Source organism: Bombus vosnesenskii, unplaced genomic scaffold (assembly GCF_011952255.1).
Source record: "Bombus vosnesenskii isolate JDL3184/JDL3185 unplaced genomic scaffold, Bvos_JDL3184-5_v1.1 scf7180000014961, whole genome shotgun sequence".
NCBI classification, from domain to species: Eukaryota; Metazoa; Arthropoda; class Insecta; order Hymenoptera; family Apidae; genus Bombus; species Bombus vosnesenskii.
This window is the reverse complement of record NW_022883741.1, coordinates 1-55363: the sequence shown is the minus strand read 5'-3', so window position 1 is coordinate 55363 and position 55363 is coordinate 1. Positions and strand designations below refer to the sequence as shown.

At 38.3% G+C, this 55363-nt stretch overlaps 1 protein-coding gene and 1 pseudogene across 4 annotated transcripts; one reads left to right on the top strand and one right to left on the bottom strand.

The window, feature by feature from the left end:
• Positions 1-19029: 19029 nt before the first annotated feature.
• Positions 19030-41818, top strand: LOC117240819 (annotated as a pseudogene).
• A 3613-nt stretch (positions 41819-45431) lies between these two features.
• LOC117240820 (carcinine transporter-like) lies at positions 45432-55344 on the bottom strand. Of its 4 annotated transcripts, none has more exons than XM_033506852.1 (10): positions 55142-55197; positions 50269-50529; positions 49772-49967; positions 49184-49442; positions 48075-48267; positions 47863-47968; positions 47027-47130; positions 46747-46961; positions 46176-46351; positions 45432-45717 (listed from the first exon to the last, which is right to left on the bottom strand). In XM_033506852.1, exons 1-10 carry the CDS (start codon positions 55195-55197, stop codon positions 45499-45501), a joined length of 1785 nt encoding a protein of 594 aa, XP_033362743.1. In that variant the 3' UTR covers positions 45432-45498. The 4 variants fall into 4 exon arrangements, with proteins under 4 accessions (XP_033362743.1, XP_033362745.1, XP_033362744.1 ...); XM_033506854.1 differs by lacking the exon at positions 55142-55197 and adding an exon at positions 53282-54338; XM_033506853.1 differs by lacking the exon at positions 55142-55197 and adding an exon at positions 50728-51218.
• Positions 55345-55363: the final 19 nt, after the last annotated feature.

Genomic DNA, 55363 nt, shown 5'->3' with positions numbered 1-55363 from the left:
AAATTCCAGATTCTACGGATAAGAAGGACACGCGTAAGAACGTCGTTTCCGCCATCCTGGTAACTAATTACTGATTCTACCTTGTTCGTTAATTGCACGATTTCTCGAGATTCTCGAGAAAAGAAGAAGAAGAAAAAACGGAACAAGAAGTAAAGGAAAACGATTCATGCGCATACTACATAAAACTGATCGAATCATTTGAAAAATCCAAGCTGGCTCGAGGGGATTTTTTATCGAGAACGCCGGTGTAGTATCAACGTAGCGTCGCAGTAACGCAACGTTCAGCCATGCGACAGAAAAATGTATCACCATGAACACGAGCTTCTTTGCGTTTATGGACGAGATTCGTCTGACTGGCATTGAAGATGATCGATGCAACTCAATTACGGACCGAAGATACCTTCGCTTATTATTACTACTCTTGCTTGTTATTACTTCTTACTTCGTAGCAAACGTTTCCTGAATTTGTTTCGCAATTATCAAGTTACCATCGCAGTACGGTGTGCGATGGACAAAAAGAGAAATAGTCGCTGTTCGATTTTGATCTCATTACGCCGATATGATATCGTCAGCGCGTAAGTAAGTAATATTATAATTGTAAACAATAATCGTCCGCGGAAGCAATAGAGGATTGGTAAAAAGGGAGGATTAGTAAAATCGTTAGCACATCAAAGTCTAATCACTTGAAAATTAGCTCGTTCACTGTACGTTCTTGTTTGTTAGCTCTTGTTAAATAGCGTTTGTTACGACTTAAATATGAAGAATTTGAGCAAAGATACGTGCAATTTTAATTTCTAATTAGAAAATTTCTTCCCCCCTTCAAAGAGCAATTTGAAAAATATCGTTCAAACCACCTTACATTAATTTTGATCGTTCTGTGTCCAGAAGGTATCGTATCACAAAGTTACATGCTATGTAACTTTCGTTACAAACTGCTACATTCGATGTTCATTATTTTTTTAGTTGGATCTTTAGTTAAAATTAAAGTTACACGAAAAGTCTGTTCTTCGCCGAATGTCAGCGCAATATCTGAAGACACGGAAGGGAAGATAAATGATTTCTGCATGACGCTCACGATAAAGTGGTAGGATTTAATTACTTAAGCAACACTTCTCACACTGATGTGTGGTGATAAACAAAAAAGCAAATATTCAAAATGTTTCGAGTCAGGGAGATACCAACAAAAATTTTATAAACAGGCTTTTACTCGTCAGATCTCCTGATATCAAGCTGCAGAGAGACTGCACGTTATATGCGTCTTTTATCTTCGTCGCGAGTGCTCGCCCAAATGCCGTACTGCGATGACATGGCGAATTTTTTTCTCGTTTAACATGTTCAAGTCGGGAGGATTTCTACGATTCCTGCCTTCCGCTCAGGAGAAAAAAAGAAAAAGGTGGAAACAATTTTCTCGCTTGATTTTTATTTCACAAATATTAATTCGTTATTGTTGAGAAGTATTGAAAAAAAAGTAAATAAATGATGTTGATACGTGCATCGATTTCGCACTGAAACGTGTTAATTTGTCAGTACATATATATTTACTGCTGAAGTTTATTTGTTTTTATATCTTCATAAATATAATTGAAAAACAATATCACAAATTATTTACAAATGTCAATGATCGCGTGGGAAAAACAGAACGTTCGTGATAAAATTGTCACCTGGTAGACCAAATGTATATTCTAGAATTATGGACATTTTTATGAATATGGAATATTTAGCAAAGCGCGAAGATAAATGTTTATCAATGGCAGATAACGCGAGAATAATCCGGGAATAATATGTTAAGAGAGAACACAATACAATTATTGTTCGAGTGGAGTATTTCATTTTATAGTTTCCAGAAGATTGATTTTCTCGGACAGTTGTTCGCGTTCGAATAAAAAATCCAGCAAATGGAGGTCGAAAATAGTATTTCTTACGCCATGGTGAAGGAATCGGTCAAATCAACTGATGGTATTATAATATATATCGTATCTACATTTCTAACGTGTTGCTAACGATGTTCTGGTGTTCTATCGTTCATATCTTTAATTCATGTTTATAACGCTATGAACACTGATCGTTTATATGATAATATCCTAGAAACTGAAACGGAATTATCTTTCTAAGAGACGTAGTTCCTTCCGTCGATTTTATTTATAAATTAGTAATACTGACTGATCAAGATTATGGGAAATATTGCGATTGATTTAAGAACAATATAAAAGAATTGTAGTTTGTATAACATAGGCCATGAAAAGCAACAGGAGATTATGAAACTTGTCTTTAAGGGAGGAAAGTTTCACTTTGTTAAAATGCCATTCTTCAAAGTATGATTTTACTCGACGAATGAAAGAATAATGGTAAATTAGATAATATAGATTTAGAATAATTGAATAAAAGCTGTGTGGCATTTTATATTCTCCAAATAAACGAGAACAGAATTATAAAATAGAAAGGAATAAAAAGAATAGAGAGTCGGATCCAGGAAAAGTACTACAAATAAAATTAGGGTAGAGAAGTATCAAAATTAATGCAAGAGTGTATTAAAATTTTATCAAAGTAGGATATATTTTCCCCAAAGGGAAGCAACATACCTCCGAGCGATTTGATGAAGAAGCCACTAACCAAAGTTCCCTCAACGAAAAGGTGGTGAACATCAAAGGAAAAGTTGGCAAAAACATGATGGCAGTTTCCGGTAAAGCACAATCTCGCAAGATCATTTTTTCGTCACGCACTAGCCCTTTCGTCGAACCCATTAGACTCCCTGTGGCCATGGAGCTAAATGGAAGGTCGAATTATAGAAAAAGAGGTCTCGGTTCCTTGTCGGAAATCGAAGAAAAATATACTGTAACTCGATCGAAAAAAAGGAATGTACTTGCTAGAAAATACAAGAGACATGTTTAAAAGAAAATTGCAATTTTCAAATATTTTCCTTTATAAACTGTTGGTACTTTTTTACAGGATTGAAACGATCGATAGGGAAACTGTGTCTATTTGGTGCATAATTTATAAACGATAAAACGGAAGTATCAAGGATATATCGATTCAAGAACTCTGTCTCTCCCTATCATTTCTCTGACGTAGAGAGATGTCCTTAATTAAAATATTCCAAGTCGAACGATTCTGCGCATTACTTCGTAAATGGGCAATATTTATCATTTTTAACGTGCACGCTGCAATGACTTGAAAGGGGAGTTCTGAGCTCTGTTTGCTCTTAACGGTGTATTAATATTCGATTGAAATGAGAATCTAGAAACAAAGGGAGAGAATATTTTTATCGCAATAAATGTAACGATAAACGAAAGGACACGCGTGCATATGAGAGGAAAGAAAATGGATGAAAGCGTGCTTCAAAGAAACGATAAATCCCCTTGAAAACAAAGCCGATACGGATAAACTAAAAATTTTTTTGAAAAATTCTATTAATGAAAAGGTCATAATGAATATATAAATATACATAAGTGGCAAGTGTATCCTCCAGTCAAATAATTATTAAAATTGTTAAAATTGTTAGAAAGTGAAACAAAGTTCTTTAAAGCCATTATAATTACCAACTTACACGTAATTTATATTCAAAAAATTAAAACTTCCAATATAATTAACTTGTTTCGACCTTTTGCCTTACATGATTTTTTTCTTTTTTCTAAAAACATTCCACGGTCGGCGCATCAAACATAAAAAGAAGATTAAAAAGATTAAACACCAAACAGATTTCACAAAGGACGTAACCTAACATACAAACACTCACCACACTAAAGAAATAAATCAATCAAATTCGAAGATGGTATCCCACTGGTGGTAACTATCCACATGCTATATTGCTATATCACTAAACTATAATATTTTACCAAATGTCCTACTGGACAAATTGTAAGATATAAATAAATAAATAATAGAAAAAAAACATTCCGATTGTTCCCTATTTAGATGATTGAACTACTTAACCATAAGCTATACGCGCAATACTGTATAGTTACTAAACAGTATAACTAAAGTGTAATTAAAGGAAGCATAGCTAGCAAAATGGCGTTAAATGAAAGTGGCCGTTAAAAAGCAAAAGATACAGAGCGCGAGATAAGTAAAACAACCTAAGGTTTATTACACATCTCGAAATGGAAAAAGTCTGTTGAAAAAATTGTTTAATCAGCTAGTTAAGTAAGAGTTAAGTAAGGAAGTTACTTAAGAAAATGATATACCTGCCAAGTAGGACCGAAGCGAAATTGAAGGACGATTAGATAACATTTAACCGTGTCTTTTCGTCGAACTCGTTCAAGATCGTTTACGCCGGTGAACTTGAACTTAAATGTGTATTCGTAAAAAGCGAATGGAACCAGGCAGCCAGGATGGCCTTGCTTGCGGTCGTTTCATCCATTCATGGGAGTCACTTCTCTCGTCTTTATATAAAGAAACGATCGTACAAATTGCTTTTCGGCTCTTACCTTGATACACAGTTAACCGTCTCGCATCTAAACCTTCGAAATTGCACGTTTCTTCGCTCCATCCTGGAGAACACGACGTTGAAATAATTCTATGAAAATTTGTCAATATTTTTCGAGTCAAGGAAATCGCTAATATCTTGAAATTTAACAATTCAGAAAGACGAACAAAGAGAAGAAAATTATAAAGTTACTTCGAAAGAGGGAAAGTTACCATTTTTCTATTAATTTACAATTTTTCTCAAGTCACAGTTTTTAGCGTGAGCTCGCGAACCAAAGAGAAATTGTAAATTATCGATTTACGAAAGTCAAGATATTTTATATTTCCCAAATAAGCAAACGCGATATCGTAAAATACTACGAACAAGGAAGATTGAAAAGAATGGAAAGATGTCGTAGAACCGATCGAATAATACTACGTGTAAATGAAGAACGAATGACCAAAAAACAGGAGAAAATATAGAAGCGGCAGGAGAAATCAAATGGATACGAAACTCGAAGGAAGAAGGACACGCTGAGAAGCAAATATTACACACAGCTGTAAGAGCTGACACATATTAAGCAAGCCAATCAGAATATCTGTTTCGTAGTGACGGTCATGTCTGTTTCAAAAGCGGACAATTCGATAACGACCAGCATAAACATTATCTCTAACATTAACGACAGATTACGAAACCGCAACATAGGAACTGAACGGTGTCCCTCGTATATTTCCTTCTTTTCTGGCCATTCTAAAGGCTGCTACAGCTTCCAGTTTACTAATATGATATTCTTCTGCTTACGTCTATGCGTTTCTTTAAATATAGAAATCGAGCCTATCATCGTGTAGAGAAGGACATCAGGAAGTAGAACGAATGATCTATCGCGCTGATAATCACCGTCATCGTTACATTTTTGCTTGCTGTCTTTCTTTCTGATTTTTATTTTATTAGCAATCATGCGTAATACCACGATTTGCGTCACAAGAGAAGGGCGAATGACGCGATACAGAAATTTCTCAACCGATAAGCGAAGTAATTGCATTGTGCTTGATTTCCTGCAGATAATCCGAGATCTTGTTTGAAATTGGAACTCCAGCCAATTTTAATACCGTTCTTTTATTCGTGCTTCGGGATAATATTAACGCTGTATCGTTTGATCTTCTCCGATGCATTCTACTTCTCATTGATCTTTTAATTCTTCTGATTTTACACGTCGTTCGTTTTTAATTTCTCCCACATTGTTCTCTCGTTAATCTTCAAGCATGAAATTACCCTTTTTTTAATAGATGTCTGTGTAGTCTCATCCTCTTCGTTGATGCTGCATCTATTAATTCTTCGTTAGTTGGTCATATTATACGTATAACTATATAGTTAGTTATTCGCGTTTAACTTTCTCAACATTGTTCTTTCAGCCATGTTCATAGCCACTAATTTTTCTATTTTTAGGCGTTAACCGGTTGTTACGACCGTTCGCGGAGAGACGCGGTCACGAGGAAAACGCATCAGCGAGAGGCGTAAATTCTCGCTACGATTCGGTGAATCGACGCCGCGAAGTAGTCGTTCCCCTGTTTCGGTTAGGATAACAGAGGTGGTTGAATGAATATGACACAGTAGTAAGTTATATTTCACCGTTTATTCCACAACTCATAACGAGGCTAGTTACACTGGTGCATATGTACGAGATGAGTGAGTGACTGATCTACGGGTGTGTATACCCGGTGGAAGGATGTTGACCGTTCGAAGGATGTGAAATCAGTACTGTCTTGGGAGACGATGATGTGTCGGAGGAAAGCTAAGGATGGGTGTGTCTAGCGCACGGGACCATCCGATTTGTTCGTGACGATTTGAGTTAGGAGAGTGAGGGAGTAGGCTTCGTCGTTAATTGGTTAGACGAAGGGTCTTAACCGCCCTCGAGAGAAAGTGGTTAGTGGGAGGAAAGTTGCAGCGTACGTGAGAAAAACTAACTTTCCCTTTTTCGCCGTGGTAGACAATAGTCTCTAGAAATTCCTCGGAAACAGATGTTTGTTTCGTTTGAAGGACCTTTTCTAGGAAATCTATGAAATTTATGGAAGGTCCTTGAATCTATGGAGAATACGCTGGGAGTATCCGAAGACATCTGGTTGCCATATTGCCTGCGGTGTGTGGCCTCGGCTAGGTAGAGTGTTACGCGACGTAACACCGGTTGAAATTTTGTTTTTTTCAAATTACGGTCAATTCTATTTACGCGCTGTTTCAAATTACTCCAGAAATAACATTTCAGTTCTTATAGCTGACTTATCTAAAATTCCTTAATTGCCGAGAAATGTAACGGAAACGGTCTTACGTATTTTCGTTGGGTTATTCCAAGGCGTAACAAAAAATTGGAATTTTAAGTAGAAAACATTATCCATACCATTTATCCGTTTATAGAAGAGTGTAAATGGCAGGTAATAACATTCTTTTCCTCTAAAGTCAACTGGGAAAGAATGGTCGCTACTTAGGCTATAATTTATTAATAACATACTTTACGCTTACATACGTAAAGCAAATATCTTATTTTTCCTAGAAAGTTCAATTTTCCTTGTCATTAGCCAGAACTCTCTTGTAGTTTACACATGTTTATGTATGTAGTTTACACATGTGTGTTTATTTCTTTGCATTATGTCTGCATTAAGATTCTGATCTATGGAAACATCTATCCACGGAAGATTACCGAATGATGTCCATGTTTCGAAAATTTGTCGCAGATTTTTACACGTGAGTAATGTTTTATGAAATTAAATAATTTTAAATAATTTTTTTTAGTAAGCTTTATCTAGAATGTATTATTATCTACAAAAAAAAAAACAAATCAAGGAATTTGTCAGGATATCGTTTATATTAGGACTTTCTTGAATATTAAAAAAATTGTAAAATTTCTAATTGCATCGCGCTTTCTCGTAACAGAAAATAGCAGATACTTTACGATATGCTACTATTAATCTGTAACAAAAATTGGTCGGCGATATTACCGTGCGATATTATAGCGTGTCGCGTAACACGACGACGAAAAGAAGGATTTATGTTCAGAAATAACGGAAATGCGATAAAAAAGAGATGAAGTATTTCGAAAATGTGAAGAGACTGCACTTTTTGTAGACATAAAAGATAAATAAATAACAGTGTTGCCTGAAGACATAAAGAAAATGGATAGATAATGGTGTTGCCAGAAAACTCGCTGAAAACTGAACATACCTAAAACTGACAATGAGTAAGTTCTGTGTGTTCAAGTTGAAACATCGAATTATTGAGAACACCTTTAATTTATACACGAACGAATGTTAATTTAATGTTGCTTTTTAAACCTAAAGTCAAGTCGATTCTGCTTTTCCAATAAAATTATGTCTCATATCACGCAATGAGAAAGCATAGCTTCATAGCTATCGGTAATTCGTGGTAATTGTAAAAAATTAATCTGAGAGTTCTAAATATTTAAATAATTTTATAATTGATATGTAAAATGATAGCTATTTCCTTTTAAAATTCTGATTCAACTAATAGTCAAAATTTCATTTTTCGTATTTACCGTGTTGATTATCGAACCCTCGACGCTATATGGTTGCTCTCATAAAACGTTAACACCTAAATTCGCTAACTCAGATGTCAAATAAAACGATTCGCTTTTATTAAACGCAAGTGTCTTAAAAATCTCAAGGTCCTCCGAATTGAACTCCACAATAGATCCAACCTTTCTACTCATTTCGACATTAATGGGCCTTGGTAAATAAAAATTCTGCCACAACTTGGGACGAAAGTTGGACTTTGAAACATTGGTTTGATAGTGGTGCAAGGTTTAGGAAGTTCCGCTTTTTATTTATTTGTTGCTTGAAGTACAATCAATTCGCGTTGAGAATTCAGTAATTACACTGGCGTGGCGCGACATAATATTTATTTACAATAAGTTAATACTATTATAGCTAGGTATAATTTATAAGTATTATAAGTAAGCGCATATGCTTAATTTGGATAATTAAGTGAATCTGTCGTTTAGATCTAGCGGGTAGTGCCTCTTCAGCCTGCGAGTCTGGTCCGTCGTATGGAGTAGTCCAGTGATTAGTGGGTTTTGGTGTTTGTTGATTCTTTTGCTGTATCTGTTGCTATATTTTGCTATTTCCTCTTTGACGGTGGGTATCTTGAGGTCGCGGTGTATAGTTTCATTGGTTACATACCAAGGTGCGTCAATTAGGGATCTTAGCGTTTTCGATTGAAAGCGTTGGAGTATTTCAATGTTGGAGTAACTTGTTGTTCCCCATAGTTGGATTCCGTAGGTCCAGACAGGTTTTATTACGGTCTTGTAGAGGGTAATTTTATTCTGTATCTTTAGTTTGGAGCGTCGGCCCGTGAGCCAATAGAGTTTTTTAGTTTGTCCTTTAGTTGCTTCCTTTTATCTGAGATGTGTGTCTTCCACGTTAGTCTCCTGTCCAGGGTCATGCCCAGGTATCGGACTGTGTCCCTGCTAGGAACTGTTGCATTGTTGATGGTGACCTGGGGGCAGGTTTGTTTTCGGAGCGTGAAGGTTACATGTGTGGATTTCTTTTCGTTGACTTTGAAGCCCCATTTGTGAAACCAACTTTCCATGGAGTCGAGACTTCGCTGGAGAGTGGATGAGGCTATTACCGGGTCAGCGTGGGAAGCTAATAGCGCTGTGTCGTCTGCAAATGTCGCTATTGTTATATCATTTGATATAGGTAGGTCGGCAGTGTAGATGGAGTACAGTAGGGGTCCGAGGACACTACCTTAGGGTATGCCGGCTTCTATTGGGAATGTTGCGGAAATGGCGTCTAGGTATTTAACCATGAATTGCCTATTGGTTAGGTAAGATTTTAGGATGGAGTAGTAGGGGTGGGGTAGGATCTTTTTAAGTTTGTATAGTAGCCCTTCATGCCATACTTTATCGAATACCTGTTGGATGTCTAGGAAGACCGCTGAGCAATATTTTTTCTCTTCGAGTGTTTGGCTGATCGTATGAGTTAGGCGGTGGATTTGCTCTACTGTAGAATGATGTTTTCGGAAGCCGAATTGGTGATCTGGGAGTGTTTTCAAGTTCTCCAGGATTGGAAGGAGTCGGTTCGTGAGCATCTTCTCGAATAGTTTGGACAGGGTAGGTAAAAGACTGATTGGGCGATAGGAGCAGGTTTCGTATATCGGTTTACCGGGTTTAGGGATGAGGGTAATCAATGAGATTTTCCAGGCCTTAGGATAATGTTCCAGGCGAAGGATAGCATTAAAAATCGATGTGATGAGTGCTATCCCTTTTGTGGGAAGTTCCTTGATTGCTCTATTGCCTATTAGGTCGTGTCCTGCTGCTTTCTTGGGGTTTAGGCGACTGATTGTTTCTATAGTCTCAGCAGAGGAGAAGGGTTCGATAGGAGGGGACATTTGGAAGGGGTGTGCAGGTATTCAGTAACGTCCGCGGCGGTTTGGGGGGAATGGGGTTTGAATACTTTTGACAAGTGTTTTGCAAACAGGTCGGCTTTTTCTATGGGGCTTCGCGCCCATCCACCTTGCGGACGGCGGATAGGTGGGATTATTTGTGGGGGGCGTGTGAGTTTCCTGGAAGCCTTCCATAGTGAGTAGTTGGCGTCGGCTGTGGGGGATAAGCTGGCGAGGTATTTATGGAAACAGTCGTTTTTATAGTTTCTTAGGGTTCTGGATAGCTTTCTAGTTGCGTTGTTAAGTTTGCGTTTGTCCTCCGGTGTTCTATGGGTCTGCCATACTCTTCTTAGTCTTCGTTTTTCTGCTATTTTTTTTGGTATGTAATGGGGATATTCTTGTTTGCTGTTAGATGGCTTTGTCGGTGTGGAGAGGCGGATTGCGTTTATTATGCTCGTGTTTAAGTATTCCGTGGCTGCTTCGATATCTTCCTTTGTTTTTAGTGGGGTGAAGGCTGAGGTTGAGTGTGTAAAGACTTCTCTGAAGAGCTGCCAGGTGGTGTGTTGGTTGTGAATGGTGCCATTAGGTGTATTCTCGATGATTGTTGAACTGACTGTTGCTATCACGGGAGAATGATCAGAGGAGAGATCAGCCGAGGAGTTGATCTGGACGTGTCTTGATGGGATATTTTTTGTTATGAAGAAGTCGAGAAGGTCGGGTATTTTGTTGGTGTCAGTGGGCCAGTATGTGGGTTCGTATGTGGTGAGGTAGTTGAGGTTGTTGTTTGTTATGCTGTTTAAGAGGTTTTTGCCTCTTGCTGTAACCAGTCTGCTGCCCCATTGGATGTGCTTGGCATTATTGTCTCCTCCAACTATGAATCTGTTGCCCAGGGTGTCCAGGAAGTTATCAAAGTCTTCTTTGGCGATGGAGTGTCTGGGAGGGCAGTATACTGCTGAGGTGGTGATTGAGCCATGACAGTCTTCTATTGCCACGTTTGTTGCTTGGAGGTAGTCTTTCTGGAATGATGGGAGTTCGTAGTGCTTAATACTTGCTTTGATTATTATTCCGGTGCCACCGTGGGCCTTTCCGCTGGGGTGTTGGGTATGGTAGAATTTGTAACCATTTATTTTCAGGTAGCTCTTGTCGGCGAAGTGGGTTTCCGACACGAGCATTACGTCGATTTGCTGGTGTTTTAAGAAGAGTTCTAGTTCAAATTTGTGTTGCGCTAGACCGTTGGCGTTCCAGAGTGCTATGCGCCTTGATTTTATTTTGAGTCGGGGCGTGCTAATTTTTCCACGATGAGTGTTAATAGCGATAGCAAGTGATTTATTTGCTCCGATTGTTTCTCTATTAGCTTTTCAAGCCTTGAGGAGTTGTCTGTGTTTGGTGGGTTGGGGTCACTGTTTTGGGGAAGGTTCCTTTGGCTGTTCGGGTTGTTTTGGATGCCTTGTACTGCTTGGGCAAAGGAGGTTGAGGTGGAGATGAATTTGGTAGGACTGTGCGTTTGGTTGCTTGAGGGGGTTGGGGTAGTCGTGAATTTCGGCGGGCTGGGTGTTTGGTTGGATACCTCTTTTGCTCTGGGCTTAGGGTACCTGTTCGTATATAGTGTTTTATATGCTGGGCAGCCTTTGTAGTTGGCAGGGTGGTCCCCTTGGCAGTGGATGCATTTCGCTGGGGTTTCCGGTGATTTGGCGCACTGGTCAGTGGAGTGAGAGCCTGCGCATTTAACGCAGCGGAAAGTATGGTTGCAGTATTTCTGCGTATGACCGTACCTTTGGCACCTTTTGCACTGCACTATTTCTTTTTTCACGAGCGGTGGTTCGATCTTTACTATCGCGTTCATTAGGCGACTGATGTTATATATTTCCTTATTGTTCGGTTTTTGTTTAATGTCTAGGAAGAATAAGGATAACGGGTCTTTCGAAACTCTGTGCCTTATATTACTTACGTTGACGACTTCGTGGCCGAGTTTTGAGAGTTCGTATTTTAGTTCGTCTATATCTGCTGAGTGGTGTATGTTTCGTAGGACCACCCGGAAAGGCCTTTCCTGTTTAAGTTGGTAGGTGTGGAAGTTGGCGTTCGGGGTCCTGAGTGTCTTGGTGAGTTTTCTGTAAGCTTCTGGGTTCGTCGGTAGTATTTTCACCTTGTTGTTGCTTATCTTGAGGTTATATTCCTCCTTGCTGGTATCTCTCTCTAGGGACTTGGTCATTGTCTGTATGTCAATGACGTCGTCCACAAAAATTGGGGGGGGAGGGGGGATTCTCTGTGAGTGCTGGTTTGATGGCGGTTCTACGATTTCCATGGCGTCGTTTGAGGATTCCAATACGGCGAACCTGTTGTGTGTGTTTATTTGCGTTGCTGGTTCTATTTTCCTCTTCTTTGTAGTGTTAGCGTCGTTAGTGCGGAAAGTTCTGCTACACTTCTGCCACGGGGGGGGGGGTAGCTCGGGATAGCTGCGAGTCTGCTCCGGAGAGCCTGGTCGCGGTTGCTGGGCCATCATCGAGCTAGTTAATTCGGAATGAACAACTAGTCGTGAGGCTGTGAGGCTAGTACTCGTGTTGGGGTTAGGTGCGTGGGATTTTCTTCTCCCTAGGGGGTAAGGGGCACTTAGCTGTGTTCTCTTTCGACGTTTGGGCGACACGTGTTGTTTTCGAACTACGCTGGGCACTAGAGACACGTCTGCACGCTTCGGCGCTCCACAGCGAACTGAAGTTCCGCGTAACATCGATCATTGTAATTGACACTTATTGGACAAGAGAAAAATAGATATTTTCGTAAATAAACTAAACTCATAAAACGAGACACGCAAAGTAAAATCGAGTTCTCAAACACAAGGAATTCGTAAAAATATAAAACATTTTACAAAGTTATTATCTTTCTAATTGCTCGTGAAAATGGACAATTAACAACTTCTAATCTATAGTTAAAATATAACGATGCTAATAGAGCAATAATTTTCAAAATGCAACGATATCAATAAAATACAAATTTCCAAAATACGACTATGCAAGGATAAACGATGTTTACAAGAGCCTAGAAATAGTAAAGAATATAAATTTGAAGAATTTGATTTAAGAATTACAAATAAAATCGCCTTTTCCATTATACGATTGTTTGATTTTCTACTCTTTAAAAACGAACGCCGAATGGTATTTAAACATACGGAATATAAACACGTGTTACAAGCATGTTGCATTCATCCGTGGGAATGTAGTAACGCTTTACGCACTTCCAGATATCTTGCTTCCTTTATTCATAAATTAATTCACGCGGCCGAAGGCCGCCGCGTTTCAGAAGAAATCGATTCAAAATTGCAAAACTTATGTGCACGTGCTATCTTTCGCTCTTTTTCCACAGACGCATGCTGCTGTAGCTTCATCGTTGTCCTTTATTGTGTAGCGCTTAAGCTGTTACCACACATTATTCTCTCATTAATCTCAATGATATTGCTATCCCAAATTTGTGTCTTGCAATTCAATCTCGTCTTCGTATTCGTCTTTGCTTTGATCGATATTGATATTTGAGAAATGATCTCCAACACGTTAGAGACGAAACTACAATAAAATATATCACACATAGAGAATTAGAATTAATTTGAAATTTTAATCTAAATTATAAACGAATAGGCCTACACACAAAAACAGACTTACAAAACAGTATTCGAATTTTTTTACGAATATATTATCTGTACTATTGAAGATATTTTGAAATTTCATTAAATTATATCGCTAATGTTTGTGACGTATCTGGAAATGTATCTAAGAGCTGACAGAGAGAGAGAACAATATTAAATATTGAATATTGAATTATGAAAATTATTAATATTAGATTATACTGTTGATAACGTTGATATAAGCTGTTTTTTTTCTTTCTTAAAAATCATCGAGTTTCGCTCTTGCATTTATAAAGATCTTCGAAGAAAGAGATCCCGAAATAGAAATTAATACACATGATGAAATAATTTGCAGGAATGGCAAATTGTGCAATCGTCTACACGAAATAGTAATTTCGTGTTTTGCAGGCATAATTGCTTTCCAAACAGCTATTAGACAATAAAACTTTATCTTCCGCAATCAACATCAAACATACATTTTAACGTCGGAAAATTCGCCTGAACTATATTTTATTTACTCGAAGATCATTAAACATTAATTGAATCTAATCTAATTTTAAATATTATCGCTTTTCCTCGAGGTGCTCCTCCTAGCTGGCAAGCAACATGTTCTCTTAATAACTTCTCTATCTAAAATCAATCTTTCGTATCATGGATCGTTAATTTATGCATCATCGCGATGTCTAACCAGTTTCTGATTTCCACGAATATTACCTATGAAAATTATAGGGAAAAAGCAGGATAAATTACGTTTTATATTTTTTACGGAGCAGTTTTAAAATTGAATACTGTACAGTAAGACTGTAATAAGTCACAATTTTTGTTTTTTTTTCTTTTTTTTTCATTATACACGATAGAAATTATTTGATTTTGGAATTGAATATGTGTTCTTGCCATACTTTTGGATATTTTGAAAATATTAATACGCTTATATTATATAAAATCCATAAAACTAATCTTATCTTTCTACCCGCGGTGTTCGATTTAATAACATCACACCAAAGTTGTTGTTTTATTTGATTTTAGGAATCTTTTCGTATATTATTGTAACTTCAAAAATATCAAAGTATTATTCATTTTAACAGACATGCACATTTTACTTCGACAAAATTTCCTCAGTTACACGTATCTTCGTATTTAACAGAATTCTTTCCACTTTTAACTGAAGCGTTTATTTTAAAAGTGATGTAAGTATATTTTTCGACAAAAATTGATAAAACGAGAGACTTACGTGTACTTTAACGTAAAACTTTTATTTATAAACGAATTATAATTTCACTCTTATATTTCGTTCGTTTGAATCAATCGAAACATCGTTAATAAATGGAATAGCATAATCGCGTAATCATAATAATTTTGAAAGCGGTATAAGTCTATTTCTTAATGATCTGTAGCTTGTCCAAATAGTCGAGGCAGCAATAATTAAAAAGAAATGATATCGAAATTAAACAGCAGTATTTTACGTGTTTCAATTCTTCAACGACAAGCTTCCGACTTAAACTTTATATTTATCGTGAATCATCAAATCTTCTTTTCGATTTTATTCAGAGGAGCTGATAAGGAAGTTTGCGATATGTGTGAAGCACCGTTTATAGCTGCGATTACGAATGCAAATGTTGTCGTCCTATGTGTGGACATACGACATGTAGACGAATCCCCGGGCATGTTGCGTTGTCATGTCGCAACGTTATCGGTGCTATCATGCACGCAAATTTTATAAGAACGATCAACGACGATGTATCTTTCCGCGATGCACCTTTTGGATTTTGTTAAATAACAAAACGCACTAGAGTTGCTGAAATAATTTATTCATCGTGCAGCATCAGAACAGAATATTTTTCTTCCGAGTTGGATTAAAATATTTACAAAATAATAAATGTAATATCGTGATATAATGTGTTTACAAAGAGTGGACAATAGAGATGTTAATCAGACAGAAAAAGACGATTGTTGTTCAACCTGAACTATTCACGCCAAACGCACAGAAAACAGCGCAATCCACACTCTCTCGGCAGCGCCACTCGCAACCTCTGTCTCCGCTCGACTCGCACTCTGCTTTTCGACTAACGCTCTGGCCGTTGCCGCATTCCGTTGTCTTTTTCCTAGGCCCACCGCACACGTGTTCTGCAAGCGCTCGTGGCCAGGGTCACGTAGGTCTTTTCCACGAAACTATGCACTTGAAAAGACCGATGACACATTGATGGGCCCGACGGCGCCTCGGCTCTCGCGACATTGTTCATAGTTCGCCCGATATTTCTTAGGCCTTTCGTCCACGATACTACATAAATATTTACAAAATTAAATAAAGAATGACTGTACTTCGATAAAAATTTGAAATCAATATCAAGCAATTACAGAAGATAATCTGTAGATATGCATAGTAATTATAAACAAACTGTACATAACGAGGAAATAATGAAACGAAAATTGGATACAAATCATAACGAGTATAACGAGTAATTGATATCAGAAATACCTATATATTCGCAACGTAGAATTGACGACCCTGAATAACAACATGCTAATAATCACCTTGTCGATCGAGTAATTAAAGGAACGTTATTGTCTTCTGTGAAAATCACAGTGCGTACTTTCATAACGTCTTTATAAAGTCAGGCAAAAGCTATTGTATGCATAAAAATGGATTTATTAAAAGTATTAATTATGCACTATCCTGCAACAGAAAAGAGAAACCTCCTTCCTAAAAAAAAAAAGAAAAAGAAAAAAAAAGGCGAAAGAAAAAGATACTATATGCCTTCTAACGTTAATTTATGATACAGACGAACAAAAATGACGAGATCAATCAGCGTGATATACCGATTGTTCCAATCTTCTATGCTCTACAAGATGACGTAATTTTGAAAAAATATCAGCAAAAATCGTTATCTATTTATGGTAATAATAACATCTCGCGACACACGTTGAACAGACCTATCAAACGGAATGATACAGGTATATTACTTATAAGTAATTCCGATGATTTAGCGCTTTTATCGACAAATCTTAGAAACAACATATACTGCAGCAACCGAGACAATCTTCGAATTTGCAGAAGATCGTTGTAACCAACGAAAAAGAACGTTTTATGAACGTTGTTCAAACCGCTCGCAGGAAGATACCTCTGTTTTAGATTTCCTCTTAGATCAACGCAAGACGATGACTTATAATTCTTATAAATGTCGATAAAACGTCTTTCTTCACGCGTCTATTACGAAATCTATCCTCCACTGCGATAAAATATAATTAATATTTATCAACGAATTTCGAGAATTAAAACAACGAATAATTCGAATAGCTTTTCGCGTTCACGAAATCTTTCACGTTCGATTTCTATTGGCGAATTTTCAAGGAGGAACCCTTTACTGGAATACGCGCGAAATTCAAACTTCGTTTTCAAACTGTTCCGTTGCGTAAGAAAGATCGTAAGAGCGATCTTGCATCTCGCGTATATAACATGTAATTCTCTTCTTTTTTTTCTTTTTCAAGGGTATCGGGTTTCTGAAGCAAATATCTTTGACGGTTAAGTCCCTGCGTCTCCGTGTTTCGCGAGTAGATTTCATTACTCAGCGAATTTGCCTGAAGCTATCAATGGGGCTATTTTGTTTCGGGAATCAGAAAAACTACCGTGTTCTTTCGTGACAATTGGTTTAATTAACTGCGGCTCGAGGAAGATAAAAACGGAAAATATCGCGCTCATTTATTTTCGGTGTCGAAGGTCGCATGAATAGAAAATTTGTAATCCTCGATTGACATAATCGACACTATCCGATCATAATTTTTTTATCTCTCGGGTAAACATAGAAGGTCAAAAAATTAGAACTCCGGCGATATCGAAGTTTGGAAATTTGGAACTTGGACGATTTGAAAATATTTCAAAATTAGGATATTTAGAACTTCGAGCGCATCGAAACTGGAATATTTGGAAATTCGGAAATTTAGAAGTTCGACAATTTGAAAATTTGAAAGTTATTATTAGAAAGTTAAAATTGAGTGTTAAAAAATTTGAAAATGTCGATGCGATTAACCTCGATATTTTTCTATATATCTGTTGATTTTTTCGTTCACAATGTAATAAACCGAAGAACCGTAGAATTTTAATTTGAAAAAGATATCAAAAAACATTTACCATGTGAAGAAACATAGTGAAACAAAGTATGGTTCACTGAACGGTTGATTCGCTTTTACTCGAGTGCTATGCGAGAAAATGATGGATAAAGAAGAGAATTGCGTAAAACACAGGGAATTGTACAAGTCGAAGATAAGTAAATGATGTGATGTTGGAACAATAAAATTGCCGATTGAATGATCATTGCGAGTACCGTGTGAATTACGATGAAACCAACTTTATCATGATTCACACACGGTATACGATATACTTTTCAATTAATCCTATTAAATTTAATCACGCAAGACAAGCTGTTAATCAATTCAATCAATTCAAGTTTGTCTCTGTTTCTTTGTTTCTAAAGTCCTTTAAATTTAAATTCGTTAAGTCGTTAGTATATTTCCATATAGCTTTTACCCCATCAAATTCATTTTTTCTTAAATAGTAACATTTATTTTGTTAAATCTGTAAAACTAAAGCTACATATTACTCATTTTCCAACGTTTCTTTTCTACCATCGATTAATTAATGATAAATCAATTTATATCAAATTTGTTAAATCAATTTCTATAACAATTAGTAATTAATATTAAAAGTCGAATAAATTAACGAGCCCCATTAGATAAATTCGTTCATTTCGTCGATAATGGAACGATTATTTCAAATTGTTTCATCGTTCGACTTTGAAACCACTCAAGGAACTATCAGTTACACGATATCTGACTAACGCTTCGACGGATGGATAATCAACGTTTGATTCACATGATCATTGTTTTTCCAGTTCACATATCATTAGCCGAATTCAATACCACGGTAAACCTGCGATACTAAAAATTACGTAATAATTTCTATTTTATAATCATTCTTTCCTACCTGAAAGGAATCGATCTTTCGTATATCATAAATCCCAATGTACGCAGCAAAGCAACTTAGAATTATACCTTTTTCTCTTTCTTGCTAAACAATTCATACTCAATTAATATTCCTGATCAATTAACCAGCCTAGTTGTCTGCTTATTATTGTATCTCTTCCAATCTGTACTATACTATACAAACAACACTGTAAATTACCATACGTAACATGGTGAAACACAGGAAATTCACAAATTCTCACTCCAAATACTCCGCAACTTCACCTCGTAATATCACTCAAATCTCCATGAGTCACCAACAGGCGAATTAAGTTAGTTAACCAAACACAGTTTGAGGAAACATATCAAACCATGCAACAACGTCGCAACGTTCTCGGAAGGTACACTCACCTGCGCGTCATCAGTTTATGTTTCTCGCTTTCCGGTCGCGTATACGTGTCGCGACAAAGCGACGAGAGAGAAAGAAGATTGCGATGGTAGTGAGAAGAGCGAGAAGGGAAAAAAGCGTGCAAACGAGTCACGAGAAAACCCAACGGTCGCGGTGCAACAGGAGAAGCGGCTCTTTGGAATCGTAAAATCCCCGCAGTTCTCCAGTGACGTCTTCGACTTCGGCGTTGCTGTCGACAGGACGATCCACGGGGACCAAAGTCATCGTCCAATAGCCGCACACACGACGCTGGTGGGGCTCCGCTTTCGTTTGCACACGCTATAAAGCCCCGCTAATTGTCCACGCGGCGAACAGTCGGTGCGTGCCCCCTTTTAAACGACGATGTAGCGCGGCGTCCGAAAAATCGAGGATCCGTGCACCCAAGATCATTGTGACGATCGAGATCGAGCACGTGTCCTGGACTTGGATCACAGGATCACGAGAGTCGTTGCGATCCGCGATTTCTTTTGTTATTTTTCCCATTTCCGTTTTATCCTGTTGAAACAGTGAAAGGACATCCGAAAGAAGAAGAAGAAGAAGAAGAAAAGAGTAAAGTTTGTTCGAAATCGACTTATCGAGTCGGACAAAAGTGAAGAAGCTAGATTTCATTTTATTTCTGTGACTTCTGCAGAGAGTTTCTCGTTTTAGAAACAAAACCACGACGAGATTTGTGATACGCCTAGTGAAGTTTCGCGTTGCTCTCGGACGATCGTGGAAAAGGTAAACGTTTGTTTGCACCGATCATTCGTATCGATGTGTCGCGTGAGACTTGAATTTTGGTACAGTGGTTCGTCGTGAAAGTATTTGAACGCTGGTCGTAAAAGGCTTTGGTGTATAATGTATGTTATCTGTTACACGGAACATTATGAAGTATATCGGGAAAAACTTGTTCGATATAACCGTACCTGTGTTATCTTAGCCGTGTCTCATTACGGTGATAATTAAACTTCAAAATGTTTCGCCTTATATATTATATATAATATAACACATATTATAATATCTACTATATCCATAAAGGACTTCTATAAGTATTTCAGCATTTAGCATAGATAACTTACGTATCTTTACATAATGCGTTACATAAAATATTTAAAAATTTCTTTAGTATCGGAATGAGACATGACTATTGTAGGTCAGTCAAATTTTTAGTCAATCTGAAAACTCATATAGGAGCTACTGCGATATTCATTGATCGCGAACATAATACACATGATATATTTACAAAATGTTTGCACAAATATTCAGATATTTTCATGTGAGCTACTGTATATTTGCTATTTTGCGAAGAAGGAAGAAAATGAAGTTCTTTCATTGCTCCAATCGTGTTTTATCTCTCATTAACACTTGCGTCGATAACCTACTTAGATGACCAAATTTCCATCGTTGAAGATAACAACTAAAAGTTTGGTATTTGCTTCGATCAAGTTACATACATACCTTTTCTTCGTGATTACTCGGTCTCTTTACTTCTTCTCACTTTCACGACCAATTTAATTAAAATCCGAGCCAATGACTGCTATAACACTGCTATAATATAATAATATATGGCTCTTAAGATTGGAAGTTTCGTTAAATATCACGATATAATGGTGGTCCGTTAATTGATCGAGATTTTGACTTGTTAAATAAACAATTTTGTCCTTATTAGTTCTTTAAAATGTCTTCGTGATGTGACAGTCAGTGTATTTGTGTTGACCTTTAATATACTGATGTGCAGTGACTTTCACGTCTACATTTATTTAGTTCAGATATTTTACTAATTATTAGAAACATACTGCAGACAATGTAGTAGAGCCTCTCTTTTCTGAAATAATAGGAAGACGAAATTTCATTTATCCAAATACAGTTTAAGAGTAATCGACAGATTCTTTAAATATTTATGAATCCATAATCAGATAATTTTTTCAACGTAAATAACTACACAGAGTTACGTTCTTTATCGTACTTCGAATTATCGGAGTTCTTCTACGAGTGCCACGAGTGCTTCGGCATGAGAAGATATCTTTTTATTAGAGTTTTCGTCTGCTGTTTTCATTTATATAAAATCGCCATTATTATCGTCTACGTGAAACATTTCATTACATCAGAATACTTGCGGCTTTCTACCGTTGCCAACATTCGAGGAATCTACTTGCTTTGAAGAATTTTCAATTATGTTTTTCTTCCTTTAATGTCTGTGACTCTGGCTTCTCCAATATCGTGTATTTTTGCTAATTTTGTTGCGCTTACATCACTTTCCAGTTTTCTCGTTTACATCGTATTTTCCTGCGATAGTTAGACCGCTTCCTAGTTTCATACCAAATTCGTATAAACACAATTCAATGAATCAAATCAAGGAAAGAGTACATTGTGTATGAACACTGACGACATACGTATGTACATATTTGAAACGGAAAAGGGCATTCGTTACGAAGAAATATTGTGTTTGGATAATAGAACGTTCGGATATTAGGCTATTTGCATAATACCGTGATATACATTTGCTACATCCATTTCGGTGTACCAATTAGGAATAAAAACATTAAAAAAACAAGTTGAAATGATTTACACAAGAAATAGAAAAATTACCACGGTATCTTAGAATGTTTTAGTATATTACGTACATCATTTTGCTTTTTTTGTTTATTTTTTCAGTAAGTGAAACACAGCGTCTGTGCCAGAATAACTAAGAGTAAGTTAGACGTTTGTGAGAAACTGTGACTAACTCCGAGTACAACATACGATAGAATGGTAATAATAGTGAAACTTATATACTAGGTAAACATTTCTAGTAGGCACTATTATGACAAAAATATAACAGTACAAAGTAACTTAGGAGTAACAGAATCATAAAGTTCTTTAAGGACCCTTTGTGAAGAAACGTCGATGATGGCATAAACATTGGTATGCTGAGAGTTGAAGGATAGACGTCTATAGAATTTTGATAGTATCTGTCAGATATCTGTATCTCGTTGAAGATCAACAGCATCAGAGATTTCCTAGAACTCTGGCTCATTTAACAGCTAATTGTTTTAAAGAAGGTTAGACAGAAGAAATATGATAAATCCATTTATGTTAATTTTCTAATTATAGCGTTACTTTATGATTAAGTATAAGGTTGAAGAGGAATAAACTTACCAGATCAAAGTCCTTTAAAACTTGCTTATTCTTTCGAAGATAACTAACAAATCCGCAAAACTTTGTAGAAAGCTGTTTAATCACAAAGTTAAATAGATCTTTGAAATAGAAAATTTGCCAGCTGTGTATTCAATCTTAACGCTAGAAACTAGCAAATCAGACAAAATCACTGACATCGGATTTGTTGTTTTTGGAATTTCTAAAAATATACAAGTGTTTTCGATAGCATCAGTGTTCACTTTTATTGGAACAGAAACGCGACTATATATACTTATCCATTATCGTGATATTTATCGAGACTATGTATAACATATTTAGATGGGTATCAAAAGGTCGGACGTTTTAATGATAAAATTATGTTTTTCTAAAGAACATAAACTTAGAAAACTGCCTTCTTCTCCATGAACTTGGTATGTTTAAATGCCACGATCGACTAACAAAGCACTGTACTACAAAATACCAATCGATGCCGATCAGTGAGAGGTAAACTCACTATTCTAGAACAGGTGGTCAAACACTGCAATTAAGCAACAAGAATAGGACAACCGTGACTCATATAGTCTTTCAGAAGCCAAAATGATTAACTCTTTGTACACTAGTTCTTGCACATTATCTTGGCACACGGCGTTAGCGTTCAATTTTTCTAGAAGAGAAATTACTTCCATAAGCTCAATTTGTCGCAAAAAAGAACGCCGTAAACAATCATAAATTCCAAGATGAATAAGAAAAAAATAATTCCAATGTTGTCGCTGAACCATGGACTTTTATCATATAAAGCGATAATTAATCTAACTTACTCATCGTGTATTACAACAAATTTTTATTTCATTCGTTGCTTATTATGCAAAAGCTTATTCGCGTTAAATATGGTAGAACTCGATTAATTAATCGAACTTTTATCGATTTGAAGCACTCACTTGAACGTGAGCTCGTATCACGCGAACGAAAAATGATGAGTAGCGAAGAAAATTGGTGAACTCTTGTTATATGAATTCCAATCGATCCATATAAATTGTCCGTCAGGAAAATCAGATAATTGGGATTGCAATCTTAAATAAAATTTCTGTTTCTATCGACTACAATAAGTGTTTTAATGTATCATATTAAGAAACAATTAACTCGATAACGCCATTATAAATAAATAAATAGAACGATAATTCCTCGAAAACGATGGTATTCCAATATTAATAACAGATTTCTTTCCTTTCTTTTCTTCGTTTTCCCTTACGACCAAGAAGAACACCAATCAATAGGAAGACTTACGGTTGGAAGTGAAACCAAACGATCGTTCCACTTTGTATTGTTACGAGTCTGTAAGTTTGACTTTGTAGTTTGTGCGAGTTCCGCGAGATCAAAACGCTATGCTGTATCTCGTGTGTATCGAATGAATTTCAATGGCTCGATCGCGATCACGATCGCCTTCCCTGATCGATTCGAAGGCGAGAAAACTGGCCCCGCAGGGAAAAATCACGTATGCAAACTATATGTATCCATGCTAGCCATGATCGCTCTTATTAATTAGTTCTGGGATGTAATAGTTGTTCAAGGTGCGCACTTTTGTGTAACCGGTTACCGAGAACGTTTGACACACGCTTGTCCTCGTTGTTAAACGTCCAGGCCGGAACGGAAGCGATCGGTCGATAACGATCGTCCTGAGATCGTTAAGTCACTCGAGTTATGACGATCGTTACGAGCCTCCATTTTCATTGGTGCGTCGGTGGACGAGTTATTGCTACTCTGCTATGCGTTTTCAATCGGAAAAGGTCGGTTTTGAAGCTGTGTTCAATATTCGCGCGTAGCTTTTGCTGGAGCATACGTTTCTCATTAATTTCACGGATCGATTACTTTGGGGAGGTTTCTTACATTTTTTAATCGTAAAATTATTGGTTGTAAGATTTTTTGATATACCATATTCTAAGGGATCTCGCTTTTTTAATGTTGTAACAATTTTCTAGAAATTGCAATGTAATTCTTAATCGAATTTTTGAGCCAGAATTATTTAAAATCATTATATCTAGCAATGTACGAGAAATATCGCAATACTTGTTTCATATAAGTTATTATATATACACACAGACAAATTATTTACATGCACAAATATCGCTTGCATTTTTTTGTCAGAATAAGGACGGTACCTGATGGGAAAATTCGTATTAATTTAGGTGGTCCTGGCTTAACGTTAGGGATAAACACGTGTTCGTTTTATTGCACGCTTTACGCACAATCCGGAAATCAATGCTAACTTAGTCGATCGTTGTTCAAAGCGAACAATTTATCACAGCTGACTAGTTGCTATGTAGGAATGTGTTTATTCAGTATTTTTGTTAAGGAAAATGTATTTTTAGTGTTGTATACTTCATGTATATACAGATGCAGCTACGACTCGGATAATTACTGATTAATGATAGCAATCTGCTATAATTGACTAATACTTACTATAATACGTTTACCTATTTTGCATACAATTTCTTTTATCTTTTTTTTTTTACTATGAGCAAATGGTGTTGGATCGAACGCATTATGTATCTTTTTCAAATTTTCTTATTTTATATTTTATATTTTTATTTTATAGCTTCCTTGAAAATTCTATGAAAATTAGGATTTTTAATGATTCGAAGATTAGAAAATTCGAAGATCGTGAGATTAGAAGATTCGAAAATTCAGACTGAACAATTTGGAGATTTGCAACCTTGTGAATTAAAAGATCCAGAATTTGTTAGACTTATTAAAAAATGGTGTATTCAAAAATAGCATATTCTCTTTCGAAGACATTTTTCTCAATGTATCCTATTGGAAAGTACAAACTTCATATATCACTTGAATCTCGATTAGAATCTCAATTAAAGTAATCATCATTCCACACAATCATTATCGCCAAAAATGTCATTCAATTTGTGGCAGAAAAATTCTTTTCTCGTGTCCATCGGCATACCGTTGTAACGTAAAGTGCGTTACAGTATACGCGAAATAATTTATGCAAATGTTACCAAGCCCCTAGAAAATAACAGTTATGTCACGGACTGGTCACTTCCGGTTCTCTCGTCATTAATACTCTTTTTTTTATCTAAGTTCGTGGTAATCGCAACGAACATTAATTACACAGAACCGTAATAAATAATCATCTACACTTATGAAACATCTATGTATGGACTGTTTTAAATGTTTTACATATGCGCTACATCGGTGATTAATCGAACGCGATCATCTCGTAGATTTCGTGAAAGATCAAATCTAACCGCAATTATCTTACAAAAAATGTCATTAAATTAATAATATTTTAAACGAACTTAATTCTACGAGAAATTTCATTGAACGCCAGTAAATTAACGATATTTAAATAATAAATAATATTTCATCAAATAAAGAAATAATTAATCAATTAAAACTTGCAGGGACGATTTTATAATCGATTTAATCATCGATCTATTTTCGAAATGATTTGCAAGATTGAGATCTGAATCGTGTAAATTGCACGGTGTAAATATCATATCGTGTTGTACGATGGTTGAAAAAAAGCGAGTTTGTGCAAAAGGGGATTTCTCTTTGGGGTATAAAAGGTTTCTTAGAAGACGAAGGTGGTTGGGAAAGAGTTTAATTGGCGGCAAATTAAGGATTCAATTATCAAAGGGAGCAAAAGCTTTCGCGCGTATATTTTATATTGAAAATGATTGCTCTTGATTCAACGTTTATAACGTTGGCCTTCGTGAAGTAAAAGTAAAATGGCGTTCGCTAACGGTGTCGAATCTTTTCTTAACGATTCTAGTTGAATAATATCACGAATTTGTCGGGATTATTGTAACAATAATTTTACTTACTTGTTTTAATTATCCAGTAATTAACTGTAGTAATCGTTCACTGATAGAATCAAATTTTTATCGAAAATTTTATTTAAACAAGATTCAAAGATTCATACAAATTACTATGGCGCTACAATAATTTCGTTTACTTCTTTCATAAGCACACAATCTTTACGATAAATATCTTCCTTGATAATTTTATTTATGTAATACCTACTTGGATTTTTTAATAATTAACTATAATTGCTTTTTTATTGGTGCTTGTTTCTTAACTGAATAATCTTTAAAAAAAAAGGCAACAATCGTGTGACATTCTGCACAGTGTCAAAATAAGCAGGAACCGGAGGTATGGTGCTCTATTATTTAAAATTTTTATTAATTGTCTTTAGAATTAATTATTATTTACACATTACGCACGATACATTTTGTGTATTTCATGATCATTTCTTCTAAACAAACTCTTCTATTCCAATGACAATTTACATCTGATTACATTACATTTTTATTTAACAATCCTCACGTCCCAAAAATATTATCTTCCTATTTGCAAAAAGGATCTAATAAGAAGCAAATTATTTAAAGGACACTCCAGTTAGAACGTACAAGTGACAGCAATAAGCCTTCGATAGTATCCTCCATTTTGCAATAACCTTGCAAAAATGTTCAAGGATCTTTCCTTTTCTCTTCCTCTCTAGCAAATTCAAATCACTTTTTCCAGTACACTCTGTATCACCTTGAATTAGCCTTTACCTAAGATTATATCGTGTCAAAAAGTAGCATGGCAATATATCTAGACAATACAAACATCTACTTCCTTTCATCTCGACTTTAGATTTCATCTTCTTCATCTTGATTTCAACAATGTGGTTCACCTCACCTTGAACCCGTTTAAGAAAATTTAGCGAAGAAGAGATTTCTCCGCTTAATAAGAGAAAGATCATAACACGTTGATAAACATGAGAAATTATCCGGCTAAATGTAACGAAGAGATAGACATAAGAGAACTTGCTACTAAAACAACAGTCGCTCACGTGAAAGTACTCGGGCACTTAAACAAACCTTTGGTGATTTTTATACGAGACACTTTGAGATTTCATTGACACTGAAGTAAGACACGATCGTCGTAATTACATTGAGAAAATTTGAAACAAACCTAAACGTGTATATAGAAATTTCATATATTTATTGGAAACATATATTATTGTTATTTTATATATAAAAATTACCAGAGTATTTGAGCAGTCAATTATTCGCTAAATTAATAAGAATAATAAGCCACGATGTACGTAGTAAAATCATCATCATGTGTTATATACATATTAATTTTTCATTTAACATATATATTTGCGAAATATATATACATTGTCTCATGTATATATATCTTCAATATACAATCTCAGATTGATTCCAAATTTTACTATTATAATCTCGATAATCGTATCTCGTTAGAGTGCTAACGAAATTATAGAACGTTTCGTGATATGAAAGTATTCGAGTACTTCCGTGAGCCACTGTATATCATAAGATCGATCACCTTGATCGTTTATCGATCTGTATTCGTAAAACACATAAAAAGGTATGAACGCATTGCAACACGAATTTATTCGACGACCTAATAATACCCCATTCACCTTGAACTTAGTTTCCTCGTAACGTGTAATTCGAGTTAAGTAGGTGATCGAGGATCATTGATTCGCAGATATCGAGATAATGACAGTCATGGCGGAGTCCGTAAAAGCCGAGGAGGGCGAACGTCCGAAGATCGAAACCTTCGACGACATACTACCGTACGTTGGCGAGGCCAGCCGCTACCAATGGTTCCTTTTCATCATGCTCCTTCACCTTCGTCTACGCGTTCCTCTACTTCACGCAGTTCTTCATCACGCTATTGCCAGCTGAACACTGGGGTACCGTTCCGGAACTCGAACGATGGAACCTCACAGACAAACAAAAGTAAGTGACACTTTATGTGCAATTTGTCTTATTTGAATTATTGAGTTATACGTAACGAACGATCCTACATAGTTTCTTTATGTTCGAATTTACCCTGTTACGCGATAGACATTTTCAGCTCCGGCAGATCGAAATGGTCAATAATCATGTTGATCGTATAACAAATCAATACATGTTTTCATTAAAGACGTTCCTTTCGATGTCTAGAATTAACCACCTTCTATAGGAGACAATTTATATGCATATGTACTGTTAGAATTTAATCTTGGAATTAGGATTAATATTCTGTGGAAGACACAATGTTTATGTTGAAATAATACAATGTGATATTTATTAAACAATTATTTCGAGAGTTATAAATGTGCGTTCTGGAATGTAGACAGTTGGCTAGTTATTCACAGACTGGCTTAGTGACCCATGGCCCTTGAAAAGGTTTAGAGCCCCACTCTCTATGCAGTAATGAGTGTGACCTGTGTGGGTGTCTGTGTGGCGTCACATGTGGCACAGAACCTTCTAGTAGCTTCTCGACGTGCTCGTCTAGAATGTTCCATTCATATCCTCACGCTTCTTCCGGCGTCCTTTTGAAAAAGCATGCACGTGCTAACTGCCGTGGTGCATCTCACGAACGCACGCTGGTGGGGATGGCGCTGGCAACGAATGGAAGAATCTGTACGATCAAACACTCTATCCGCATGCGACTGATATCGTTGTATTCCAACATGTACATATCTGTTCAAGTCACGTGCACGTAGTTTAAACCAGGCTTCTCGAAAGCCTGTTTGTTTTCCATGCAGGTCGCAATAAATATTCTCGACGACAGAATCTTCCACTTGCACGGAGATTTCCATTTTCTCAGCTGTGATAACGTATCGCATTGGGACAATTTGTTTCTTTAAAACCACAATATAATATCTGATAACATGCACGAAACAACTGTGTTTATTGAATCAGGAAAACCCAGGTATTGCGTTGTATATGTAAATGCATATGTAAATATCGTGTCGTACGGGAGTGGGGGAGATAACTGTTACGACCGTTCGCGGAGAGACGCGGTCGCGAGGAAAACGCGTCAGCGAGAGGCGTAAATTCTCGCTACGATTCGGTGAATCGACGCCGCGAAGTAGTCGTTCCCCTGTTTCGGTTAGGATAACAGAGGTGTTTGAATGAATATGACACAGTAGTAAGTTATATTTCACCGTTTATTCCAACAACTTATAACGAAGGCAGTTACGCTGGTGCGTGTGTACGAGATGAGTGAGTGACTGATCTGCGGGTGTGGGTACCCGGTTAAAGGATGTTGACCGTTCGAAGGATGTAAAATCAGTACTGTCTTGGGAGACGATGATGTGTCGGAGGAACGCTAAGGATGGGTGTGTCTAGCGCACGGGACCATCGGATTTGTTCGTGACGATTTGAGTTAGGAGAGTGAGGGAGTAGGCTTCGTCGTTAATTGGTTAGACGAAGGGTCTTAACCGCCCTCGAGAGAAAGTGGTTAGTGGGAGGAAAGTTGCAGCGTACGTGAGAAAAACTAACTTTCCCTTGTTAAGCCGTGGTAGACAATAGTCTCTAGAAATTCCTCGGAAACAGATGTTTGTTTCGTTTGAAGGACCTTTTCTAGGAAATCTATGAAATTTATGGAAGGTCCTTGAAACTATGGAGGATACGCTGCGAGTATCCGAAGACATCTGGTTGCCATATTGCCTGCGGTGTGTGGCCTCGGCTAGGTAGAATGTTACGCGACGTAACAATACCTGTAACCAGTTCGCGACGAGATAAAAATAGTTGGAAATCGCGATTCCATAGTTATACTATTATCAACGTCTTTTTCACGTGTTCTATTTCAAGAACGTAAGGAATTACCGGCGAAAGGATAGTATGTCTGGATGGCACGATTCCAACGAATCGTGTTACCATTCTTGACGACGCATGCGAGATCTGGTTTTCTACGATCCGTCAACGAAGAAAATCGTTCGTTACGCTTGTTTTCCATTGAATCACCCTGGCCAAGGCGAAACTATCGCTTTGTAGATCGACGATTTCTTAGCGTTCCGCAGGCCCGCCGGAAACCAGTTTGGTCGACGACCTCCGGCAGATTCTAGACGTTCACGTGTTTCGCGAACTTCTTTTTTTTTTTGTACGTGGAGAAATCCTCATGGACACTCCGCTGCTGCAATAATCGCGTAACAGCAGAGTAGTGTCGGACTCCTACCGACTAAAACTCCACGATGACCATCTTATGCGCGTGACAGGGGTGCTCCAGGAACCTCTTATGAATTAACTTCAGTTGCATCCCCTTCTCGCGTTCTCTTGTTCGAGCCGGCTATTGAGTAGGCGTTAGGGGGAGGCCGTTGTCCCTAGCGCTGTCACTTCTTCTGGTCGTAGTCCGTTGGGGTGGTGGCGGGGCGGCTCTGGGTCGTCTGACTGCCATCCTTCTCCATCGTCTTATCCTGCAGGGGTGAGAGTCTTTTTTCTCTCCCTTTCCGCTTGCTCCTTCGCGAGCATAACTCGCTCGCAGAAGAGGCGGACGGCCTCGTATTCCTGTGACCCTCTCAACATCGCTTCCACAATCGCTGAGGGGGTCAACATTTCTCCTATGGCGTGCCGCAGGGTGTAGCGGGGCAGCTCCCACGCCGGACAGAGCTCCAGGGTGTGCTGCGCTGTGTCCCTGCCCTCTCCGCAGTGGTGGCAGATGTCTGTCGTCTCTCGCCTTATTCTCTTCAGGAACTCGCCGAACACGCCGTGTCCGGTGAGTACTTGTGTCATCCTGAATGTGAGTGGGAGGCCGTGGCGGCTCCTCCATGCCTCCCAGTTTGGTAGGACCGCATCCGCGCCTCGGTGTTCGCTTCTCCCGTTGATCAGTTGGAATCGCCACAGGTTCCATGTGTCCTCCTCGGCGGTTCCTGTGTCGTTTGGAGCCGCCTGCTCGGTGGGGTCTTCTCCCGGGTGCCATTCTCTCCGGCGGGTGTATCTCTTTTTGAGCGCCAGCGCCCGCAGCTCCCACGGGGGGGACGCGGCTAGGGTGGACGCCGACGCGTGAGACACCGTCCGGTATCACCTAATGATTCTGATGGCGGTCACTCTGTGCAGCCTTCTCAGGAGCAGAATGCTGCGACGGCTTGCCATCAGGTCGTCCGCCCATACTGGAGCCCCGTACATCACTCGTGACCGAACGACGCCCTCGTAAAGTCGGCGCACCGCGTCTCCGGCCCCGCCGATGTTCGATAGTAGGCCGCACAGGGCATTGGCAGCCGCTGACACCTTCGGGATCAGTGAGTCGAAGTGCGGCTCGAACGTCCACTGGCTGTCGATGGTGAGTCCCAGATACTTCATCTGTGATCCCACCCGGACGGTTTTACCTGCCATGTTTATGCATAGGCCGGGCGGTGGTGTCCCTCGCCTCTTCCTGTCAAAGAACCAGGTGGCCTCCGACTTCGCAGGGGAGACTCTCAGGCCCAGTTCGTTCACGGCACGGATCGCACAGGCCGTTGCGATTCCGCTAATGCGCAGCGTCTCGTGCCAGCCACGACCCTCGACCAGGATTAGGGTGTCGTCCGCATAGCATACTATGGCCGCGCCTGGGGGTAGCGGGCATCGTAGTACCTCGTCGTACGCAACGTTCCATAGTATGGGGCCCAGCACCGAGCCCTGCGGGACGCCACGCTCGACGGATCGCTTTTACTCTCCTTCCTTACTGGTGTAACACATCCACCTGTCATCGAGGTAGGCTCGGATCAATCGGACGAGGTAGCTGGGAACCTCGAAGTGCTCCAGGGCCGTCACTATCCTGTCCCATGGCATGGTGTTGAACGCGTTGACGATGTCCAGGGAAACCGCCAGCGCCACGCCTTTCCGGGAGACCATGTCCTCCGCAATCGCTCGTACGCGTCTGACCGCGTCAATCGTCGAGCGCCCCTTCCGGAAGCCGTACTGGCTTTCGTGCAAACCTGGCACTTGGCCCGCTATGTGTCGTTCCACGCGGGCGGCGACTACCCTCTCGAGTAGTTTGCCGACCTCGTCCAGTAGGCATATCGGCCGGTACGCTGACGGCGAGGTCGTCGGTCGGCCCTCTTTATGGAGCAGGACCAGCCTCGCCGTCCGCCACGCACGGGGGTAGACTCCCTCCCTCAGGCATCTTGTGAAGAGGTGCCGGAGTCTGGGGGCCATGACCCCCATCACTTCCCCCCAGATCCGGCCAGGGATTCCGTCCGGGCCCGGTGCCACATTGCGGGCGGTCATTCTTCTGGTTGCCTCCCATATCTCCTCCTCCGTGACTTCCCAGTCGTCCCTCCATTCCAGCGGTCGTGTCGTTTCCCGTGGCCGTTCCGCCGCTCTGTTTTCTTGTGGGGGAAAGAGCGTTCCGGTGATCCGCGTCAGCAGCGCAGGCTCCATTTCCGCCGTTGTCAGGGGGCCCATCGCGCGTAGTTTCTGTGTCACCGTCCTGTATGGCCTCCCCCATGGGTCCGACTCGACTGTTTCGACCAGTTCGAACCAAGTACGGTCCTTCGCTTTTTTAATTTCCCTTTGCAGCGAGCGCCGTAGCGCGCGGTACGTCCGGTAGCGCAAGGAGACTTCTTGTTCGTCGCGTCGTCGCCAGCGGCGGGCCCTTAGGTACTGTCTTCGGGCCCGGACACATCTCGTCCTCAGTTCCGCGATGTCGGGGTTCCACCAGTAAACTGCTCTGCTTCGCACCGTGCCCGGTGTGGCTCGTGGCATGGATGCGTCGCAGATTGCTGTCATGGCTTGGCGGAGGTTCTCGGCCTCCTCTTCCACGTCTGCTTCGGTCGTCGTTGTCGAGGCCTCCCAGCTCCAAGCTGTTGCTATAGCAGCCGCCTGGAGTAGATCTTCATTCCTCTCCTTTATTTTCCATCTAGGTGGTGGGCGCGCGTGTCTCCCCCTCGGCGGGCCGCGCCCGTCGTTTGTCGTCGGTATTCCAGGTCCAGGTGCGTCCACCTCCATGAATATGTAGAGGTGGTCTGACAGCGTCTCGACCCCTTCGGCCACTCTCCAGCCTGAGATCCGCCTGAATGCCTCGGGGGAGGCCCATGTTATGTCAACAATGGAGCTCCCTCTGCACGTCACGCAGGTACTGGTCGAGCCCCTGTTCACTAACAGAAGTCCAAGTCCCGCGGCCCAGTTTGATAGCGTGCGGCCGCGCGCGTTGGTCCTGGCGTTCCACCATTCCGTGGAGTGCGCGTTGAAGTCTCCCAGGACTCGCCAACTCCGTCTAGGAATTCTTCGAACGCTGCCCGTCCGCTGTTAGGTGACACGTACACCCCCACCACCATCATCCCTGCCCACTCGACCGCGGCGTACCCGTTGCCGCGTTCCAGCAGGGCTCCGTAGGCGAACGCCCCAGGCGTTGATGTCCAGGTGACGGCAACCATTCCGTCCGTGTCTCCGACCCACTCCGGGGCATCCAGTACTCTGTATGGTTCCGCCACCACCGCTAGGGCGACCGTGCTCTCCCGGATGATTTGGTGGAGCAGGTCTTGTGCTCGCCTTGACCTTCGCAGGTTAGTCTGGAGGATGCGCATTCTCAGTTCTTTAGTGTTCTTTCCTTGTTTGTGGCTTCCTCCGTGCCTACCTCCTTGTTCGCGGGCTTAGGGTCGCTTTGCGACGGGGAGCCTTTCTCGCTGCCTCTTGCAGCCGTGGATCCGCAGGCGGCTCCTTTCGTTCCTTTCTTCGAGGGGGCACAGGCCGGTCCCCCCATCCTGTGCACCGACGGTGCTCCAAGCGCCTCGCAGAGCAGGCATTTCGGGCTCGCAGTAAGTGCATGCTCTCGCCTGGTGCCCTGGTTCGCCGCATCTGAAGCACAGGTGCCCCTTGTCCTCCTTGGCGGTGCAGGTCTTCCCCGTGTGTCCTATCCCAAGGCACCTGTAGCACTGTAACGGTCTCCGTTCGATGGCTTCGACCTTCGCCGTCGACCAGCCTATGGCGACCTTTCCAGCCTGGACCAGTTTCCTCACTGCACTGGCAGGGCCTCGTATCCATACGGTGCCAAGTCCGTTCCGGGCGGGGCGGATTTCTCCCAGCCGGCTTGCAGCCGCTCTCCCTCGCCAGGGTGTTCTGGATTTCCATCTTGGTGGCCGCTATGTCTATCAGGGACACCCTTGCCTCCGCGGCTCGGAAGGGGGTCGCCACGCGGACCTCGTTCGGGTCCAGAGCCCGCGTCAGCTGTGCTGCGAGCGCTGCGGCCTTCTCCCTTCCCTGGTCCTCAGGGACCTCTAAGATGACACCTCCGGTGATGGTCTTCCGCATCCTCATCGTGTTGATGCCGAGCTCGGTCAGGGAGACACTGTCCTTGGCCGCAGCCAGCACCTCCGCGTAGGATTGGCTCGATTTGTCCGTCAGGGTGATTGTTACCGCTGACGTTCTCGGTGCGCGCGGGAGGGTCCCCCTGCCTCCCCCTCTTCGTGCGTTCTCCAATCCACTCTCCGGAGTTTTCCTCTGGCTCTCCGCCCCTGTCTCGGGGATCAGCTTCGCCGGCTGCTTCTTCCCTGCCTCCTTCTTCTTTCCTCTTCTTTTCCTTCCGACGGTCTGCCATTCGGTGACAGCCGTTCGGCCACCCTTGGGCGCTGAGACGCTTGGGACTCCAGGCTCCATCCCTCTCGTGTTCGCGGCAGGGGCGACCTCCTTTCCTTCTCCTTTTTCTGTTCCCTGCAGTTGTTCCTCCAGTCGATGCAGCAAGGATCTCATCTCCTCTACTTGGTGCTCGACTGCAGCGAGACGCGCCCTGTAGCTGCTCTCATCCGCGGTGGGGCGCGAGGCCGGCTCTTTTCGGAGTGCCTCTACCGCCGCCTCCAGTGTTGCTATGCGTCCTTGCGCTATAGCGAGTGCGTCGGTGACAGGGTCCGTTCTCCTCACTTACTCTGTCACGCCCGCGGTGATGGTTCTCGCCGCCTCCTTCAGGGTTTTCCCCTGCGTGCCCTTGTGGCCGCGGGGTGCCTCGGCAGCCTTGGCCACCTCGGCGGCCCGGCGAATCAGTTCGGCTCCTATGTCCGCCGTTGTGGCTGTTCTCATTACGTGTTCCGCGAACTGATCGGCTAGGAAATTTTTTTTCGTTTCGCACAATTTCTCGAATCTCCCCGCGTACCGTTTATTTGTCTGGAAATAGACTCGCCGATACGTGCAGCGATCGGTAATTAAATCCCAACACAATTCGAATGCCTCGGAGTGCAATAGATACGGGACGATCGTCCTTCCAGCTCTTGCCTTTGTTCCTATTTTTACGGTCATTGTCTCTTTTCCTCTTTTGTATTTTGTGCTTTTGTTTTCCTGTTACTTTATTCTTTCACTTTTCCCATTTTTGATTTTTTTTTTTTTGAAACAGCAGATTTATAAATAATAAGTAGGCCGCGGATTTTTATGCGAATTTTACTTTTACAGAAAATTTTAAAATGCAAAAATGTAAACACTATTAAAGATAATGTGTTATTACTGTTACTGATATCGTCGTTATTCTTTATTAGAGAAATTATTATAGATTTTTATATTGTTATGTATATTACTTTTGTCACTTTTTTTATTTAAACAGGATTCGAATTAAGTTTCAAGGAATTGGACTAATTTAAGATTAGGATTAAAAACTATGCACTTTTGAGTAGAATTTTCATCTTATTTTTCCCATTTCTCTCCCTCTCTCTACCATTTGCTGTCATTTTTCCTTGGTTATTTAAAAAAAGATAAGAAAATCAAACGAAAATTAGTATTCTTAAAAATACTTCTTGCAAATTTCATCACCGTTAATGTAACGTATTCTTGTTTTATGTAGGATTGCACTATCGATCCCTCCAGCGTCGAGTGAGGAATTGCTGGCGGAAGGTGCGACTTCGTTTTCGCGATGTAACATGTACAATGTGAACTATACCGACATATTGGAGAGTGGTATCAGAGAGGCAGACCCATCCTGGCCCCAATAAAACCATGCCAATATGGATGGACCTTTAATCACACGATGATACCATACAAATCTATAGCTGTCGAGGTAAAATCACAAGAGAAAATTATATTCTTTATATAAAGTAACTTCAAACTTTCGACACCGATTAACAAATTTTTATTTAAATTAAAACTGTTGGAACCGTCGTTCTATAAATATTTACGGTCTTTCGTAAAGCTGCTGACGATAGCATATAATGCAGTCATTATAAAAGAAGTCCTTGTTGGTTGCACGAACTTAGACGTAGGTGTAATTACTTGTTGTGTTGTTTGCATCTTAACAGAGCTCGTTTATAGCGGAATATAAAATTAACCTTGTCATCCTTAATTATTTGTACGTCTCGGCGTATTAAATCACGAACATGAATCCGTTTATATAATATCGCATAAATCGGAAAGTGAAAGTTACAACTGTACAATAGACAGATATTTCGAATTGAACGTATAAATACGCATTTGGTAACTTCTTACGACTCAAGAAATTTTTATCGAATATTTATCGTTATTATTATTATTTCTAATTTCTATTTCTGCTATTTTATTACTAAAAAAGTCCTACTTAAATCGGGAGATACTATCTTCTACTTAACAAATTTATATTCCTTCCACTATGACAAATTCTCTAATCATATCCAAGAATTATGCAAACAACCTCTACTATTTTATTACTAAAAATATTACCAAAAGACTACAATTAACTAACCTACGACTCAGGTTCTCAATTCTGATGATATTAAGAAACTACGGAATTTATTACTCGTCCTTTCGTCGTCTTCCTTATTCTCTTCACCTTCTATCGATTTTCCAACCACGCCGTGTTTTTTCATAACTAGCCGCAATCATAAAGCATCCCCCTTTTCTGTTTCAGCTGGAATGGGTATGCGACCACGCATTCCTCGGCTCAGCAGCACAATCGGCCTTCTTCGTCGGCAGCATTCTTGGAGGCTTAATATTCGGTTACATAGCCGACCATTGTGGCAGAATTCTGGCGTTGGTTGCGTGTAACGCGGTTGGTTTCATCGCGTCTGTCGGCACTGCGTTTTGCAACAGCTTCTGGAGCTTCTCTCTGGCGAGATTAGTCGTCGGTACCTCGTTCGATAACTGCTTCAACGTGCTTTTCATTATCGGTGAGTCATCGAGAAAATTATAAGAGAGAAAAAGCTGTTGAGAATAGGAAAACTATAATTTATGACCTAATAATGAGGCACCGGTATCGGTCCCGTTTTACGTAACGATTAACTATTTATGACGTGTTTGAATAAATGTTTATTGCCCTATGTCGGTTTGTTTTTCCTTAAGTCAAATTTTTATTCGAATTTTACGATATCAATTTTAAGATATTTAATGGTAAATGATTTTACTGAAACTTTATATTTTGGAATTATAACTCGTAATTTGAAATTTGTTGTGTAATTGTATATCTAGTTTGGTATTAAAATTACATGTGTCTAGGGATACTTTAAGATATTTTATTTTAAACGACAGGATACTTAATTCTGTATACTTTTCTGGTATGAAATTGTATCTTTCGAGTGACCTATTTCCCTATGGAGAATAATCTTCGGTTATACCACGATTACTGAGGCACTCTCCGTTCGATATTGAGATGAAAGCAGTGTTCCTTTTAAAATTCTTTTTAATTCAAAACGATCTTACATTGTCGATGTTAATGATTTATAAAATCTACAAATAAGTCCGAATATTTGAAATTAGATTGGTAAAAAACGAAGAAAGGACAAACCTAAAGGAAATAAGGAAACAATATTATTATATCAAATGAAGAAACGAAATTGACGAAACATTTGGGAAGATTTCTATAACGATGTAATACAATAACGATATCACGAATTATTCTTTCAGTGATCGAATATGTCGGTCCGAAATATCGAACTCTGGTAGCGAACATGTCGTTTGGACTTTATTTCGCGGCAGCCTCGAGTCTTCTGCCTTGAATCGCATATTGGATCTCAAATTGGAGGATCCTCAGCATGGTCACCGCGTGTCCTATGGTGGTTGCGTTTGTAGGACCATGGATTGTTCCTGAAAGTGCACGGTAGTTTAATTCCAATTTCTTTTTCATTATAAAAATATAATACAAAGAAATTTCGTAAGTAAATTAGTATACGATAGTATAGTAGACATTTAATCTTACCTCGTCCTTTGGATTATTTTTGTATCTTCGTATCATCGGAAAATTCTTTAAAAATAATCCTCAAAGAAATATAAGAAATTTCTTTTACGTTAAAGTTTCTCTTAAAACATCAAAAGTCCTTTGAGACCGGACCATAAAAATTCCAAAATTATAGCTGAATTAAATTGGGTAATATTTTATCCAGCAATACATACTATCTTGGGATCGGTTATTACATCGATTCCTCTGTCTCGTAAATAAAACATCTCAAGGTCAACATCTTTCTCTCGATAAGCCATCACATTTTTAGCTGTGCAAAATAAATGATTGATGCGTAACTAGACAGCTCTATTCAAATTTGCACAAAAAGTTTGTCGATACAAAAGGTTGGTGAAAGTGATGATTTTGAAAATTTCTTACAGGCTTTTATAACGTTTGCGTATTTCATATACTTCCGTAGTTGGTACATAACCAGTGGCAGGGTGGACAAAGCGATCGAGATGCTGAAAAACTTCGCTAAAGTGAACGGTAAAGAGGTGAAGCAAGAAATATTCGACGAATTTGAGAAAAGTTGCAAGGCGATGAATGAGAAGGATCAATCGCATAATCAATACACTGTCCTACATCTCTTCAAGCTGCCACGACTTGGTCGTATCACTATCATGCTCATCATTTATTGGTAAGTTAACCTTTCCAACATCAATCGAACAAACTACACAGCTAGAACTTTTTACTTGTAAATTCTCAGCAATGATTACAATATTATTTTAGAAAAAACTAAGACACCAGAGAAATTTATAATCATGTACGAAAAGATATACAGGGTGGTTGGTAACTGATGGTACAAGCGGAAAGGGGATGATTCTACGCGAAAAAAGAAGTCGAAGATATAGAATAAAAATTTTTCGTTTGAGGTTTTGTTTTCGAGAAAATCGACTTTGAATTTTCGCTCGGAAAAATTAAAAAAAAATTCTATTCTATATGTCGGGCCTAGCCACGTGTGATGTTGCCTCGGAGGTGTCGATACAATAGGACATACGTTGTATTAATAATCAAACTTCAGGCAGAAACTGCCTAGCAACGGCGTTTGGAACCTTCTCGATGCTTCCAAACGGGTATAGAAAACAAATGCAATCGTACAGCGAGAAAAATTCCACGAGGCTGGCATTCGTGTGATTGCTTTGGAGAGTGATACATCGAGCATTTTCAACAATCGTATTTTGCGCCTAAGATTAGTTTACGTTTAGTGAAGAGTTATCCCGTTGACTGTGGATTCGTTTGAACCCAAAGACATTGTTAATAGTGTTCATTAAACTTATTATTCATACAATTTATTATTCACTAATTTTATCATTCGTTAAACTTATTATTCATTAGACTTATTATTTGTTAAGCTTTGTGATAGTCCTGTATATACGTGTAAATATAATCTCGGCTTTGTGAAACAATGGCTAATTCACGTGAAGAGTTGTTACAAAATTCTAACCATAACCCGACATATATTTTCGACTTCTTTTTTCGCGTACGACACCCGCTTTCCGCTTGTATCACCAGTTACCAACCACCCTGTAGATAGGAAAGGTATTCAATTTTATACTTCCTTTACGTTTCTTATATTTTCTTTGTTTTTAATACTATGATAATTCTGAATCTTCCTGCATTTCCTAAAATAAAATTAACTAAGAATATGTTCTTAACTCTCAGCCTCACGATATTCCAATTATATTATACCGTTAATTCAACCAAGTTACCAATCAATCAGCCTCGACGCTACTTCCCTGTCTTTATAAAACCAGTATTAAAATAGACACAAATTATCATAAACTAGATACAAACTACTCAAATGAACATTAAGAGAATATATGGGGCATTTTATGCGGGTCATTAAGAATCTGCTTAAGTATATAATTAGCATCGATAAACGTCAAACGCGAGGGAACGAGTATGCGAAGGATTAATAAACGATCTTGAAGTCCAGCGTGATTTATGTATGACTCGGCTGATTTTTTTCTAGGTTGCTGATGGTGTGGGTGTTCGACGGCCACGTTTGGAACATGAAACTTCTGGACCCCGACGTTTTCACGTCGTTCTCTTTAGCGTCCCTCACGGAACTTCCGGCCGCTGTTCTACTCGCCCTTTTCCTCGACAGATGGGGCAGACGATGGATGGGTTTCGCATCGGTGTTCCTCTGTGGCATTTTCTCCTTCGTTGCCATCGCTGCCCCCTCTGGTAACATTTTTTCTTTCTTTTTTTTTTTATTTCTTGATAAATGACTTGTCAATCGATATTATTCAATAAAATAGCAGGAACGTGTGAACAGCAGTGAGAAAGCGGGGGTGAATTTTATAGAAAAAATCCGGTTTTATCGATCGACGGTCGTTTTAAAAAGCGCTTTTCTGAAGCTTCTCCAGTGAAAGCTTTGGGAGATTGAGAAATGAAAGCTCGTGCTTGATGCAAGAATAATGTTTTTGTTAGATAGTAAGGAGATAAGCGGTAGCGTTAGGGGATATCCGTGTTTTCAAGGACATTAAGGAGTGGAAAATAGACATTTTTTAATCCGTATTTAGAATAGAACGTTGTAGTTATAAAACAATTTACTATTTTTATTTCCTCATCTTGCAACAAAACTTTCCTTCGAATTCTCTTTTATCGATTATAGACAACAGACTTGAACGACATAATAATATAGACCCGTATTATTTAAAATCGTATTATAGAGAATTTACAATTATACAATTCGGTCATTTTACTTAGTATTAATAATAATCGAATCTTATAAAATTTTTTTATACAAATATTCTTCTTCTCTTCTTTTCTTTTTCTTTTTCGCCCTTAAATCCTATTCCATTAACGATTGACATTTATTTCTCAACGTCACATACTCGACAGGGATGACATTTAATTTTTAATTGAACCATGCGCGCATCGGGTGTATGTATCGTGCGTGGAATGCGGCGATCGTGGCATTTACATATTTCTCAACTTATTCAAGGTTCGACAATGGTTGCCATGGCGATTATAGCGCGGCTTGGGGTGAATATCGCCGCGAATATTGGTTTCCAATATGCAGCGGAAATGCCGCCGACTGTGGTGAGAGCTCAGGGCGTGTCTTTGATCCATATCATCGGTTATATCGCCCACATTTTGGGACCTTACATTATTTATCTGATAAGTGAATCGAAATTTCTGTTAACGACATCGTATTTCTACGATCCGAAAATTACTCAACCTCTTTTTTAATTTACGACTAATATTATCTGTTATTGAAATACGTTTTTTTAGGTTGGTTTAATTCGTAGAAAAATTATGTTCCTTGTCGGCCATGGATTCTTCTTGTGATCTTACGAATCACGGAAACAAGATAGATTTTCGATATATTTTCCTCCGTTTCGTTTTTTTGCGAAGGAAATGTAACTTTTCTATTGTCTGTAACTATTTACAGGTTTGCGATACTACACTATAGCTTCGTTTCTAAATGAAACGAATGTTTACATAATCTCGTTATACAGGTAACACCAATGATCCTTTGTATATTGACAACTTCTTCAAATTCTGTCTTTAACCAATATTCTTTATTAATATTTAAAAGAAGTGTTCATTTATTTCCCGAAAATCGAAGGGAAATTAAGGAATTAGCGGAAAGCGGAATTAATCGCTATTACTTCTAAAAGAGGTATAAAGGGAAGCGTATAAAAGGGAGAATATTTTTCATTTAATTTAGGCTGACATTGATCCATCTTTACCGCTGGTTGCCCTCGGTTTGCTGTCTTTTGGACACGCCTTCCTGACCCTTGGCTTGCCAGAAACGTTGAACCAGGAATTACCAGAAACCCTACAGGAGGGTAACGACTTCGGCAAGGAACAAAGTTTCTGGTGGGTTCCGTGTATATCCTCGTAAGTATAGATTCTATAATATTCTTCCTCCGCCTTATGTCAATATAAATTTACTAATAATCGTTTATTTCAATTTGACAGGAGCAAAATGCTGAAAAAATCTTATAGAAAGAAGAAAGGCCTTTCAAATCCAGCGTTTACTGGCAGTGTTCAAAAAATGGATTGTACTAGGTTATAGCGTGAAACTTGCCAGTGGCGCAAAACTTGCCAGTGGCGCGAAACTTGCCAGTGGCGCGAAACTTGCCAGTGGCGCGAAATTTGCCAGTAGGGTGAAACTTACCAGTGGCATGAAACTTGTCAATGGCATGAAACTTGTCAGTGACATGAAACTTGTCAGTGGCGTGAATCTTGTCAGTGGCGTGAAACTTGCCAAATTCGTTGTAAATATAGTTATTAAACGTGTGCGTGTGATGTTAGATGTTAAGATATTACGAACGTATTGAGATTGGAGAGCTATTGAGAGAAACTAGGAAGAAGTATCGATTACTGCAGTGAAAGAGACAAGAATCGTCAAATTACACAAGGTATACGTTTAAGCAATTAATTGACGCTTCATCGACGAAGTAGCTTTGTTGCACACAAGATAATTTTCTTTAAAGTGTATCTTTTTTTAATTGGATTGACTGTATAAAAATGTGAAGAAATTTAAAGAATTAAGAACGCGGCATTTAAAGTACGTTGCGTTCACATATTGCGATGTAATTATTTCGCGTACTATAACGTCGGTAAAGTGTTGGAAATGAGAAACGATTCAAGTATCTTATGTAAATGTACAATTAAATTCAGTATTGGATATATGTATTAAAGGAAGCGATATATAAGGAAATAATATACCATAGTATTTACGCATCTTTCGCTTTAAAAATCGAAAAGAAAGATCTATATCTTTTTCTTCTTGCTCTTTTTTTTCTTTTCTCGTTGAAGGAATACTCTAGTTGAATTGATTTAACTATGAAATACCGTGAATAACAAAGGATTGCCACGAGACTCGAAACACAAAAAGAGAGCTGTCTTCGCGCATTGTCAAGCTTTCAACTTGTCTCCTTTATTACGAATCGCCTTTGTATCAATATAGGTGATTCATAAATCGCCGACACTTGAAATGAGAGTTTCGATCGACTTTTAAACCGAAGTGTATTTTGCGTTCGCTCGATCAACGTGGCTTTTTTTCATCATCCATTTATGCATCAACACGTTGAATGCTTTGAAAACTCTGAGATCTCTGTTATTTAATTTAAATATATACATACATATATATATATTATTCTAATGAAACATCAAAATTGAAATTCTTTTATGATATTTTCTTTTTTATGATCTTTCAGTATTAATACGAGAAATATCTCTATTTGATATATTTAGATATAATAAGAATATTACTTCTAATAAGTATCCTTGAATCCGTAATTACTGATCATTCATAAAATGGAATGCATTAAAACAATTAATTGCTAAGCGTTCATTAGCTACCATCATACCCAATTGAGATTATAAAATGAAAGTTGTAGGATCTTTTTAAGCAGGAATTTTTTTTAATACAAAGGATATTAACATAATGTTCGACATTCTTCCGAAATTGTTCTGTTTAAATCCAATGGAAAAAGCAGTAAATAATTTATAGAATTATATACAAATTTTAGAAGAAAAATTGATAGATAATGAGTTAATTTTGAAAATGCTCAGTGTTATGACCCGGGGTGTGTGACCTGGGCCAGGCAGAGAGTCGCCCGGCGTAACACTCAGGTTTAAATGTTACTTGAAACAGATCGAAACTCCGTCACGTGTTCAATTAGAAATAGTAAAATTCTGATTCGTGAAGAGACGCGAATATTTCCAATCTCGTTCCTTTCGATCCTCCGACCTGTTCGTCTTAAGCGCGCAATCTCCGTTATACCACCTTTAAACAATGATTCTAGCAACTAGAATCATTCGCGTACTTATGAGACTAGCCCCTGCTTTCAGTTACCGATTAAAAAGACATACTATTGTTCGTTGCAAATATCAGCTATCGTTCCTCAAAACCTGAGATTCTTTGAAATATTCCTACGCTAGAGATTCAACTGTACATAATTGTTCAAGGCTACAAGTTAGTTCGATCCTCGTGATGCAATGGATAATAATTCGATCGTCTGGAAAATAATTCTGGACGAAAGAATTCTCATTTAACCCTTGACGGTCGATGATTTTGTAAATCATGTACGATATCGTAATCAGGAATGAATTCTTTTATATTTTTAATCTTGAAATTACACAGGGCCAATACATATTAAGCTGAATCGCAAATAAATATTAAGGGAGTCTTAAGGAGTTATAATATCGACATTTCTTATCAATACGATAGTGATATAATAATGTGATATAGTACAGAGTGTTTCGTAACTGATGATTCTTCGTATTTTCGAGAAAATAAATTTTGAATATGTTTCGTGAATGTCGTGTGAACACGAGTTGACAAAGCTTCAGAATTTCATTCTCTCGAACGTCGTACGAAAATCTCTCGTTCTATATTTTCAACAGATCCTTTCACATAGTATTATTCTGTACCACTGGTTATTAACCACATTAACTAACCACTGGTTATCACAGTATCAATTACCAGACACCCTGTATAATACAGAATATTACTTCAAATATCCGTATAATGAAGCATTTCATTTTCTATAATTAATTATAATTAAGTTCGGCTGTTAAGGGTTAATACATTGTAACATAAGTGATCGTTATCGTAGAACTCCTAATTATAGGATGGAGTTAGATTAGACGTATAATGATGGACGAGGATCATCGAGCATTAATGTATTTAATTATAGAGATATTTAGCAGTTTATTTTTGTTCGGGGGATTCGTCGATGTGTGTGCAAATAAAAAGTAGAATTGTTTCTTATATTAAGGTTTATGGAAGTTTTATTCGGTGAATCAATCTTATGGACGTGAGTGTATACGCGAATATATACGTGAGTGATGATTATGAATACTATGAATAGGTTTCTTCAGATTGATTGCGTTGTTATTGGCACAACGACGAACACTGATCGTCATACGATGGCACGATTTGCTTACAATATTCTTTCCTTTCTTTTTTTCTTCTTCCTAAACCATAGAAACAGTCAATTAGAGTTATTTTTTTTTAAATGTACGTACAACTCGTTTTAGATAGATAAAAGTCCAGCAGTTGGTGCTGAAGAAATTATAACAATAATTTAAAAAGTCTTCAAGCTTGGATTTTATTAATATTGTACGTTATTTAAAATCGTACAAAAAAATATAACGAATAGATAAATAATCGTTAAAAATACGTGGATAATCGTTCAAAAGATATAAAACTGTTTCTTTTCACAAAGAAAAATTATCTAAACGTACTATTTTTTTAAATAAGATTTTGTCCAATATATTCCAGTAAAAAATGTTAAAAACATTAAAGGAATCAAAAATTTAAATCTCCCTAATTTATTATTTACGTAATTAATAAATTACGTAATTATTAATTTACGTAACATTTTCGATATTATTCTACGTAATATCTTTGAATATCAAATTAGCACCAACCGCTGAACGATTCGAACGTGCGTAACGCAAGTGAAAATTAGCATTAAAATTATAAAAGCTCTTAAAAGATAATAATAAAAATTATAGAGGAACACGATTTCTAAGCTCGCTCTTTTTAGAATTAAGGCTTACAAATTCTTAAACGTAAACGATAAAAATAAAAATTAATGTAGGAGAATAGAAAAATAATATGTTCCGATTTTTTCTCGTACAAAAATCGTCAGACTGATCCGCTTGTAATATTGTTACTTCTAAAAAAACACGAATCCTCCTTCGTGTTTTTTAATTGAATTATTATTAAAAATCAGATAATTATCGTTCACAGGAGTGATAGTGTTGATGTCCATTGAAGTGTGTCTTATGGTAGCAAGGCAACGACCAGAAATGTTGGTCCCTTCCGAATTCTTCGCCTTGCTTGATAGTCTGAGGAAGATTCTGGCCGACAGTTTCCGGCAAGAACAAAACCAGTGCAGCGCCAAAAAAGGACACCGTGCTGATAATGAGCATTGGAAATCCCTCCCAAATTGCAGCCTAATGAACAAATATTAATTTATATGAGCAAAGGTTAAATACCATGAAAATCTGGTCAAAGTATTTCTCATTTAAAAAGTTTCATTAGAAAGTTTCAACCAATATAGTTTCATATCTTAAGTTATTCCATCATTTTTTATTTTAAATTTCAATTTTTTGATTAAAGATCAGTTAAAGAAAAGCGTTGGTTGCAACTTCCAAAACGGGCTTTCTAGAAAGTGAGAAATATTTTGATCAGATTTTTATAATATTTAACTTCTTCAGGAAACAACTTGTTTTAAGGTAAGAAAAAAACTATTTTACATTATCATGAGAAAATTTACATGAGAGCTTTTTCATAATTTCTAATAGCGCTTATTGTATCTTTTGGAATAAATTAAAGAGAAGTTGAACGTGGATGTGCTTAGCGGTGTTTCAAAAATGTTGTAACAACAATAGTAGTATAAATATTTATTTACCGAGTCAGTGATATATGGCGCCAAAGAGTGTGCAACTATTCCGAAAATATGAATGAAAGATACGCCCTGCGATCTGACTGGCGTGGGCAGAAGTTCTGCTGCATACTGAAGACCAACATTGGCTGCCATGTTCAGACAGAATCGCGACAATATTGACATTACTAATTTCGCGAGCACTGGGGAATAAATAAAAAAATACAAAATTAATCCTGGATACACAATACGTGATTGTAAGTTTAATTAAAAATATAGTCCGATCGAAGCTTAATCAAAATGAAATTAAAATTTCAAACAAACTTTAAACTTCTATAAATCTCCAAATTCTAGAAAACCAACATATAGAAAATTATTGCTTCTAAAATGTGCACACCTCTTTCAATTTCGCCACTAAATTAATTCCTAATAATTCCTAAATTCTAGTTCCATCAAAATAATTATTTTTCAAGATTAGTACCTTCGAAGTTGCTAAAATTCTTTTACATTCATCATCAACTTAATTTCAGATTTTTCTCAATAATACGTCATTATAATCGTTTTAATTTTACTTTAATAAACAGATCGATATATTTACTGGAATGCAGCATAAGTTCAGCGATACTGAGTACACAGGTCATTGCCATCGTGAGAAATCCGCAGAGTCTACGACCCCATCGGTCGAGCAACAGGGCGAGTAATAACCCAGCTGGAAGTTCTGTGGCACAGGCGATCGAGAACGACACGAACACCGAGCTCTGGATAAGTTTTAATGAATACACGTGATCGTCGAACGAGATCAGGGTAAAACACCTACAAGATTGTATCGGTTATTTATGAAGGTTTTATCGCAACATGAACTCGTATCTTATACTTGCCAGAATGCAACTAGAAGAATAGTGTTTCTCGCCAACCGTGGCGTTTTGAACAGATCGAGCAGCGTCGCTGATTCTTGAATTTTGTCCGGTGCCTCCATGTTACTCTGCAAGAATTTATTTCGAGAATAATTAACGAAAGATATAATACGAGTCGTGCCTTTAGCCCTTACACAGTTCAAAATTCATAACACACTGAAAAGAAATTTTATTTTCATTGTATTCGTCATTAATAGATAGCACGAACAGTGGCACTTTGCATTCTGTTTTATGGCATTAGTCGGCATGGCTTTTGATATCGAGATTTATTAATATAATGGGTGGTTGGTTGATTAAATACTTTTCTGATCCGAAATACAGTCGGGAACAAAACTAAGTGGATTAGTGGAGAAAATGTAAAAATTCATTTCAATCATTTGCTGAACTATCTGCATATTATTAGAAGGAAATATAATAAATAAAACTCAAGTATATGAGGCTGATACTAATTTGATTATACTTTCTTCACATCTATTTCCATTAACTATAGCAGCTTATTTTTATCCCCGATTGTACTTGTAAATTGTAAATATTTTATAATTTCTATATAAATTCCCAGATTTACTTCAAATTTTGTACGAGATCGATATAATACCACAATGGAATCGCGACAGTCAAGTTTCATTTCATATTTCATTTTTCATCGCGTTTCATTTTTAAAACCTGTCTATGCATGTTAAAATACATTCGCGAGTCTGTGTGTTTTCGACGCGAATCAAATATATCTGTCAGCACAGATTCAAGTACTGTACCGTATGATTTCGCGTAAGCTTTCTAGAATTCTATTTGATCGAACTTACAACTAATATATCGTAAATACGCGAGTCTGGATTTCTACGATTGATCCTAGCTATTCTCCGTAGTTTCTCAACAACCTTGTCCATCATCCCGTTGGAAACGTACCAGCTTGAACAGAGCAAATACGAGTGATATGGATCGATAAGTAAATTTGCATAAATCTCAAAGCGCAAGTTGAGAATTCGAATAATCGAACGATTAGGAGTTTACTTACCGGGCGTTCTCGGGAAGAATCCACGGTGTGATAGCGACAGATAACAGCGGTATGGCAGTAACGTAAGTAAAATATCTCCAGTTCGCGATATAATAGGCTATCCATGGTAAAATTGTACTGGCCACTGCGAAGTATACGCCAAAGGCGATATTCACGACCAACGTTCGTTTCGAAACAGCCATATATTCGAGAACTGTGGGATAATTGATCGTCGATGACTCTCGGAATAACTGATTATTATATCAAGATACTTAACGACGATTATTCTTTATGTTGCAGTAATAGAACATGGAAGATTTATCGAGTGAAATCAACTTAATTGTAGGATAATTGTAAGATTATAAATATAATTCCGATTTTAAATTAATCCGTTTACTCTGAAAACGTGAATTTTCCGAGTTTGAGCTGGTCCGTATAACAAAAAGCGCTACATAATACGCGTGTTTTGCTTCTAACGTATTTAAACGAATTACGTGTTGAAAATTTTGTGATAATTTTCATTTCGAACGAATATACAGAGTGGTTGGTAACTGATGGTACAAGCGGAAAGGGGGTGATTCTACGCGAAAAAAGAAGTCGAAAATATAGAATAAACGTTTTTCGTTCGAGGCTTTGTTTTCGAGAAAATCGACTTTGAATTTTCGCTCGATACGCGTGCACTTTATCGCGTCTCGTTATAACGGATCTCACTGTAGATCGTTGTCTCGATGGAAGAATTAAAAAAAAAATTTGTATTCTATATTTTCGACTTCTTTCCGCTTGTACCACCAATTACCAACCACCTTGTATAACTCGATTTAAGAATATCAAGATATAACTATCCTCGACGACATGAAAATCGATGAAACGATCTTTAACAATAACAAAATCAATATATTCATCTCTGGTGGTGGCAAAAGCTCTTGAATCAAGAACTCGAACCGTATAGTTCAATCGAGTACAGCAACGTCAAAATTATCTTCGAGGAACAATTCATCAAAAATTTCTCACGCAACATCATCTTTCACGTAATAGAAACATTGACTTCATACTAACGTTATCTCTCGCGTGACTGAAACATTGGCTTATCGGTCGAACCTCTCGCACTTTCTACTTCGTAGAAGGCTTACCGATAATCAGAGGAATGTTGATACAGTTATCGAACGCCAGTCCAGTGAGAAACCTACAGACGGCGAATGACCAAAAACTATTTGCGCTGGCAGTGAAAATGGAGGCAAAAAGGGCGATACCATTGCAGAACATTAAAGCTGGGATACGACCCTTGTGATCGGCGATCCAACCGACTAGGAAACCACCGATGATGGATCCGCAGAAGAAGATGGCCTGCGCCGTTGATACGAGGTATTCTCGGTCGCATACCCAATCTAGCTAATCACCAAGGTTAAGAGTTAGTCAGCGAAAAACCAGATTCATATTTTTCAGAATATAATTTTAATCCTGCTGCGGTCTTCGAATTTTTATATCTCGATTCTGCTCGCAGTTCGATGAATGAAAGAGTTCTTTATGCTCTGAAAAAAACGTTCGCGTAAAATCGGAACGAGGAATTATCCGTACTAACAATTATCGTCTTATACTTTCTTTAAACTTAAGAAATTTACTATAACAAGGTTAGATTAGATCGGAAATGACCCAAAGAACGCAGCAGAAGTGTAAGAATTTCGAAGCATGCGATTCAGACAACGATGTGAATACTTCACCTCAGTTCCTGTACTAGGATATGGAATCTGCGTAAAATTATACTCCCATTGAGTACATTTTATCGTTTTGTTTGTTTGGAAGCCCGATGAGCTCAGGCTCTTATCGCTCTTCAACAGCTCTGTGAAGTTTACGTCCTTCCGTTGACATTGTTCGTAATAAGGATAAACGTTTGTCACTGGAATCGCTATCTTAATCCTAAACATCCCATACGATAGATGATTGATCATTTTAATTATTAAAATAAGAACCAAAGTCCAGACAGAGTAATCCAAAAATATCTTGTATCTTATCGTGAAATTTTTCTACAATATTTTCTAATAATTTTCGAAATGTTCGAAAATTCGAGAAATTCCAGAAATCGCGATATCTCGCATATTTTTCACAATATTTTAAAGTCACTTTCTACGAACAATCAAAAATATCGTTCAAAGTTTAAAGGAGCTTTCGTTGCTACGTATATCTCCTTTTCTTTCTTTCCTTCATTATACATACTTACCTCTCTTCTTCGGTGAAATTCGAGTTTACTAATTCGTCTATCCTGCACCAGTGTTCCGTGGGAATAATCGTAATGAAAAATTGCGAGAAATACAGAAACGCGTACGTCGCGCCATAAGGTAGTAACGACAATAACAACAGCCATTGATATCTACCGTAGTCACCGACATACGGCAGAACATCATCGAAACTTTCCAATCTTGGTCTCAATCGAGTCGCTTCAGTGGGCAATATAGAGTTACTCTTCTCGTCCTTCATTTCGCTGAAACAGAATCCATCCTTGATTTCCAGGCGTAGCAGTATAAAAGTCGTATAACAAAGTTTTCAGTCTTCTAGTCTTTGAAATAAATGTCATTCGGCAGTTCCTTTGATGTTTCACATTCTGTAATTCCAATTACAATGCTCCTTTCCTCTCCCACAAACTTTTTTATTTTCTGACAGAACGCAGGAACAATCTTACCCGTTATTCACGTTTTCCCCTTCCATAGTTCGAGCAGCAAAGTCTCAATTATGATTTTAGATTTTGAAAGGCAACGGAGATGAAAGAGGAGACCCGATATGCTGATCGAAAGACGTTCGGAAATGAACTGAAAGAACGAGCGAAGTCCGGCAACTGTTCGCTTTGTTTTCGATTCGGTTAAACGTTAAATTAAGTGTAAGTGTTTGCTCGAGTGCCGGCCAATTACTGTGCCGGGAGTCAAGTGAATCGTGACACGCGACTCGTTCAAATTGAATTGCATACGAACCACGCTCGCGAGATCATCTTTAAAAAGGGCTGATTCGGTATACGCGGCGATGTCAACGTGATATCTACATGTCTGAGGAAAGTTTCGACGAAAGAAATAGCCTCGAGTGCTGGTTAATGGTGTTCGAGTTATCGTTTGGATATCGATATTATAGATTTGCAAATGAGATAGAAGAACCGAAGGAAAGTTTGTCGACTCTGTCATATTTAATTAAATGCAGGAGAAAAATTGAATGGAATAATTTTCTGATTAATATTGTTTGTTTATTACTCGTAATCCTCTTACCCGGCGACTTAAGGGTGACTTCCGGTTACAGTGCTTAACTAAACTAAGTTTTCGATCAATATATCGAACTCTATTGGAAAATAACCGAGAAAATTTTAAGCCATCGAAGGCTAAGAATAAATGAAATAATTGAAGGTTTTTCAAACCTGTTTTAACACTAATATCAGGGATATAAGAAGATGGTACTTCTGATGTATCAACGCAATTATTTGATTATTTACCATTCGTTAAAACAGACGGTCTTAGGGACTGAGTTGGTTAATTAGATATTGAAAAATTAAGAGAACGATTTCCAAGTTAAAAGTAAAATAATATATCGATCTTTCGCAAAATTTTTATATCAAATTGTTCATTTTCGTATCAGATAGAGCAAAAGGTTAAACTGATATGTTTACTTGAAAATGGATTCAGGGAAATTAATCATTTGCCAATTAAATTTAAGCGAATACGTGAAACAATATTATCATATGGAATAAACACGGAAACGAAATAGCTGACAGAAGAACCATCGATTTCGAGACATCGATTAGAATGACTAATGTCATTGTCAGGAGCGAGAAAGTGGTCGAGTGCTCGAAATAACTGACCTGTTTGGAAAATACGACAACGAGAAACGTTCGTGTCTACGAGCCATCGTGTCTACATAATAAATACTTGCGTGTGTACGTCTACACAAATGGCGGCATTTTTAAAATCAGAAATAGAGTATATTACCCTTGATCGTCCAAACGAAACAATTGCTTATAATTACAAGACATTTGATACAGTACTTTGAGAAATCAATATGCTACAATTTGTTGGAAACATTTAGCTTGCACATAAATCACATATGAGCCAAACTCATGCGACTGATAACGTTACATTGCACTGAAACTGAGGACTCGATCGATTCTCAAAATTCCAAATACAATCTTTTAAATTAATTTTCACTCGTTATCAAGAATCCAATCAAAATTTCTTTTTCCTAATTTATTAGTAACATTCTTAGGTAGAACTAATAATTATCGCTTCTCTTTCATAAACGATTATCAAAGCGAAAAATTAAATTCAGTCTATAGAAGAAAATGAATACAGAAGTTGAAACCCTTACCTGTCACCAAATGATTCTTCTATGTCTAATTAACGATAGTCTCACGACGTCAAAGTGAAACTCCAAACTGATCGTTTCTCGTTGCTCTTTGTTCAAAATATCGATCACGATTAATCAGGCACTACCAACCACATCCACTAATATCACTGTCAGATCGATTAACAGCAAGTTATGAAATTAGTAATTAAGGGCACCCTCGATCAAACCATTTTTCTCTCTCAACGTCACACTAAATCATGTCAAATGTATCTTTCCGTTCCAAATGTCGTCGACTAACTTCCAACGAACAAAATGTCTCAATACACTAAGTTCGATACCTTCGTGTTCTTTGTGGAGATAACCGAAGAATTTTTCCGTTATTGTAGCATTTTCGTTGCTGCTTCTTAATTTAAAAGTAAAGAAATAAAATTAGTTTGAAAAAGCAATTAAAGTAATTCACGTGGGTTTCTTTGAAGACGGCGGAAAATCGATGATAAAACGAAATAGAAATAGAAATAAAATAAAATAAAATCTGCGATTAAACGAATAATTAATACATGTTATTTTGAAAAGGAAATTGGCGATAAAATAGGCGAAAAACAGTTTCTATTAAAAAGGTTATACGAATAATCAACGCAGTTTGCTTCGAAGCAAAATTAGAATTGGCAATCGAGCGAATGATTGACGATTTATTTGGAAAAGTTAGCGGAATCAATGACTAAACAAGCGAGATTTCGTTAAACACACGATTTCCTTCGTAAAGAAAGAAAAAGTAGATTTGTTGATTACACGAATAATCGCTGCAGTTTATCTCAAAGAAGAAATAGCGCGGATGGTCAAACAGGCGAGAAACAAGGTTTCTCCGGGAAAAGAAAATAAAATAGCTGATCGAGTAAATAGTAAATACAATTTACCTTGAGAAAGAAGCAGACTCGAGCGATCAACACTGTTTCCCTCGAAGAAACGCTAAAATTAATGGTCAAACAATCAAAGTAAGTAATTTTTCTCGAGGATAAAGTAGGATCAGTAGTTAAATCAACAAGATTGGTACAGCTTCCCTTCAAGAGACACTATGATCAATATTTATACAGGCAGTCACGGAATCTCCCTTTCGACTGATCCAATCATTGAGTGAAACGATTGTATTCGATGAAATTTTCCTCGAAGATGAAGCAGAGTCGCAGATCCTTACGTAAACGACCGATCAAGTTTCCACGGCAATAAACCTAAATTCCCTGGCTAATTGAAAATATAAAGGAGACACGACCACATTTCCATTTAAAGAAATGCAATTGTTAGTTAAACAACGATAGGATTTTCTTATTCGAAAAGAGAGGAGAAAAATGTCCGATGTTCACGAAGTCTTGTACAAATATGAAGGGGAAACCGGCTCGCGTATCGCTGATATAGAAGCTTGCTTAGCGAAGACGAACACGATACTCGGTGACACGTGTTTGCCAATAAAAAAGGAGAGAATCGAAGAGAAACGGAACCAAAGGAAGAAACGTTGATTGACAGTGGAACCGGCGAAACTAGAAATAGTTTGGAAAACACGATTTTCCGATCGCGAACATCGAGGACCACGTGCTCGCGTTGCCATTGATCGAACTCCATTTAGGTTTGCGGCAAATCGTCGCAACAGCGACGTTGGTAGAACAGAGACACAGAGTTCTTCTGTCTCACAAAAAGCAAGGTGCATACATATGTATTTCCTTGTTTCTCCAAAGCATAGTGGCGCCACGCCGGAAACCGGTTGTCCGAAGCCAGCCATACTTTTCAATGGTGTTGAAATGAATTGTATTGTCGTCTTGTCGCGTACTAAAATTGCGATATATGGACGGTGTTAAAAATTGACGTTGAAACACAACTGATTTTTGCAATTTAAATAACGGATGTATTGAAACGAATTCAGTGGATTTTTCAGGTAAATTTGTCGTTTGTTTTACCGGGTTTGATCTTGGATCGACTTTAGTATATTTTTCATATTTAATTGAAATGGGGAATTGCGTTATGTTATTTGTTGATACTCTGTAGGTTAGAAATGTTAGCATCGTTATTTTAGAATTAATATTTACAAAAGGCATAAATGTAATTGAATTCTAAAGAGGATTAATTAAGAATGCTCAAGCTTTTTGTGAGATTCGTTTTTTCTTGCAAGCTACCTCTATAAATTAGACCTCTCCTGAAGGGACACGCAGTTTCGTCAACCGGTTTCTTCTAACAAGATTCGTAGAATTAGCTTTTTGCGAAGGGACTGATTTATGAATATTGTTTCTTCTGAAAAGACTGCTTTGTTACCATAAAAAATCAAGGACAGGTTTTCGTAGTTTATATTCACCGAAATATTCACACACACAATAATTTCGAACAGTACGATTAACAAATTACTAGATATGTCTGTACAAATTTCACCTTACGCTCGAAGATACAAGCAAAGCGAAAATTAGATTTCCAAAATCAAATATCAAGAACAGTAAATAACTATATGCAGAATATTCTTCTAGCGAAAGACAGACAGTCTCTACTCACTATGTACATACGAAGAGAAAGATACACACTACATTCCAAACACATGTCCAAACACAGGAATGACCTCGTAACTTACATAACACCACAACTGAAGAAATTACACGATATAACATTGAATGTGACGGATGTAATATGGCACATCAATTATCGAACAAAAAGTTTCATAAAATTCAAATTAAAAGAAATATGGGATCGCGAAACACACAACGGGTGTGCATAAGTTATGTACGTAACTTCCAACCTACACACATGCAATAGGTTTAACCGTTACTGGCGTTGATAATAACAGAAGCACAGTCATGGATCCGTTACCATGTCTAGCGTTGTTTCAACGAGTTTCATTCCCACTTGATTTAGTGTCGCTCCTAACCGCTGGTTCACGCAACAGAGAAGGATAAAATGAACCACGACAGATATACAATTACATACTTACGTACTATATGGTTCAAAATCTATAAATAATATTG

Bases quoted from the DNA above. Each gene is read 5' to 3' on its own strand.
- LOC117240820 (XM_033506852.1), bottom strand. From the start codon at position 55,197: ATGACTGTGCTTCTGTTATTATCAACGCCAGTAACGGTTAAACCTATT. The intron at 49,968-50,268 runs GTAAGTATGTAT...TGGGATGTTTAG, and splicing joins AATTTCACCGAAGAAGAGAG to GATTAAGATAGCGATTCCAG. The intron at 46,352-46,746 runs GTAAATATATCG...TTTATTCCCCAG, and splicing joins TGAACTTATGCTGCATTCCA to TGCTCGCGAAATTAGTAATG.